General features: G+C 46.3%; 1 long non-coding RNA gene across 4 annotated transcripts; it reads left to right on the top strand.

The window, feature by feature from the left end:
• The first annotated feature begins 35,673 nt into the window (after nucleotides 1–35,673).
• Nucleotides 35,674–56,034, top strand: LOC110256770 (uncharacterized). 4 transcript variants are annotated; one of them, XR_014827761.1, is made up of 6 exons: nucleotides 35,674–35,794; nucleotides 40,592–40,723; nucleotides 41,503–41,618; nucleotides 52,853–52,976; nucleotides 54,336–54,715; nucleotides 54,843–56,034. It is a non-coding gene; the product is annotated as an uncharacterized LOC110256770 (long non-coding RNA). The 4 variants fall into 4 exon arrangements; XR_002338720.2 differs by having other exon boundaries at nucleotides 54,551–54,715; XR_014827762.1 differs by lacking the exon at nucleotides 40,592–40,723.
• Nucleotides 56,035–72,089: the final 16,055 nt, after the last annotated feature.

Raw genomic sequence — 72,089 nt, forward strand, 5'->3', positions numbered from 1 at the left:
TGAGTAGTATTCCACTGCATATGTGTACATACCACACAGAGATTCTGCATTTCTAACCACCTCGCAGGTGAGGCTGATACTGCTGGTCCTAGGTGGTGGGTGGGAAATGCTTTAAAAAAGGGAGAGGCCCAGGATGAGGGCTGGAGGGAGCCCTGAGCTAGTCGGGCCAGGGAGGAGAGAGACAGGCCTTGCAAAGGAGTAGCCCAAGGACAGTATGCCTTTTCCATCGTGGAGAACCAGCTGTTTTGCCAGGAGTTCTTTCAATGACTATAAAGAGTTGCTCCAGGTGTTATCAGAAGGTGATCAGGGAGTTCCTGTCGTGGCGCAGTGGTTAACGAATCCGACTAGGAACCATGAGGTTGCGGGTTCGGTCCCTGCCCTTGCTCCGTGGGTTAACGATCCGGCGTTGCCGTGAGCTGTGGTGTAGGTTGCAGACGCGGCTCGGATCCCGCGTTGCTGTGGCTCTGGCGTAGGCCGGTGGCTACAGCTCCGATTCAACCCCTAGCCTGGGAACCTCCATATGCCGCGGGAGCGGCCCAAGAAATAGCAACAACAACAACAACAACAACAACAACAAAGACAAAAAAAAAGAAGGTGATCAGAATTGAGGGGCCTCAATTGCCTGGTGTGGTCCCTACCAGAACATTCCAAAGAAAGCCTGGGCTAGCAGCTTCCTATTGTTGGTCAGGTTTGGGGTGAGACTCCCAATTGTCTCACCCAACTTACCCCAAAGCCCAAACTCCCATCTCTAGCTTGGGGCTTCCAAGGCTGACCGACAGGGAGACAGTGCAGGGAAGAGCCCAGCTGAACAGCCTGGGGACATGCCCTATTCTCTCACCCCAAATGCTGCTACCGTACTAACTCTTTCTAGGTGAGACGGTTGCTTGGCTTTTAAAAGCCAAGAACTTCTTGGGATACTCTGAGTAAGGACACTTCTTCAGAACATACGTGCGACAAAACTCGTTCTGCTGTGAGCTCAGCCTGTTGGGCTTTTGAAGATTATTTTTTTTTTTAAGTGGATGCTGATGCTTTTCCCTCATCTCCATCTTTGCGGTTGACAGCCAGACACCCAGGAAAGCGTGCAAACATGGTTATCCACGGCTTGTCGCCAAAGATATTTATCACTTCTCAGCGCTGTGCCCGGCCCCGAAGTGAGACACCCAAAGGCACCTGAAGGGGGCGGTTTTTTCCTTCTTGTTTGAAGTGAAAATTTCCAAGCAATCTCTGACGTCACGCTAGCAATGACTCAGATTTTCTGACATTTAAGCCTGGAGCCACGTGTCCAACCCTCAAGGTCAATGCTATATGATACGTGAGTTTAGTTCTGCTTCTGACTTCAGCAGGGGGCTCACCTTTGGGTAGCATCCAGACCCTTCCATGGCCCGAGGGTCCCGAAGGTCTCTCTTAAGGGTTCCCTCAGTGTCATGGGAGGAACTGTACACCAGAATGTGGGTACTTGGCAAGACCCCAGGTGTGCCAGCAAGAGCAGTACCATCCCAGGGAGTGGCCTCACCTTCCCCTACTGCAGTCCGGTCATTTGGAAAATAGAAATTTTCAAACATTTTGGAAAACAAAGAACTCTTTGGTCAAACAGAATCTTTTTTCCTTTAAACTTATCTTTTTTTTAAAGATTTTTATTTTTTTCTGTTAGAGTTAATTTACAATATTCTGTCAATTTCTGCTGTACAGCAAAGTGGTCAAACAATCTTAAACGGAGCTTCAGTATAGGATCGATTAAAAAAATAGGTGCTGATTTGGTTGAGGCAGAGTTGAAATCCCAGATTTCCATTTGCTGTGCCCCCTTCCTAAGGTCGCTTCAGGAACCCCAAGACCTCCAGGGAACACAGTTTGAAAACCACTGCATTAGCTAAGCCCCTAGAGCCCTCTTACCACTGAGGGTCTGCAAAGCGATGGTTGGAGGGCTGGGTTGGGGATGTGGGGTGTGAGGGGCTGAACTGTGTCCCTTCCAAATTTCTAGGTTGAAGTCCCCACCTTGGAAGGGGACTGTGTTTGGAGATGGGGTCTTAAAGAGATAACAGAGTTAAAATGAGGTCCCTCGTGGGGGGGGGGACCTTATTCCAATAGGACAGGTGTCATTATAAGAAGAGGAGATCAGGACACAGATGCACACAGAGGAAAGACCCTGTGAAGACGCAGGAAGGAGATGGCCCTTGGAAGCCAAGGAGAGAGCCTCGGAAGACACCGATCCTGCCAACACCTTGATCTTGGGCTTGTAGCCTCCTTGACTGTGAGAATATACATTTCTGTTGTTTATGCCACCCAGTCTGTGGTACTTTGTCACAGCAGCCTTGTGGACTAATACATGGAGAGACACTTTCCTCTATAGGTCACTATTTAAGGCACTCTGTCCATCAAATTCTAAAACAACCAAGACATACTGCACCTACCACTCCTCTCAGAGGGTCTGTGCTCTTGCTCTTTGCAGCCCACATCTCTGTCTTGGTAAGAGGGTAAGAGGCATGTTCTCCCGTTTGACGGTGTCTGGCGGGAGGTGGGGCTCAGCAGGCATCCGCAGGGGTGGTGATGGTGGGCACGGCCACCAGAGCCTTGGGAGGCCCTCCTGCTGGCTCTTAGTCCATGAAAGTCTGGCCACAGGAACTCTTAAGGCCTGCTGGGACTCTAACTCAGGTTTTATTTGTGCCCCGATGAAAGTGTGCTCATCTAGCGCCCACAGTAATCACAGTCATCAGTGGTGAAGCTGCGTGAAACTAGCAATTTTCACTTCACAGGAATTTGTCTGGGAAAATAACAGTTTTTCACCTTTGGAAACTGCCATTTGGTTTCACGAAAAATTCAAGGGGAAAAGAAATGTGGCAGAACATGTTTAATTTTTTACGAACCGGATTTTGGCAGAGGTGGTAGGTCTCTTGAGTCTCACTTGGTGGCGAGAGGGTCCCCCCAGGGTGTGGGACCAGAGAAGAGGTGGAGATTGGTGGAAAATGAGAGGGGGTGTGGGGAGCCCAGGGGGTACCACGGATGTCCTTCCAAGGGCCTCACTTGGAAGGGGGGGTGGGGCGGGGGTGGCCCCAAGCTCTGGGCAGGTGCAGCGGGAGGCAGGACTCTGGGACAAATCGCCATCATCTGTGGGTGGTCTGGGAGAGGGCGAAGTTTATGTATCATCTAGTTTATGAAGGTCCCCTGCATTCGAGTCTCAGTGACTGGCCGTGTGTACAGGGCATGTGCCTCCTTGAGGTTTCAGACATGCGGGGTTCATTTGCTCAGTGATTACCCAGCTTCCCTTGTACATCTTGTGTGTGCGGTCACAACAGAGACTGCACGGGTGTGTGCATGTTCGTGTGCTTGTTCGTGTGCATGTGTGCAGATGTAATGCGGGGGGAGGGGAGGGAGAAGGCAAAGCTGAGGGCAAGGCACCCGGAAGTAGAATAAAATGCTGCATCTTTACACTTGAAGAACCGGAAGTCTGATAGAAGAGACAGAATTTTCCCTCCTGAGACACCTGGAAAACAGGGGTGGGGTGAGCAAAGGTCAACGTGCAAGGGCTGGCTCAGAAAAAATTGAATGCCTACAGAATCTGTCACTATGATTCAAGAGGCTGAAAATTGTCGTTGTTCTGAGGAACTGTCCCATGGAAATAATCAGAAAGGGAATCGAGGTTGTCAGCGCCAAGATCTCTGCAGACTTATTTATAATAGCTCAACATCGGGTACTAGCCTAAGCTCTAACAATAAGAGGAACTGGTTCAATAACTGAAAATTTAGCCCAGGTCAGCCAACTCTAGCCCTTGGGCCAATCCAGTGCTCCATCAGTTTTTATAAATAAAGCTTTATTGGCACACAGCCATGGCCATTCCTTTACATGTTGTCTGAGGCTGCTTTGGCACAATTTATCTCACGGTGTTCTGGAGGCTGGGGAGTCCAAAATCAAGGTGCTAGCAGATTCAGGGTCTGGGGAGAAGTTGCTTCCTGATTCACGGATGGCTCTGTTCTCCCTGTGTCCTCATATGGCTGAGGGGACAAGAGAGCTCTCCAGGGTCCCTTGCAAGGGCACTGATCCCATTCATATCCGCCCTATGACCTAATCACCTCCCCAAAGCCCCATCCCTCAAATACCATTACATTAGGGATTAGGTTTCAACATATGAATTTTTTTGGAGGGGGGCGCATTCAGTCTATAGCAGGTGGAAAAATCTGGGGGGGCCTCCAGAGGAGATAAACTTTGATTTGTGGGGTGACTGATAAAGGGGAAAGCCTCCATCTTCCTTTGTTCCCTGTGAGAGCCCCACACCTTCTGGGGTGAGTCAGGGAAGCCTGGAGACAGGCTGCCCATGGGCTTCTCCCATCCTGTGCAGGAATAAGCCCCACTCCTGTGCAGGCCCATGGGCAGGACCGCAGCTCACAGACTCAGAAGCCATTGAGGCTCCACCAATAGGACCATGGGTCCTACCTGTGGGGGACCACCTGACAAAGGTGACCTTGACTCCTACAGTAGGTAGAATTGTGTGCCCTCTCCAAAGAAGGTGTTCAAGCCCTACCCTGGGACCTATTTGGAAATAGGGCCTTTGCAGATGTGCTCAAGTTAAGAGGGCAAACTGGGTTAGGATGGCCCTAGTCCAGTGACCCATATCCTTATCAGGAGAGGGAAGTTTGGCCAGAGACAAGATGCCAGGAAGAATGCCACGTGAAGATGGAGGTGGAGATTGTAGTGATTCATCCGCAAGCCAAGGGATGCCAAGATTGCCACCCACCTCCAGGAGAGTGGCTTGGAACAGATTCCCCCTCAGAGCTTCTAGAAGGAACCACCCCTGCGACACTTCATATGAACTTCCGGCCTTCAGAACCATGACCTTTTGAACTCCTGGCCTGTTGTTCTAAGCCAGTGTGTGGCAATTGGCCATGGTGGCCCTCTGGGGAGGATGGCCCTCTGGTCCTCTTGTAAGCATGTCCTTACACAGCGGGTCTCCTGCAACTTGCTGCGCTCTACTCCATGGACTGTGCCCCTCCCCCACAAAGCCAAAAGGGACAGGGAGGCCACCCGGCTGGGCTTCTATCTTCCACGAAGGCCAACACCCAGGCGGAAGCACATAGTTCTTTTCTTTACTCCCAGACCGTCTGCATGACTCCTCTTCCTTCACCCACTTTTTGACCTCTGGCCCCCATCATCTCCATCAGCACCATCTCCAGACCCCTTCTCCAGTAAAATACAATCTGCATGCATGCAGCAAGGGAAGTCTCGAGCTTAAAACTGCTAAAATCGGGGGGTCAGAATACAAAATTACAAATGCTAAACCATTCACAGGGCCTTGGAATGCTCAAGTTCAGTGAGGGATCCTCCAGCGGAAGCCTCTGGATACGATTCAACTCAACATGCTTGTGTTGCCTCTGCATCTTCAGTGCAGCCTCCCAGCCCTCTTCCTACCAGATCTGAGCAGCCTCTGCCCTTTGGATCTTTCAGCCCTGAGGTGTAAATGGCCGCTAGCAGATTTTTACTTGGGAGCAGGTGCTGAGGGGTAAGAAGGGAGTCTAGAGGCTGGCTTTCAGAGGGGGTGAGAAGCTTGGCTCCGATACTCTCTGCGTGACTTAGTATTCCTATCTGTCAGATGGGAATAATGGTTCAAGAAAGACCGGAAGTGGAGACCCTGGCATATGGCCTGACAGCTGCAGGTGCTACCGAAGTGTCTGTTCCCTTTCGCTTGCCCTCCTTGGAGGGAGCAAGAGCCTGAATGTCGAGATCAGGGTCCCTAATGACCAGCTTCACAAAGTGCCCCAGGGTTAACCTCACCTGTAGGCCCTGGATTTCTTTTCTCCACCAAAGCAGCAGGGCCACCGTGGACATGGACTTGGCCCCGAAAACTTGTTTGCCAGGACCCAGTCTCGGGAGGGCAAGGGAGTTTCACATCTTCTGTTAAATTGCTGAGCAACCCCTTAGAAACCCTTGCTCTTTGTGTGTGTGCCCGGCAAGGCTGCCACCAGCTCTGTAGCCTCAAGGATGCCAGCGGCGGGCGAGCCAGGTTTCGTGTGCTGTGTGCTGTCAGTGAAAACTTCAGATTTCTTTCCTTGGCTGCGTCTCTCATTCATGCAGAAAATGAGACATGATACCAAAAGCACATGAGCTCAGGGTATTAGGCGGCCTTTATGGGCCTGTCAAGTCTGGTCTCCGAGGGGCGGGAACTTGGTTTATCTGATAGTTGTAGGAACTTTCAGGCGATTACAGCTCCTGGGGCCCAGGCCCTGTCAACTTTCCTGGACACAGTAACAATTCTCTCTCCACAGTGCTGGGAACTGGTCTTTTCTCTGAGGCTCACGGGTGTGGAGGGTGTAAATAGTGGAGTTTGTAGCCCCTGCACTAGGTCATCCAAGTGCAGAGAAATCCCCCCAAAGCTTGGGTACATGGAGAGTGTCCACCCCGCCAGGAGGGGGCTGTCCGCCCCCAGCCCTCCTGCTCCTGGGTCCAGACCTCAAACATCTCCCGGAGACGCACGTGTTGATGAAGTCGGGTTTGGGGCTGTATTTCATGCTGCTTCTCTATGTAGAACGTGGGGTCCTGCGGTCCCCTCCCCCACCCCACCCCCTGGATGGAGAAGGAACAGCCACTGAAAACAGTTTCCAACACAGCCCTGCTGCGGCGACAATGTAAATGCTGAACGTGGCAATGGGGCGCCATGAATGTCTGCTTGTTCGTGCAATTTGCCTTTGTGCTTCTCCAGGGTGGGTTCTGATCTGCTTTTTTCCTCTTCATGTGTAGTTTGGTTCAAAAGCGAGGACTTGAAAGACCCTTGGGTGCCTAACACGGAGACTTGTGCCGAGGGCATCTGGGCTGCTGTGGAGGGTGGTGTCCTGCATTTGCCCAGATGAAGGGGAGCCTTTTTCTACCTCGCTCAAAGGTGACCTAGGGGCTGACTGTGGTCCTGGGTGGCACGAAGGATGTTAACAGGAAACCCCAGGAAGTGAATTAGTGTGGGCACTCCTCCTTGTGAAGCATTTTTTGCCGGTGGCCAGCAGGACTATGGGTCACTATCATCTTGCTTCTTCTTCTAACCCAGTTGCTGTCTGCTGAGCTCCTTCCAGTGTGCTAGGAATACAGGTGATCTTTACATATGTCACTTTTTTTTTCAAAATAAAATTAATGTTATTAATTAAAAAGGAAAGAAGAAAAGAACCCCTCCACCCCCCGCCTTTCCCACTTTCCAGCCCCCGGTCCAGGCTAAGGAGCTGCCCCTGCAGGAGGGGTCAAGTCAGTTCTGACCACAGGCTTGAATGGGAACTCTTAGGGCCTGGCTGGAAGGCTGCCTGCCTCGGTTTGGGGAGCCCAGGCCCTGGATTGGGGATGAGTGATCAGGTATGTTCAGCCTCAGTTTACAGAGAGAGAAAATGAGGCTCTGAGAAGCTGTGTAACTTGCCCAAGCACATGGCTTGCCATTGGTGGAATGAGGATTTGAACCCGTGACTGTCTGGCTCCAAGGCTGACTTGCTGGAAGCCTTGGTCTGGCAGTTTTCTGGGGTCCCTTGAACATGAATGACTCACAGATTATGGGTCCACATTCTCTCTCTATATATTCTATACAGAGATGGGTCCGCATTCTCTCTCTCTCTCTCAATATATATATATGGAAATATAATTCACATATGGAAAGTACATAAAACATACATTTACATATTAAGACATTATTGTCAGTAAACACTCCTGTAACTTCCACTTAGGTTCCATTTGGAGTCTCCCAGGGGACTCATGCTCACCCACGCGCCCTCCCAACCACATCATAGCTCATGTGCAGAGGTGAACCCCCTTCTGACTCTTACAGAAGTCACTTCTCTGCTTTTCTTTATTATTTTATCTGCCTACTCATACAGAAGTTTTAGTTTGCCTGTTTTTTTTTTTTTTTGAACTTTCCATAACAAGGATCATCTTGTATAGATGCAGCCAGATCTGGTTTGTTTTCATTCAACAATGCATTTGTGAGATGCATCTTGATTATCAGCAGTTTGTTTTCATTGCTGTGCAACATTTTATTATATGACTAATCCACAATTTACTTTTCTATTCTTCTATGGATAGACCTTTGAAATAATATAGTAGCCCAGGGCTATTATAAATACTGTTGCCATGACATCGTTATACATGTTCCCATGTTTCTGTTGAATATAAACCTAGAAGGGAAATCTCAGCATCATAGGATACACATATCTTAACTTTACCGGATATGGACAAAATCTCAGCATCACAGGATACACATATCTTAACTTCAGCGGATACGGACAAAATGTTTACTTGTACCAATGACACATCCACCAGCAGTGTGTGAGTTCAAGTTGCTCCATACTTTCACCTATGTGTTGTGTCGTCAGTCTCTTTAACTTTAGCTGTTTTGGTGTATAGTGATAGTACATTGTGACTTTCAGATTTTATGATTGTTTCAGTGAAACAGATTAATTTTCTCTGAGTAGATGGGACTTCACTATATCGACTAAGACTTATAGCAAAACTTACCAGTGTCTTATAGCAAAACTTGGCCAGTGCCCGAGCACTTTGTACCCTTCCTCTTTAATCATGGAAGCAGACAGCAGTCGAGGGTTTCCCTGGCTGAGTTCTATGCAACTTGCAAAAAAGTAGTATTGACCGCTATGTTCACAGCAGCACTATTTATAATAGCCAAGACATGGAAACAACATAAATGTCCATTGACAGATGAATGGATAAAGAAGATATGGTACATATATACAATGGAATATTACTCAGACATAAAAAGAATGAAATAACACCATTTGTAGCAACATGGATGAACCCAGAAATCACCATACTAAGTGAAGTTAGCCCGACAACTATCTGATATCACTTATATATGGAATCCAAAATATGACACAAATGAACTTATTTATGAAACAGAAACAGACTCACAGACATAGAGAATAGTCTTGTGGTTGCCAAGGAGAGGGAGAGGGATGGAGTGGGAGTTTGGGTTTAGCAGATGCAGGCCATTACATATAGAATAGGCAAACAACTAGGTGCTACTGCGTAGCACACGGAAATATACTCAATATCCTGTAATAAACCATAATGGAAAAGAATATAAAAAGGGATGTATAGATATGTATAACTGAGTCACTTTGCTGTAGAGCAGAAATTAACACAACATTGTAAATCGGGAGTTCCCGTCATGGTACAGCAGAAACAAATCCGACTAGGAACCATGAGGCTGTGGGTTTCAATTCCTGGCCTTGCTCAGTGGGTTAAGGATCTGGCATTGCTGCGAGCTGTCATGTAGGTCGCAGATGTGGCTCGGATCTGGCATTGCTGTGGCTGTGGTACAGGCCGGTAGCAACAGCTCCGATTAGACCTCTAGCCTGGGAACCTCCATATGCCATGGGTGTGGCCCTAAAAGGACAAAAGAAAAAAAAATTGTAAATCAACTATCTTTCAATAGTAGAAAAAAAAGTGATGTTGAGAAGTTGGCTTAAGGGAAATCAGTATGGGTGTTTGGGGTTTGAGCTCCTCCAGCACGTGTGCACGTGGTCATAGACATCAGCCCTGGTGGCCTCTGCCAACCTTCCACCCCCATGCCAGCCATTCCTGCTGTCTTCTTGGTCTGGAGATGTCAAGCACCCAAGAGGTCTGGGAGCTACCAATAGTCCTAGGGCACTTCCTGGGTATCTCTCTTGGGTCAATTTTCCCAGAGGAAACAGGGGTTATGGGGAAGATTGAGTGTGACGGTGCACGCAAGCCCTTGGCCCAATGCTTGGTGCAGAATAAGTGTCCAGTTACAGGGCTGAGACTAGAGTGTGGCAAGAGAGGTAGGAAGGGTACAAAATTTAAGGTGGTGCTTACTTTTGGGTGCCGACCCCCGAGAGTGAGAGCCTCTTTAAATTTCAGCCTTCCATCCCAATGACCTCACCCTGGTCCCCTCCTCTCAGGGAGGAAGATGCTTTTGCTCCTCTACCTGCTGCCTTGCGCATCACTTACTCCAGCCAGGGCTCTCCTAACTACTCATTAGGAAACTTCAGGGAGATTCTGAAACCAATTTGCTAGCTGTTTTCCACAGCAATTACAAAACACAAAATAGGACAGAATGGAAAATATTAAAGTTCATTCTGCATAACAGGGGTAAATATTGACTCAGAAAACGAGGTCTCAGCTATACACATGTATCCACATCCTAGGTCTCCATGTAAAATGCATTGCTCACTACGAGCCACAGTAAAAAGGAGTTTTGAAAACGGTTGCTCTGTAGATGACTTCTGAGCAGATAAAGATGAAGATGAGCAGATGAAAGAGGAAGCCCCATCTACAGTGCCCGGAACACCACCCGTGTCCCCTGCCTCCCTTCACCAGCTAAGTTGCTCCTGGCCCTCTAGTGTCTCCAGCTGAGCATTCCTTCCCCTCCTGAAGCCCGCCCTGACTTCCCCAAGCAGAGGACACTTCCTGGTGCTTCACGTCCCTGCCACGCCTTGCACAGAGCAAGGCAATGCCATCTGCATGGTGAGTTAACTCGGGTGAAGTATCTGCCTGGGTGCCAATCCCGGTACAAAGACAAGATCAACCATCCATGGGGAGTCGGGGCTCCTAGTCGGGATGGCCCTGTCTTCCTTCAGTGCTTCCTTCCTCAAGAGCCTGCCTTTTCATTTGAGCCTTCTAGATGAGTGTCTACCTCATGCTGGAAAAGCACCAGGCTCTGCTCAGATGAAGTTTTAGGTCTGTTCACCTTCACCTCAAGATGAAGTCTGAGGTCTCAGATGAAGTCTGGGCCTGGACTTCACCCCCCTCTTTTCAGCAGCTAGTATATGAGCCTTAGTCATCTTTGCAGTTCCCTTCCAGAAGCTGAGTGATTTGGTCAAGACTGAAAAAAAAGGTGACTGTGTGTGTGCGTGCGTGTGTGTGTATGTGTGTGTGTGTGTGTGTGTTTGGGAGAGGACAGAGGGACTCGAGCAGAAGCGTTGGGGTGGGGTTGCCACACCAAGTCAGCTCTTATTCCAAATTTCCCACCTGGGGGAGGTGTGCAGGGGTGATTCTTCCCAGTCATCCAGTGGACAACTGGTGCATCACACCCTCACCCCCCCAATACAGACACAACTGCCAATGAACACACATTCACACACACACAACTGCACACACATAACCACTTCACATATATGATAGACACACACATCATGCATACATCTGTACATACACAATAGCATACACACCTACCCATATAACCACATACACTCACAAATATGCGAACATGAGTGCACATACACACACACACACACACACAAACACACTTACTTGTACCTCTCTTGATAAGAAATAGAAATTCCCAGAGATCAAAGAGCATAGACGTTGATAAGAAAAAAAGATTTTTCTCAAATGCAACCTCATCTTCACAGGTTCCCGGTCTGCAAGGGAAAAGCCTTAGGAGAATTAATCGAGGTGGTCTCAGTTTCCCTCTTAATCCTTCTCTGACCAGTCCTGGGCTTCCCCCTGAGAGTCATCTGCATAAGGAACTGGTACCATTTCGGAGGCATCTACTCACTATGGCTTCAGAAAGATCAGGTAAAAGTTTTGAAATGAACTTTCATCTGCATCTCTGGGCAGTTCCCTTCCTGAGCAGGGCAGAGCGAGGGTGGAAGGTGGAGAGGCAACATGTGGATTTATGATCCTGCTGCACAGGCAAAGCCCTGGGATGCTTGCTTCTACTACACAGATGGTCATTAAAGCTTAGATGAGTAGATGAGTGGATGAATCATCTTGCAGAGGTTTTAGAATCCGAGAGACATGGGCTGGAATTCTTGCCCTGGATTCATGTAAACTTGGATAAATCACGTAATCTTTATGAACCTAAGTTCCCCATCTGTAAAACATGTATAATAACACTCTATCAGTTAAAGATGAAGCTGTAGTAAGAAAACAAAGAGACATCAAAATACAGTGATGTAAAAAAGATGTCTACTCTCCTCTCATATATCAGTCCTGGATGAATGGCCACAGTTGGTGTGCAATTCTGTTCCCACGGTCATTCCAGGACCAAGACACTTGCCATCATACTGCTTGCTTGGCTTCCCTGGACCATTGTTTTCATCCACGTGGTCAAAATCAATACATAGAAATAGGTATGAGAGAGAGAGAGAGAACAGTAAGGAGCTTGCCTTTGGGGTTAGAGAATGACCCCAAAGACGAACACATACATTGCAGTGGTTAGATTCCACAGATCTAACCGGGCCACTGATAGTCACATGACCAGACTAGCTGCAAAGGAGCCTGGGAAATGTAGTCTTTAGCTGGGCAACCATGCTCTTACTATGGAGGAGGCTGGGCTTGCTCTTTGGTGGATAACCAGCTATCCTACCACAGAGACCTACATCAGATGACTGTGGGGAGGACAAAGTCGGGTGATGTGCATAATAAGCCTGGGCCTGACATCGTGCTCACACTTGAGAACTAGGAGCTATTATTGAATAACTTTGAAGGGATTCTTTTAAGTTGAATGTGATACCAGTGTCATCGGGGTGCATATTTTCTCGGTCCTTGGGCAGGGCAGGGTGGTGTGACGAAAATAAAAGGGTCCAGCCACCAATGTGTGGACAAGGCCAGAGAATGTCCAGCCTAGAAAGCAGAAGCCCCTTGGAGGATGTGAGCCCTGCTCCAGGGACATCTCAAGGTGAGTTTGGGAGGAAGCACGGGAAGCCTGGAGATGTCTCTCAGGCACGAGGGCGTGAGGATTTGGCACTGGCAGGAAACCACAGTGATGAACATCCGGCAACCTGTGAATTTGTTCTCATGGCCCTGGTCAGTTCTGCGTGTCACATTCAGGCAGTACCTTTTCAGGAGGATGAGGGAGAGAGCGAGCAGGACACGCATGTCCCTGGGGAAGGCTGAGGCCACAGCGGCGTACCTGTGCATCCAGTAGCCTCATCCCTGGGCACATCACCTCATCTTTCTGGGTTTCATGTTTGCTCAGGCACAAAGTGAGGACCCAAACCATTGCTACTCTAAGGGGAGGTGGTGGTTAGAAAGCAAAAGCGAGCTAATGGGTGAGCTGTAAATTTTGAAAGGCTCTACAGATGTGAGGAATTAGGGTAATTAAATAAAAGTGGGGGAAATCCATCACCAGCAGTCAGGTGTGTCCCCAGCCCCGCTCGGGCTCATGTGGTGGGTGGGTGGAGCCCGCTTACCTGTCCAAGAGAAATGCCAGCCCGTACCCCCGGGAGTGGCAGCAAAGCTGTCAGTCTCAATCAGAACTTCCTTTCTGGGAGCGGCTTCCTTCCTGTCACAAACTTGGCACCGTTGAAACCTCTGCTTCAAGAGTTATTTTCTTTGGGTTTCGCAAATCCTCTTTTACCCGGGGGAGACAGAAAGCTCCACATTTCTCTCCACCTGCAAATCACCACTGCTCTAAGGCTGTCCTTGTTTTCCTCCTAAAGACATATTTGTGTGTCTACACCCCGCAATTTTCCCTTGTAACTTTCATTAAAGTTAATTGGCATCGCAAGATTAAGGCGGGCAGCAAGAGACAAAGAAGTCAGTGCCAAATGGGGCTTGGCCGGGGTGCTGGGAGAGTGACAGGCTTCTGGGATGGGGAGGGGGGATGGCATCAGGTGGGAGTCTCAGGCTTTGCTTCAGGGGTTCCTGCAGAAGGAGCTGTGGAGGTGGCCTCTGGGAAGAGCCACAGCAGGGGGTCCCTTGCCAGGTTTAGGGCTGGAAGTGACTTCTTTCTGATGTAAACTGGCCCGGAAGGAATTTTTACCCCTTTCTCTTTCTTAGAGCAATTGGTAATAGTAACACATCACAGGCGCGATGGCAGCCGTTCAGGGGGCGTCTAATGGGCTCATCTCTGGGGTGGACGCTGCACTTGTCCTTGGATTCTCAGGGCACCTCTAGGAAGAGTATGGTTACCTGCCTTTTATAGATGAGAAAGCCGAGGCTCGGAGAGGTTCCCTGATGTGCCCGAGCTTGGAGCTTGTGCAAACAGTACAGAGCAGAGCTTGCCTTCAAGCCCCTGTCACCTGGTGGCAGAGCAGGACACTGGCTGAAGGTGGGGTGGGAAAGGAAGCCCCCCTGCTGGACATTTTTTTTACCTGATTCTGCATCACATGGGGAGACCCTCCCAGGCAACCTGTCCTGGGGCTGCCTGGGTGCCTGGACCTATCCTGCGTGGGGCTATGGAAGCCTGCCGTGAACATTCCCGGGGCTCCGAGGGAGCCAAGGTTCAGCCCCCTCTGTCTCCCATAGTATTTAGCGGGCTCTCTGGAGCCCACAGCCATGGAATCCCTTCTTTCTCAATGCTTTTCAGTACAAGGACCCATTTAAGATGAAAACATTCCAAATATTTTAGCATCTACTAATTGATAAAACCCCAAATGATAAAAAGATACCCCTTATTTATTTATTTGTTTACTTATTTACTTATTTATGTCCCACCCACGACATGAGGGATTTCCCAGGCCAGGGACTGAACCCAAGCCACAGCCGCAACCCGAACCATGGCAGTGACAATGCCGGATCCTTAACCTATTGATCCCCTAGGGAACTCCAATACTACCGTCTTAATAATACTTGGGAATAGGTCTGTATTTTATGTGTCACAACCGCTATGTAAGTTAGTAATGGTATAGACATAAATAGGTAATTCACAGAGGAAATACAAATGGCTTTTAATATGTGAAGAGATGATCAATCTTACTAATAATCAGGGAAATGCAAATTAAAGCAACAATAAGACATCACTTCATTCATCAGATAGACAAAAATTAAAAGTTTGATACTATCTAGTGTTGGCTGGGGTGTGGAGAAATGGTTACCTTTATCTATTTTCTGTTCACAGGAGTTTAAATTGATGCAGCCAGTTTGGCGGAGAATGTAGCAGTGATTATTAAAATATAACACACACACACACATTAGATTCTGGCAACTTCACTCCTTGGTAATTTTTCCAGTGTACAAGATGAGATGAAGGCTGAAGTGCTGTGTGAAATAGCAAAAACACTGGAAATAAGTTAAACGTCTGTCAATGGAGGGGTGATTACACAAACAATGGAATATTCACACAATAGAATACTAGGCAGCCTTCAAAATGAGTTGGCAGATCAACATATACGGAGAAAGATTTCCTAGACATCTAGTTGAGTGAAGCAAACAAGCAAGCTGCAGAATGAGGAGTTCCTGCTGTGGTGCAGTGGGTTCATGATCTGACTTGTCTTTGTGGAGGCACTGGTTTGATCCCTGGCCTGGCACAGTGGGTTAAGGAACTGGGATTTCTGCAGCTATGGCTTAGGTGGCAGCTCTGGCTGGGCTTTGATTCCATATGCCATGGAGGAGATAAAGAAAAAAACCAAAAAACAAAAAAGGAACAAACAAACAAAAAATCCCTGTGATGCTACGTTGTGGTCTTGAGAATGAACCTCACACACCTCCTGGTAGCATCGCTGATTGAGGATGCTAGTTGTTGGCTTTAGAAATCCATCACTGGAGTTCCCGTTGTGGCTCAGCAGTAATGAACCTGACTAGTATCCTGGAAGACGCCGGTTTGATCCCTGGCCTTGCTCCCTGGCCTCAGTGGGTTAAGGATCCGGTGTTGCCTTGCACTGTGATGTAGGCTGCCGACGTGGCAAGGATCTGGTGTTGCTGTGTCTGTGGTGTAGGTTGGTGGCTAGAGGTCTGATTCAACCCTGAGCCTATGAACGTCCATGTGCCTCGGGTGTGGCCCTAAAAAGTACACACACAAAAGAAAGATATCCATTATTGTGTTTGAGTCAAGGCCAGGCTTTCTATGAGCTGCTCCCTTGCAGTGACTAGGAGTGGGAAGAACACTAAAGCAAACCTGTTTCTAGGAGCCGGGGCACTCCTCTACTGGCCAACTTTGAGCTCAAAGATTCCCCAGAGACAGTCTAGGCTGCTCCCACCTAACGTACTCTCCCCTTTCCCGGGTCAGAATCCTACTGTTGTCTTATGGGTATCTCAGCCTTCTTCCTATTTCCTCTGTGTTCCCTTCCTGCTTGTCTCCCTCCCCATATCCTCTCCTGTAGGAGTTCCCTTTAATGAGGGTCTTACATGCCCCATCCTCTTTTGGTGCCTACTTCTTGGAAGACCCAGTCTGGTGCCTAGCACTCAGGCAGCGGTTCTCAAACTTCAGCATGTGTTAGAATCATCTGGAGGCTTGGTTAAACCACAGATAGCTGGGCCCAGATCTACAGTTTCTGACTTTGTAAAAGGGTCTAGGGTGGGGTCTGAGAATTTGAATTTTAACAAGTATCCCGGGTATGCTGATCGCAAAGGACCATATTTTGAGAAATACCCTTTCAATGTATGCTACATGCTATTTTTTGAGGGGGGGCTTTTTAGGGGTTCACCCAAGGCCTATGGAAGTTCCCAGGCTAGGGGTTGAATTGGAGCTACAGCTGCTGGCCTACACCACAGCCACAACACCTCGGATCAGAGCTGCGTCTTCCACCTACACCACAGCTCACGGCAATGCTGGATTCTTAACCCACTGAGCAAGGCCAGAGGTGGAACCTCATCCTCATGGATACTAGGTGGATTCATTTCTGCTGCGCCACAACGGGAACTCCTAACACATGCTATTTTAAAATATATTTTTATAGGTTTGCCTGTGTATGTGAACATGAAGAAACCTGTCTGGGAGGCATCACAAAAATGTTATAACAATGTCTTTTTCTGGAAGGCCAATGGGTTGAAATCAACATATAGTGGTGGTTAAGAGCATGGCCTCTGAGGCCAGACAGCCTGAGTTCAAATCCTAGTTTTACAACCCTGGCTGTGTCATCTCAGGGCAGATTTTAACTTCCCTGAGCCCCGGGATGGTTTTTTTTTTTTTTTTGTAAAATGTTGATAAATAATAGTACCAATCTCTAGAGTTGTCTGGAGAAGAATCTAAGTTAATACTTGCAAAACTACTTAGAGCAATGCCTGAGCCACAGTAAGTACACAGTAAGTGTTAGTAATTTTTTCTTTGTTAATGACACGAATGGTGAAAGGGTCTTCAACCCTGAGCTTTTTGCAACAAGAATTAGTCGTATTACTTGTATAATTAAATTTTTTCAATAAAAAAGAGGAAAAATAGCTGTGCATATATGTGTGTTTGAGGCATATTCTGTGTTCAATCTACATGCACTGTCTGGTGAACAAATGAAGGTAGAGATTTCTTGCAAGGTTTTTGTTGACTTCCAGTGCCCAAGGGCCCTAAACCCATAAAATTGTAACCTTTAAATAAGACAACTGCCGCTGCCTTGTTGGCTGAGTTTTTAAAAATTACTGTAACCCACATAAAAGTTAGTCTCTGTGACCCAGTCTATCTAGGGTCATATTCAAAAAGTGCTACCCATCAGCCAAAACTAATTAAAAAAGAATTCCAAATTTGACTTACATCCTCACAAAAACAAGGGGAGATCCATTGAACAGCTTCCACAATAGTTCTTTAAATGCCCTTTTTCTCTCTCTCCCCAGGGAAAGCCTGGGAGTACTTGCATGTTAACAGTTAACCGTGTTGGTCCCTGTCACACCGGATTTATCAAGAAATCAGTTTAATTAAGCCTGAGTGTTAACAGGCCTCCTGTTTTTAAAGCGAGCCACCGCTACCATAAAAGGTTCCCTTTCCTTGGACACATAATCCTATTTTAACATTGAACTATTGGCCATGAATCCTTCCTGCCTTAGGCAGATAATCAAGAAAATCATGTCCCATTCAGGAAAAGTGGAGTGGCTGTCAGGGAGGGAAAATTTAGACAGGTCTTCCTTTTCTTTCTCTCTCTCTCTCTCTTTTTTCCTCCCTTCCTTCCTTTCTTCCTCTCTTCCTTCCTTCCCTTCTTTCTTCTTTAGTAGGAAAAATACCAACCCATCCCATAGGGTTGTTAACGCTTGGGTGATAACAACTGGGACTTCCCTCTCCGGTGCAGCAGCATCAGCGGCTTCTTGGGAGAGCTAGGAAGCAGGTTCCATCCCCGGCTTGGCACTGTTGTTTAAGTATCTGGCATTGCCACAGGTGCAGCTTAGCTCATAACTGTGGCTTGAATCTGATCCCTGGCCTGGGAACTCTGGGCAGCCAAAAAAGAAAAAAAATTATATTCTGGATCCAAAGTTAGGGAATACACACATAATATCTTTTTCTATTTTCAATATTCCACCTTTGAAGTGTAATTATTTCCATTTTTCAGATGGGTAACCTGAGGTTTCAGAAAGTCAGATAAAGGCTTAAGTCACTCAGCTGGTCATTGGCTGAGTTTCTGTGATCTTTTCACTGCAGTAACTCTTTTGCTGGGCTAGGACACAGCAGAAAAAAGCTGAGCTCCACCATTCCCTATCTGAATGATGCTGAGAAGTTTTCTTAACATCTCTAAGCCTCAGTTTTCTCATCTGCAGATAAGGTGGTCCATATCATCCAGGAGTATGCACCTGCAACTGTCAACTTTGAATGTTCAGTTGTCCATTGGCATATGGCCGGCGCTCTGAACTAATATATTTTAAAATACATAATATGTTACCAGGTTGCTCCATCAAAGCAAGGAATATTAGGTTGATGGGGAACAAAGAGCTTCTGATTTTTCTTTGGATTTTTCATTTGATCAATTATTTTAACGATCTATAGTAATTTCACAATAAAAGCACCCATGCTCTAGGAGATACTGACTGCAAAGGTAACATGGATATTTTAAAATCTGAAAACTAAGTTATAATTCAGTGAAACAGGAAAGGGAATTTCCAGGTCCCCAAACACTAACCCTGTTTATAGTATTTTTCTAATTGCAGGTTGTAAGTGGAAAACCAAAACACGGTATTTGGACAAAATTAACAGAGATTCTGCACGACAGAGATAGTGAGGGACATCCCACAGGGAGCTAGAACCGAAAAAGAGAGACACTGGCGTACGCAGCAGCTAGCACCAGACCCCAGCTCTGCCAAATCCTGGGTGACCCTGAACAGGTTAAGGAGAGAAGGCGTATATGGTCTACTTTATTGTATGGCGAGAATTAGGTGAATGATATATAGGAATGGGCCTAACACACAGTGTAATAATACCCAACCACTGACAGACCCCTCGGCTTGTCTTCCCCTTACCTGGTTCAGTAAGTAGAAAGATAGATATAACGCTATTGGTTGCTGCTCTACTGAAATATCATATGATATAAATTTATATCATATAATATATGATATAATATATATTGAAATATTATATGGTATAATTATATCATATAAATATATGATGAAATGATAAATATTATATGATATATGAAATATTATGATATATAAATTTTGGAATTTCTTTTTTTTTTTTTGGCCTTTTTTTAGGGCTGAACCCGTGGCATGTGGAGGTTTCCAGGCTAGGGGTCGAATCAGAGGTGTAGCTGCTGGCCTACGCCAGAGCCATAGCAACGCCAGATCCGAGCCACCTCTGACCTACACCACCGCTCACGGCAACACTGGATCATTAACCCACGGAGCGAGGCCAGGGATCAAACCCACAACCTCATGGTTCCTAATTGGATTTGTTAACCACTGAACCACAATAGGAACTCCAAATTTTGGAATTTCAAGTCTTCATGTCAGGGAGACTCCTGATGGAGCCACTGCAAATCTTGGAAAATAAAACTACTTTTGCAACATGAGAAATATTTCACGTTAATTTCTTACCTTTCTAAATTTAGATTTCTGCTTGGGGTTCCATTTAAAGTAAGGACAGGGGTTCCTGCGGTGGCTCAGAGGGTTACAAACCCAATAAAGTGTCTGTGAGGATGTGTGTTTGATCCCTGGCCCCGCTCAGTGGGTTAAGGATCCTGCATTGCCACAAGCTGCAGTGTAAGTCCCAGATGCGGCTTGGATCCAGTGTTGCTATGGCTGTGATCTAGGCCGGCAGCTGCAGCTCCAATTTGACCCCTGGCCTGGGAACTTCCATATGCTGCAGGTGCAGACATAAAAAGAAATAAAAAATGTAGACAGGGCATACTTCCTTTACAAGGTTCAAGATGAGGGTGACTGAAGAATGTCCACTGTTACCCTAAATAGGTTTGGTGACCTCAGCATGTGAGGGTGAGAAAGCCAGGTTGATCAAAGTGGATCCAAACCCAATGTTTGCTCCGTGGTGGCCCCTTTATAGAAATCTACTTGTGTAAGCACCTGCCAGGGTGTTGGTCTTTCTCTGAAACCCATCCTCCCCACCTCCCACTTCACCCATTCTATCTTCTGCAGTTCTTGGCTTTGTTTCTCTCTCCACCTCCAGACCAGACTAGCCCTTCTATCGCTGTGATCTTTGGTGACCATTTTTTGACATGTCCTCCATTCTGACCTGACATTCCCTTTAGGCTAGTTGACACCTTTGCCTTCCAGGTCCACACAGTAGACTCAGGTCAATGTCACTCCAGGCGTGTTCCATGCTGGTCCTTGGGATGTGGTGGCGAGGGGCACTGGGTACTTTCTCTGAAGTACTGAGTGGTAGACCCCACCAGTTCTCCTCCAGTGTGTGATTTTCCTTACCTACTAGAAAGATCTCATTTCCAAGTTTCCCTTGCAGCGAGGTGTGGCCATGCAATTAAACTTTGGTCTTTTGGGGAGTTCCTGTCGTGGCTCAGTGGTTAATGAATCCGACAGAACCATGAGGTTGCGGGTTCGATCCCTGGCCTCGCTCAGTGGGTTGAGGATCTGGCATTGCTGTGAGCTGTGGTGTAGGTTGCAGACGTGGCTCTGGTATAGGCTGGCAGCTACAGCTCTGATTGGACCCCTGGCCTGGGAACCCCCATATGCCACAGGAGCAGCCCTAGAAAAGGCAAAAAGACAAAAAAAAAAAAAAAAAAAAAAAAAAACCCAAAATTTGGTCTTTAAGATATAAGATTTTCTGGGGAATACCTTCAGATGAAGGGGCAAGTCATCTTCACCACACTCCCTTTCCTCTTTTTTCTAACTAGAGCTCAGGATGTGATGTCTGGAGCTGGGGCAGCCATTTAGGGCCAGGAGGTAGAGCAGAGCAGTAAGGTATATGAACCCTGGGATTCTGATGACCATCGTGCTGCCATATTAGTCCTGGACTGCTGATTTGTGGACCTCATTTATGTGGAAGAGGAAAATATTTCTTCCTATTTAGGTCACTGTTATTCTCAGGTTCTTGTTACTAACAATTGAATGTAATCCTCACTGGTAAATAAACAGCAACTCTGGCATGGCGTGCAGTGAAAGCCCAAGACCAGAAGTCTGGAGGTGGAATTCTAGCCACTATCCATCATCTTAAGAACCATAGCACTCGCTTAACCTCTGCTTTCCCATCTATAAAAGGGGATAGAAGAGTCGTTTTTAATTCATTTCCAGCTACAGAGCCCTTAAGCACAATGATTAAAGTTTTGAGTCATCTCCTCAAAAAAGTGAAACCATTTTCAGAGACCAAGCTTTGCAGACAATGTCAGGAGACTCTTGGAGGCTTCAGAAGCTAGTCTAAGAATTCCTAAGTGGTCTGAGCATCTGGAGAAAAGAATCATAGAGAAGATTTCTCAGATTTAGGATTAGGTACCTTTCAGTGTTTTGGCTTTAGATTATTGTTTTAAAGTACCTTTCAGTGCCTTTCAATAAGGAACAAAATCAAAATGTATCTGAAGACAAATCCAACCCCAAATCTCCCAAGAGTACATTCCTGGGTATGCATATCTCCATAAAATATATCAGTAGGAGGTTCAACCGCTAGCCCAGAAACTTTCAAATGTTGCAAGTGCGACCCTAAAAAAGAACAAAAAAAATCAATATTTAAAATGTACAATATATAGGAGTTCTCTGGTGGCCTAATGGTTAAGAATCCAGCCTTGTCACTGTTGTGGCTCTGGTCACTGCTGTGGGGTGAGTTTGATCCCTGGCCAGGGAACTTTCACATGTCATGGGTGGAGCCTATGTATATATATACACACACACACACACCATATATAAACATTTATTTAAAACTCTATCTGTGTGTATATGTGCATATGGTGTGTATACATGTAAACATATAGACACATAATTGTGGGGGTTTGGTTGTTTTTTTTTTTTGCCTCAAGGAATTTAGATAAGTATATGATAAGCAGGGGAGCCTCTCTTTCTGTGTCTGGAGAGGGTCCTTATCACCATGTGGTCTCCAACCCTTAAACCTTCAGGTTGACTCCTAAACGGCACCTTCCTGGCCAGCTAAGCCGGGAGGCCACAGAGGAAATGGATTATACGTGCTGAGTGACCCCTTGAGCAAATCCCCCACTGGGTCTGGGGTGGAAGGAGGGAGAGGGAGAGACTCTTAGCACTCCTCCTGCCTTCCCTACATTTCTTCCTTAGATAAACAGAAGCAAATCTCTGTCCTTGTCCCTGGAAGGTATTTTTAATAGCACTGCTGTTAAGTGAACCCTAAAGAGAGATAAATGAAGAGAAGAGAAAGAAAGAGAAGGTCAAGGGGAAAGGACAGAGATGGCCACGCTCTGCCATGTAGAGGTTGCCCAGATTTTGCAAAACTCCATCTTCCTTGTCTCGTTAGCTGTTTCTACACTGGAACAAACAGACCTTCTGAAAAAATAAAAGCTGAGTAAGAGGCTCGGCTGTATTTTTAGACCCAAGTGTTCCAGGGGTTAGGTTAGCTATAAATTAACCAGTCTGCAAAATATATAAATAAATGAATTGCTTTGTTCTGAGCCATCTCCACTAGGGCTTTGGCTGCTTGCTCTGAAGCCTGGTGGACGTTCCATTGTCCAGCGCTTTTATAAATACTAATGAGTGACATATTGAGAAAAATTGTACCTACAAAAGCAAAGACTTCTTCCATGCAAATCAGGCCCCAATTCCCCACAGATAAGGATCTTTTTGATGGAACACATGCAAAATCTCTAGCTCTTAATTCTTTCATTAGTATTCCAGGCAGATGGCTGCCAAATAACAGAGAAAACTGTCTGAATTGCTGTGTCTGAAACCTAATATTGATTTGTTTAATAGTGTCAGGAAGTCAAAATTCACAAATCTCCTGTCGATTGTTTATGAGGCAGTTAGCAGAGAATTGGTTGCCCCTGCTTAATTAATAACTCATTACTGAAATTTGATTATATGCTTGAATGCTTTAAATGGGTTCTAACACAGCGTCTGCAAAGTGGTGTAGTGACAAGGTAAGGAGACTCGGAAAGCTTCCCTTTTTAGGCTCCTGCCCTAGGATTTCTTGACAGTCATACAACCCGGGGCCATTTCTGACGTTCCTTCCAGGGTCAGCAAGCTCCCAAGTGTTCATGAGTTGGTTGGGAAGGTGTTCTGGGGTCCCGTGGACTGAGTAGGTCTGAAATTTGGGATGAAGACATTTCTAGAAAAATCACTGACATAAACACAACTTACTGATCACTTGATCAGAAGAGATATATGTGACCTCATCTGTGAGAGCACCAGTTCTGAAGGTAGGAGCTCTTGTGAGGGGTGGGGACTGGCTGGGGGTGTTGCATCAAAAACACTATCCCTTAAGTGTTGCTGGTTTTTTTTTGTTTGTTTGTTTTTTTGGTTTTTTTTTTTTTTTGCATTTGTAGGTCTGCATCTGAGGCATACAGAGGTTCCCAGGCTAGGGGTCAAATTGGAGCTGCAGCTGCCAGCCACAGCCACAGCCACAGCGACATGGGATCCCAGTGGCATCTGCAGAAGGCACCACAGCCCACAGCAATGCTGGATTCTCAACCCACTGAGCGAGGCCAGGGATTGGCCTTAACCCATGACCTCATGGATATTAGTTGTGTTCATTAACCACTGAGCCACAATGGGAACTCCAAGTGTTGCTGTTTAAAAAAAAAAAAAAAAATAGGAATCCAGCGTGTCTAGTCATAGGCACAGACAGACCAACGGGATTGGAGCCCAGGAGGTCTCAGGCATTATCTGACCTTGTGATCGGAGACTGGGGGGTGGAAGGGGTGCTGCTTCACAAGGCCCCATGCCAGGGACAGAAGGGGAAAGATGAGAGTCCTCGTTAAGGTAACATCACAGTACATGAGTGTCTCTGCTATAGCTCCTCTTTAAAATGTATCACTGATTCCCTTTGCTGTACACTTGATACTAACACAACTTGGTAAGTCAACTATACTCCAATAAAATTTAAAAAAAAATCATGCCTTTGGGAGATAATGTGTCTGGGGTTGGGCTTGGGCATCTCTTCAGAAGGGCAGCTCTCCACAGACTGACGATGTAGGTGCTGCTTCTGGTGTTCCCTAAAATTCAAACCCTCACCCCTACCCCCGCTGCCACCATCCATCAGACAATTGGCTTTGCCAGGGGCACTGGCCAACTAAGTTTCCCTGAGTCTCTCTCTCTTTTTGCTTTGGAGGCAACCAGACTGCCCTGATCAGGTGAAAAATGAAGAAGGAGAGGGTATCCATGGCTTTGCCCTGCTTCTGTACCCTGCCAACTACAGTGGCATGGGATAAGTGGGAGGAGGTGTGGGGAGATGAGTGTGCATTTCCCTTCAGTGGCTAATAGGGTCAAATTTTCAGGCTAGCCCATAAAAAATTTCTTAGATTGCAGTGGACTAATACTGATAATTGGAGCATGTCTGTTGAATAGTGTTGTAGTTATATTACATGCAAAATAGAACATTGTGGGCTAGCCTGCAAGCCAGCCTCCACCACGGCATTATTGCATCATTTTAGAACATTGTTGTTGTGGAAGAAATAAGAGAACATTCTAAATTCCAAATAGCTGACTCACAAATGAACTTCTGGAAGGCAACCCTTTGTCATCAAGGGCTGCCTGTTTGCACAGAGGTTTTAAAGGCCCGTCTTCAGTCGGTGATGAGGGTGTGCACACAGAGCCATGTCCTGTGGTCAGGCTCCTCAAGGAGCTTGTAGCCTCATTGCTCATCAGCGGGTAAAAAGCAGCTTAAGACAGACCACAACAAAACCTGGAGTGAAAGGATATGCCACATGGCTGCAAGATTTCGGAGGGAAGAAAGTCACTGCCAGCTTGTCGGCCCAGGGAGGCTTCTGGGAGGAGGTGGGAGCAGAATGAGGCCTTGAAGGGTAGTCAGATTTCATCGGGGGTGGTGGAGCATTCCAGGCAGGTCCAGGAGTGGGCTGGTCAAAGGTAGGTTTTGGGACGGCAACTGGCCAGGCCAACTGGAAAGGAGGGTAATCTGACCAGCCTGTCTCCTGCCTGTGATCTTAATTGAACCAGTCAAGCTTTCAAAATGAACAGTTGATCATTTGATTAAGAAGGCCTTTGACTCTTTCAAGACCCAGGGAGACTGATTTTTATCACAGTGGATCAGAACAGTGTGCTCTAAGGAATGCGGACCAGATTCAGAAGGAGGTTCTGTGCCACTCTTGGGGGCCAGCCTGAGCTATTCCTTCCCAGGGGACGGTCCCTCTGTTGGGGGACACTCAGGGTGGGGGCCGGAAATTGTCGCTCTCTCAGGGTGGCTGGGTCCCGAGGCAGTGCTCACCCCTGCCCGCCCCAGGAATTTTATGAAACTCTGCTTCAAAGGTGAAACCTGGGTTTCTCCCAACAGCTTCCAATCAGGAATGTCTCCGGATGGCTTCAGCTTGGCTTAACCAGCTCCAGTGCAAGGCAAGTTCGCTGGTGTCTGCTGTGAAGCCGATTTGTCAAAGGGCTGCTAAGGATTTTCAGTTATCCAAAAAAAAGAGTCAACTTTTTTTTTTTTTAACTCTAATTTATTATGCTTGATTACGCAGCTGGAATGGGAAGGTAGCTGCTGTTTGTAGTTAAATAACTCCTCACAATTTCTTAAAGAAATGATCTTCAAAGCTTTAACGGGTCAGTGGCTCAAGTACAAAGGAAAGATTGATTTTCTTCCTCCCACCCTTTGTTCCCAGAGTTTAAAACAGACACGTTTGGGTAAATTAGTTTGTCTATGTTATTAATGGAAGAAGTTATTAAACTCCCATAAATATATGGTGGTATCTCGCTTAAGATGCCAAATTTGCTTTAAGGGAAAAAAAAAAAAGATCTCAAGAAGAAAATGTGGAAAAGGTCTCTGGCTTCCCTGGGTCGACTGGCCTTTTAAAATTCATTTCTAGATATGGATTTGGATCAGTGAGCTGGAGAAGGGGGCTGGTTCCAGATATCCCCCAAGGAGGGGGGGAATAAACACATAAAGAAGGAGACCCCCCAACATGAAAAACAAAAACACACAAAAACACTGAACTTAATGGAAAACATGCAGAGGCCCCATTGTGCTAAGAATGGAAAATGCATGCGGGTGGGAAGATGCAAGAAAGATATTCTTTCCAGCATGAAGGGGATGATGAAGGACTATCCAGCTTTTGAACTTGAGCAGCTGAGGAGCCTTCTATGGCTGAAGGTGGAGGTGTTTTCCCTGCTCAAGGGGCCTTTGGGGGAGGGGGCTCTGAGAGGACTCACCGAGGAAGGGAGGCAGCCCCCACCTCAGATCCAGGGCGGGAGTGCGATGGAGACCCAGTCCTGGGGTGCATGTGGGGGGCCAGGCCCAAAGAGCTGGAGGGTCCATGCTCCCATGTGCTTACACAGGCAGACTGTGCACAGCACTTCACAGTTTATAAACTCTTGAGTTTGGTGTCTCCTTGAACTTCACGGGGAGCCTGGCAGGTTATGGGGAATAAAGTTTGGGATCCTGATTGGGCAGGTGATGAAATCAAGCACAAGATGCTTTTCCCCGAGTAGAAAAGTAAAATAGAGAAAATCATTTGAAAAGTAAAGCATGAAGACGAAAACCCAAATCACAACCAGAAGACATTTAGCATCTTGGATTCTTGTTTGTTTGGACTTTTTTTCAGTGGCTGTGCGCACACAGCCACTGCCCTGCATGTACACACATCTGCTCAGTGTGCCAGGCATTATTATAAGGGCTTTTTACATGCTAATTCATTTACCACTCAAAACCACTGTATCAGGTAGGTACTCTTATTATCTTTATTTTACAGATGGGGAAACAGAGGCACAGAGAGGTTTTTGACTTGCCTGAGGCCACACAGATAAAGGCAATGGGAGATAAGATTTGAGCCTAGACAGGCTGGCTCCAGCACCCATCCTGTGTGCCTAAGTGCTCTGGGTCTGGAATTTTTACCCACCTGTAGGCTTATTTAATATGGGGGAAATCATGTCATATTTATAATATGCCTCATGAGCCTTTCAGATGCAATTAGAATTCTTCTAAAATGATTTTCAGTGGCTGCACCACCAGATGGAGAAGTTTTGGGCGGAGTTAGCTGTTTTGCATGGAGTCCCACAACCCAGGCTGGGACCTGGGGCCCCAGGCTCACAGTCAGGCTCACAGTCAGGCACTCTTCCCACTTGCTGTGCATGCTGCGGGGATACTCACAAATGAAAGAGAGAGAAAACATGACCCCCAAAGTATCTGCCGGAGCAGGGGGCACTGGCAGATCCAGAAGCTTCCTTGGGAATCTGCAGGGGCTGCTGAGGCTGGGTGTATAGCCCTGGGTTAAACTATTTTTCCTGTTACCTAGTGTCCACATTTTAAACACTGCGTGAGAAATTTTTCGTTTTTTGGGGTTTTTTTTTTTTTTGGCTTTTTTAGGGCTGCACCTGTGGCATATGGAAGTTGCTATGGTAGGGGTCCAATCAGAACTGTAGCTGCCAGCCTAGCCACAGCCACAGCAACCACTGCTCATGGCAAAGCCATATCCTTAGCCCACTGAATGAGGCCAGGGATTGAACTCATGTCCTCATGGATACTAGTGGGGTTTGTTACCTCTGAGCCACAATGGGAACTCCTAATTTTTAAATTTCAAACAGGGAGAACTTTGTGTCCCTAAAGGAGGTGAAATACTTTTCTCCCTCATAACTATTTTCCCTTTTTGCTTTTGCCACCAGGAGGCTCAGTGTGAAATCTGAAGCTAGGGCAACCGTGATCTCATATGACCTGCACTTTTGTGCTCCCCAGTCTTGATGGTCTACTCTTAGTGACATTTTCACAGTTTCTGTTTCGTGTTTGCACAGTGCCATGGCACATGTGTATTACAAAGTTCCTGAAACACTGCCCTTCCTTGTGTAACCACCTGCATCTGCTCAGGAGGAGCGGCCTCACACTGTGGGGAGACCTGAGAACAATAACCTCGAGCATTCAATTTTGTGCTGCGTCACTGTTTATAAAGCTCACATATAGCCACACTCCTAATTAATGTTCCTCCCAAGTCTCCTGGAAGGAAAGAAGGATCCTGCTTGGCCTCATTTTGTGCTGAAGAAACTGAGCTTGAAAGAGAATTGGTTTAACCAAGGCCATGTTCGAACCTCCCTCCACTCTTGGGGATTTCTCTGGAAAGCACTGTGCAGTCTCAGGGCAGACATGGGAACTCCATCCCTTCCCCTCACCCCTTAACCTGGCCTTCTTATGGATGTTGGCACTCCACAGATATTAGGTGTGGTATTTGTGGCAGGTGGAGTTATCGCGATGAGAAACGTCTTTAAAGGTATTTTGAAAGGTATGTATTGGTTTTAGTGAATTATGGTGGTGAAACTGGTTTCCCTTTAGTAATGTCATACGTTCTTTTAAAATGTATTAAAAATTTTAAGAAAAAAGTCAGTCAATTGAAAGTAAAATTTTGAGTAAATAGCAAAAGGATAGGCTTGCACATATGGCCAAGCTGCTGAAATGACCGTGTTCTTGATTCACTGCCAACTTAGGACCCAAGTTTTCAGATGAGGGCACCAGTCTCACTAATAAGACTCTTGCCAATTGAGTTATTCTTCAGATCTAAAGGAAGGAATCCCTAAGATAAGAATTTCAGGCCAGCAGCAAATGAGAGTCCTTAAGTCTGAAGGACAATCAACACTTCCAATCAAATATCCAAGGACCAAGCAGTGTCAGGAAGCTCAGGTTAGGTCTCTTTAGCCACCAGGGCAAGCCAGTTAATCTCACTGCACCTCCACTGAACAATGGGTGAGCTCTGCCTGGTTAAATTTGAGGTGACTGGAGTACCTGCTATGGTGCAGTGGGTTAGGTTTGCCGTGGAGATGCAGGTTCAATTTTCACCTGGAGCAGCTAGTTAAAGGATCTGGTGTTGCCACAGTGGGTAGGTTGCTGCTGCAGCTTAGATTCAATCCCTGGCCCTGGAAACGTCCACATGCCACCGATGCAGCCATTTAAAAAAGTTGTGAATTCCCCCAAGATGTCTCAGGCTTGTTTCACCCAAAGTGGCAATGTTTCTCTCCTTTCTTCTCAGCAGGCCCAGCCATCCAAGGTAACTCATTCTCAGGTAGCATGGAGTTGCAAAGGGCCAAGAAGTGTTACCTCTGTAAGGCACTCTCACGTTCTGCAAATGCTCCGTAGGCCGTGGGGGAAGGGGTTATGGTCTGGGCCTCAGTTTGCTCACCTCTAGGATGAAGGGGTGAGTAAGTCAGTTCTAGCAAGTAAGTAGTTGCAAGGAGTGCTGTGTATAGAATTCTGAGGCCACACCCAGGCTCCGAGAAAGCCAGGGGACAGTGAATGACCTCTAGCACTTACACATGACTGTGTGATTGTTGCCATAGAAATAGTCCCAACAGCTAGGATCCTCTGGACCGTTGCGATCGTGGGCCTATGCCCATGAATTCTAATTCCAGTTGTTTCTACCTGCCCAAAAGGCAGATCCTCGAAAAAGTCTGCCCTTCCCTCCCTCCCTTCTTTCTTCCCTTCCTTGCTTCTTGTTTCTTCCCATTTTCTAGCCTGGTCTCCATGGTGATAAGAGGATTCCCTATCTCTTAGGAAGTCTTAGGCTCATGTGAGCCATTTGTAGGGACCATACAATGTATCATCCACTGTGAAATACTTTTGAGAATGGAAGGCCATGCTCCGTCATTCTCCTGGGCGCACAGTCGTAACCTGGGCATCACTAGAGGTGGTGGTTCTCCAACTTTACCTCACATAAGGATGCCTGGGCCTCACCTTTAGAGACTCCCATTCCATAGGGTTAGGGCCTGAGAATGTGGTCCCATTCCCAGGTGATGCTGATGCTACAGGTCCATGGACCACACTTTGAGAAGCCGGACTTGGAGCATAAGTGCTTAAGAGTTTATAGAACTCTTTCACAGTGTGTTCTAACTGATCCTGACAAAAAGCCCAGGAGGCTCAAAAATTGTTATCAAAGTTCCATGTCAAGCTGAGGAATGGAGACTCAGAGAGGTTAAGTAATTAGCCCAAGAACACCCAGCCACAATGAGGGAGTAGCACTTGCTCAAATTCAAGTTTGCCATCTCCCAGGCTTGGCTTTGGGTCATCAGGTGCTGGGCTTCTCAGCTCACAAGTGTGTTCAGAGTTGGTTTTGCTGCAATACTTCCTTCCCAGCAGAGCTCTGACCCAAATTAAAACTGGCTGTCTTCGAAATAAATAAGTTACAGAGATGTAATGTACTGTACAGGGAATACAGTTAATATTGTATATTAACTTTGTATGGTGAGCAATCTGTAAAAATATCAAATCACTATGTCATAGACCTGAAACTAATATAATATTGTAAGTCAACCATGCTGTAATTAAAAAAAAGCTGGCTCTTTTTGCTTTATAAATACCATTTTGGGTCAACCAAAAGGTCAGAGATTTGGTGTAAGAAATTACTTTAGCCATGCTTTTGTCTGTATTTAGGTTTAATTAACATTTTAGGGTTTTCATCATTGGGATACATTAGTGATTTAAAGTATTTAAATAATCAAGTATACATTGTAGAACATTTGTGCTAGGTATGTCCTGTTTTGTGTCATTGAAGTGGCGTTCCATTTCTAAGACATCATTCAATAACTCAACTTCCGTACATTTAATACTCATGTACACTTTCAGGAAGGCAGTAGAGGAATGTCTGTTTTATTGAACCTCTCTATGCCTTAGTTTTCTCATCTGTAAAATGGGACAGGTAACAGTGCTTTCATGAGAAGAGAGGTGTGAGGATTAAAAACATTATTAAAGCAAGGAGAGAAATTGGAAGAGCCTTTGGAAGATACTGAATGTTTATACATACCAGCATTTGTTTTATTCTCTGCTGATGCTCATTTCATTCTGCCTATCAACGCCTGCTGTCATTTTCCTACCTGTCCATCAGTGAGTTCTTTCTAGTATAGTTCTCTTTCTTCCCCCTCACTGTATTCCTCCAAGTCTAGCTTGCACATGATAGGGGACTCAGACCTACTTGTTAAAAGCATGTAGAGTTTAAAGTATTTAGGAATTTCAGGAACATGTCTTTATGGAGCAAAACTCTGTAACCTGAAGCACAAAGGAAGGAACATTTCTTTGAGGCTCCATGGAGTTTGCTGAAACAGCCCCGCTTGGCCACAACTCACCTTCTGGTATCTCACTTCCGACTGCCTGGAATGTGTTACAGGCTCTATAGAACCGTTACAGAGACACGAGTTCTTATAGAATTTCCAGTGTGAGTTGCATTCCGGGCTTGGGAAAGCCTGGAATCGATGGATCCGATGGGAAAGTGGGAAATGAGTTGGGTGCAGGCTGCTGATAGATTTGGGAAGGACACACATTTTCCTCTGGATGCCTGGCAATGGAAGGAAAGAAAAGAAAAGCAAGACTCTCAGTGGATGTGAGAGATTTGGTGGTTTGGTCCAGAGTCAGAACCAAAAGGAGGGATGAATTGCATGTCCCAGTGGCCACAGACATAGACTTTTTAAACTAAAAATTCTCCTTTGTCAGTTGCTTCCTGAGCAAAGAGATTTCATGGGGCTCCGGACAGGTGATAGGAGGAGTGCTATGGAATCTCACCACGTTGATGGGTTTCAGGGTCTCCAGCAGAAGCGCTGACAGAGCCCTAAAGATAACCAGCCAATTAAAGAAGAAAAACATCTTTTTTCTTCTTGGCTTGGGGGGTGCGCTGTAGTTAGAGTCTATTGCGAAACAAAACCATCCCCAAATATAGTGACTTAAATAGTCACCATTTATCTATGATTCTATGAGTCTGCAAATTTGGTTAGGCTCAGCTGGGCAGTTCTTCCTTCCTCATGCATCCATGATCAGACACAGGGCAATGAGGTGGCTTTGCTTCTGGAGGTTGGCTGGCTATTAGCTAAGTACTGGCGACAGTTGGGTCATTTATCTTTCATTATTCCAGCTGGCTCATTTGGTTGGCGGTAGCAGGATAGAGAGAGAGAGAGAGTGTGTGTGTGTGTGTGTGTGTGTGAGAGAGAGAAAGAGAGAGAAAAAGAGAGGATGCAATGGCTTGTGAGACCTACTCTCAGAATTGGTACGGTGTTGCTTCTGCCACATTTTATTGGCTCAAGCAAGTCGTAAGGCCAACCTAGATTCAGAAATTCACTCTGTGAAATGCATCCCACCTATCGAGGAAAGGAGAGCTTCAAAATCCCATTGCAGAGGAGGCAAGCCTATGAGGAGAAGTGGAGAATGGAGCCAATTTACAAACCAACACAGATTGGGAGGGCTGATTAATCAATAGCCATTATCAGGGTGAAGCAGATAAGGAAATTGCATGCTGAGAAGTCTTGTTGCTGAGGATTTGGAAAGCTAGGCATCCTGCTTAGTTTCTTGTCTGTCTCTTGGGAGCAGAGACAGCTCTTATGAGGCTGAAGAATAGGCCTGTGTGTGTGGAAATAGGATGAGGTTTGGATCCTGATCAACTGCTGACTAGCCATGTGGCTTTGGAGGAATCAATGAGTCTATCTAGCCTTCGTCTTCCCATCTGTAAAATGGGATCACTGGTTCTGAGGATTAAAGCGATTGCTGGTCTGGCATATGGTAGGCATTGGAAAAACAGCTGCACTAATGATTTATGTAATATCAGTCAAATAGGAAATAATAGAATACATGAATAAAGAAAATAAAATTAGAATTTCTCCCAGGAATTTCTTAGCCTGGAAGGCTGAGTGACATCCCAGCAAAGGCTAGCATCTCTATGATGCAGATACCAACTTGGCCAGCAGAACTGACCACTAGACACTTAAGGCCTCCATGGACTCAGATAGCTTCCAGTGTTTTGAGGGGTCTGGGGCTTTTGTTCTCCAGAAGGAATCCCAGTGAGTGTCCACAGAGCTCGAGGAACATGCTCAGCCTTGGATCTGACCTTGGCTCTTCCCAAAAGGCCACATACAGTGAGACGAGGTCTTCCTGAGGAGGCAAGGCAACCTCTTAATGGCCTTGGGAAAACCTCTCTGGCTTCTTCCCACAACGCCCTATATGCCAGTGACTCTGGGCAAGGAAAGATCAGGACAGGGAGCAGAGAAGTATGTAGAGTTCTAGACCAACAATCCTGAACAGATTCTGTATCTGCACTACCTATGTGACAGCCACTCATGGCCATTGAGCACTTAAAATGTGGGTAGTGCAACCAAGAAGCAGAGAGGGTTTTTTTTTGTTTTTGTTTTTATTTGCCATTTATTGGGCCACTCCGGCGGCATATGGAGGTTCTCAGGCTAGGGGTCCAATCGGAGCTGTAGCCACCGGCCTACACCACAGGCACAGCAATGCGGGATCCAAGTTGCGTCTGCAACCTACACCACAGCTCATGGCAATGCTGGATCCTTAACCCAGTGAGCAAGGCCAGGGATTGAACCTGCAACCTCATGGTTCCTAGGCGGATTCGTTAACCACATAGCCACGACGGGAACTCCAAGAAACAGAGTCTTAATTTAAGGGAATATGTATATGGCCACTTGTGGCCGGTGGTTACTATCTTGGACAGTGCAATTCTAAACGGGTGAACTTCTGAAGAGACAAGGCTTAAGGAGGCTAAGCCACATGGCTGTTGACCCTTAGTGGATTGGGGACATTGTCTTGGAGCTGCGTGGGAGGCAAGCCAGGGTCTGAGCATGGGTCAGCTGAGCAGCAAGGCCTTGGTAGACCCTTCAGGGAGGAAGGCTTGTGACTCTGTGGAAGTCCAGAATCCAGAACAGATTTAGGCTCTCTGTTGCCCTTGCTCTACTCTGAGTGGCCACTGATAGCTCCCAGAAAGGCCATGGTGCTGTAGATGTCCCCATCCTTTCCCAGGTCGGGAAAAACAGACCTCAGCAGTCCAGTCAAGGAGAAAGGAGGGTGCCTCTCAAGGAGGGAGAAAGGTCCTTAATGTTTGGATGTTTGCTTTTGAACAAGGGGACCTCATGGTCCAATGTAGCTTTTGAGGATATCAAATGAGTGTGTGAGCATGTGCTCACATGCGTGTGTATACACACACACACTTGTTTGTGAAGGAAGACACCTTTGGAGACTTGGGGCAAGGTGCCTCAATCTGGAAAATCTGAAGATTTTGCTTCTGCTTTAACTGGGTTCAAAAAGATGACAAATCAAATCCGCCTCGGGGTAGGCTCTTGAAACTCACATTGGAATTTATTTTAGGGCCTTCCCCATGTCACAGTGCAAAGCTGCTTGCAGAGCTGATGGTGGACTTTGCCTAGAGACTTTTTTTTTTTTTCCAATTGCCTTTCAACTGCAGCAGCAATAAATGCCCCAAACCAATCACAGTCTTTGTATGGAAGCTGAATGGGGAAGGCTGCTCTCTGCCCACCTCACCAGTCTCTCAATCCCCTGCTATTTCTTAAAGTTGGAACGCTATTGCAGGCAAACCTTCTAGTTTCCTTTAACGGATAGACTCTTTCTGGATCCTTCGATTAATTGACTGCAGTGGATACGGGCAGCTCCTGCACGGGCTTTTTGCAGTGTCGTGGGAGAGATTAGTTTTCTGCTATCGCCATAATTTACAAGGCTCACATAACCATGTAACGACTTGGTGATTACATGGAAAATATCGTATAAATACATAGTAATTACAAGTTCATGCAGATTACTTGGTATATACATTTGAAGTTACCGGGTAGTTCAAAGATTAATTATCCTGTAACTGGCAGTATTTAAATCATTTTTTTCTCATATAGGAATACACTGAGGCAGACTTCAAGGCTGGCGAGAGTTGGGATGTGATGAGTATGATCTGAAAAGAAAAAATGAAATTTGACAGGCATGGATTATTTAAAGCATGCATATGTGAGCTGAACAGCCAGGACACTTTGATGCAAATCGTAGGGGAAAGAGCAGGCGGATGGTGTGTAGAGAAAGGTGATGAACAAAGTAAGGATTTCCTGCTGGCGACTTGAAATTTAAACAAATAATCATTTAAATGGCGGCCCGGCATTACGTTCCGAGTTGTGTGCATTAATGTCAACATCTGGTACCAACATTTTGACAATTCTATTAAAATGCCCCAGCATTCCCTATCTAACACCTGTTAGCTCTAATTTTCTTTCCTGAGAAGCACACCAGTAGACAGGGTAGATTCCAAATCATTTATCACTTTTAAAGTGCTTCCATATGCGTGTTGGACCCAGCCTGGCCCTAGGCAAACGTTTTCTGAATGCATTAAAATGCAGGACTATTTTTTTAAAGTGTAGACACCAATGTTTCATTGAATTCATGTCTGGTAATTATTAGCTTAAATTATGGCTCACACATGACTTGACAAAGTAGACCATGAATTAAAACACGCGCGCGCACACACACGCGCGCACACACACACACACACACATGCGCGCACACACGCACACACCCCAGAACTCTTCAATAGATGCGCCCAACTCCTAGGTTGCTTGTTATTGAGATGTCAGTCAGTAATGATTAGGCAAACACTCTTCATGGAGGGAACTGCTAAGAGGCCCAGGAGTCCCAAGAGACAATCTAAAAATGTCAAAAATGTTACAGTATAAATGAATGACACCAACATGAGAACATGTGTTAGAGATGCAAGCAATTAGTTAATATATTACAAGTTTCAACCTCTGAGCAAAACAGGCAACAAAAATTTCCACTTGACAAAAGGCTACAGATAAGATCAGCTTGATTCCCAGACAATACAATCTCCCTGAATTGGAGCAACCCTCCAGCAAGCTGGGAGGAAGGGAAGAGCTGGGGGATTCTGGGGTCTGCAGGGTGTGAGTCGCTAAGGTAGGTCCTGCTCTCCGTGGAAATGAATGGCTGGGACTGACTGCTGGGCTCCTGCAGAGGAGAAGTGGAGTCTGAAATGAAGGGAAGACATCCGGTGCCCGGGGATCCGGCTTAGCACAGAGCTGGCTGCCTGCTCCTGGCTGGGGCTTCAGAATGAAAGTTAGAAGGTCGAATGTAATCTTATCAAAGGAAAGGAGGTGCCTTCGAAAGGTGATGGGGATGGGGGTTTTATACAGGCAAATTCTTGTTCCTTGCTTTTCAGAGGAGATTTTTAAAACTAAATATTGTATATTACACAGTTTCCCTCTCTCTCTCTCTCTCTCACTCACACGCACACACTCACACAAACATAAAGAAAAGACATTTTAGGCAAAAGATCTTCTGACACATAGACACACACAGAAAATATGTTTTAGGCAAAAACACACATGATGTGTACTTGGGCTAAGGATTTGAATAGGTCCTTTAGATGTCAAAGAAACACTGAGAATGCAAGAAAGAAAGCATGAAAATCTGAGTTCACCAACTCTACATGCAAAAAAAATTGTAGACAGTTAAAAATGTCCGTCCCTGTACACACGCACACCTACACTTTCACACTTCCTCTGTTTACTAAATAACATTTCAGCACAGTTTTCATCTTATAAGGAAAGTGTTTGAAACTTGGAATAAGTGCACTTAATTAAAGGAAGGCTGTGAAAATGTGCACTAATCTGATATGACTAATAGCAAAGTGCATGAAATTGCTAATTAGAATTTCATTAAAGGTGCTGCTTTATCAGACTGTGACTATCACAACCTTTAAAATTCTTTCAGGAGAGCTTAATTCCTTTTCAAACAGAAAATATTCTTTAAAGACATTTGATTTGTTCTGAAGGAATTCATGGCTTAGACTGGAACTTAAAATGTTGCCGATATTCCAGGAGGTGATATCAGAATAGGAATATAGATCAGGGACTTTGTTTCATTTGCCCGATGAATCCCTTTCTGCCCACTTCTATGGATTATTGTTCAAAAGCCCAGTCATGAAAATAGAGTTGAGTCCTGGGATCCTTCTGCATGTAATTTGTTTTCTGCTGAAGTCAAATATTTATTCTCTTCTCACAGAATAAAGGAAACATTACTTACAAATTTTAAGTCACTCAAAATAACATTAAACATTATAAGTTTCACACTCATTTTAAAAATAAAAATGAACAGGCAATAAAATGTTTTTCTTTAAAGGAAATGACCATTCATCGTAAAAAAAAAAAAAATAGCGGCAGCCTTCAATCTTTTTTTTTTTTTTTTTAAACCTCTTAAAATACTGGTAACATTTCAATCATAAAATTAAACTTTTTAAAGTTAGGAAAGTCCACTGTTAGCAATAACAGGGGTATTTTTACTCTTTCTTTGACTTGCTTTCCTAGGTTACAGGGTTTTTTTACTTCGCAGTTTAATTATTCCTGGCACTAAATCTGCATTTCAGCTTGCTTTTTGCCACTCAGATTTTAAAAGTTTTATCTTTCTATTCATTCACCTTTTCCATTTTCAACCTTATTTATAGATTTATGGAGAGGAAATAGATCATCTCTCTTTTCACATCCATAAAGCAGTATAACATGCTACTTTATGTGAACACAATTCCCAATGTTACCAATTGTATTTTTAAATTTGCAGTTTTTCCTGGTTGTTCAAGGCTTCTTACAATTAGTTAACTGGGTTCTTTTTAATAGAGGAGCCTGATCGCACAGTTACATTTTGTTATTGAAAAACCATTAATGTTAATGGAAACTACAGCTCACTGAAAGCAGCAGTTTACTTTCACAGAAGTTGTTAAAAACCTAGCCTAGCTTCAGATTTGCTGAACACACCAGTTAACGGTGATGTAATTTTGCAGAACTGAATATTTTAAACACGCTTTAAAAACCTGGGTCTAAAAGCTCATCAGTCATGTTTACCTGACGACCATGTCATGAAAGGAGTGAAAATGAGAACAGAAGTAACTTTATTTGAGAAACAGTGTGATGTCTTTGGACATTTAACCAAATCTCCGGTGGCTTAATTACAGTTTGCTCTGATTTTAGCTCCAGCAAGAGGAATTTTCATGGCATTTAGATAATTTATCAACCGGGCTAGGGTAACAGACAAAAGATTACATTTTCCTTTCTAACATTTGGGAGGTACATTTGTACACTAAATGCAACGATTTTAAAAGATCGGTCTAGACCTAAATGAATGAAAATTATGCTCGTTAACTGTAATGTCTGCAGTCCGAGGTGGGGTGTCAGTCTCGCCTATCCGTGGCCACCGCAGTCAAACAAAGCTGCTAATTTCAATGTTTTAAGTTTCAAATTGAGAAATATTGTTCTAATAAGGCAACAATGGGGCTGTTGTCCTTTCAAGCACTCTGGGATTGCAGCCTCCTTAGGCTCGTTTTATGCAAAACGAATGGCAGGTAATTGTGATTTAATTCTTTTCAAGTAAATTACAGTGAGTGCGTGACACAAAGCCGCGGCGGACCCTCCTTTCTCTGTCAATAGTTGAATTAATGATGGCAGGAGTAAAAACAGCAATTGTGCACCACAGCCCTCCCCCGGCCCCCATTCCCGCCTGGGGGGGGACCTGCCAATCAGTCCGCGCCACCGCGAGGCTGGGGATCCTCGGGTCGCCGAGGTTCGAGGATGGAACGTTCGTATGCCTGGGCGCGGGGGTCGCGGGTTGCGGGTCTCGCCCGAGCCGAGGTGCCCGCAAGGGTCAGCGCGTGCGCGCCAGCGGCCGGGTGCCCACCGCGTGGTCACCAGGGGGGTTTATGGCGCTGGACATGCGCTGTCGACTTGAGGGCATAAGAGTTCCGGGGCCGGGCGGGGCAGGGGGATGCAGGTGGTACCGGCTCTCAGAGAGTGGGTTAACCTTACCACTCTGGCCTCCCCAAGACATCCTGGAGGGCTTCCGGAGGAGGAGGCGCGCGCGCGAGCGAGCGAGCGAGAGAGAGCGAGAGAGCCAGGGAGCAGCGGGAGGCCAGGCTGAACCAGGCAGCTTGGTTGGCTCTGCACACTGCGGTCCCAGGGGATGACCAGAGCGCCTGTTTGGCTGGGAAACCTGCGAAACCCACAGGATCTATGTCCTCCAGCTTTTGCCTAGATTTGGAGTGCCAGGGAGGGAATTCTGCCTGCCCTGTCCTCTCTGGGCAACTTTGGGCTGGTTACTTGACTTCTCTGGCCTCAGTTTCCACACCTGTAAATGGGGTTAATAATGGAATCCTACCTTCAAAGGTCCTTATGAGCATTTAATAAGCTGCCAGTAAAGGGCTTAGAATGGTGTCTGGCACAAAGCAAAGTGCCCTCAAACTATCATCAGGGGTTACTTGACCTCAGTCATATTCCCCTTTCCCTTTTTCTGGGCTTCCATAAATGGGTCCCTGCCTCAGGGCCTTTGCCCCGGCTGGCAGAGCTCTTTCTTGCTCTGCTCCTGTCACGGCTTCAGCTTCAGGCCTCAACTCGACTGTCACCTCTGTGAGATCTTCATGACCCATCACTATCACAATGCCCTTGGTTTTCTTCCTAATATTTATCCTTATCTGAATGTTTCTATTTGCTGAGCCTCCCCGAAATCTAAGTTCCATGAGCACGGGGATCTCGTTTGTCTAGTTCTCTGTGGGTCCCAGCTCCTTGATCAGTAACTGCTATGCAGTAGGTGCTCAGGAAATCCTGCCGAAGGGATGAATGGAGTCAGTCTTCTGACCTGTAGTCAGTGTGGTTGAGCTGCATTATCTCTGAGTGCCCAGTTCTGTCATTCAAGATTCCAAGTGAAATCACTGGCATGGAAATTACATTTTCAAAATTAATAATGTTCTAAGGAGATCTAGGTTCTCAGGAAGGTTGCTAATTGAACTCTTCTGGAGTCACCATCTTTCTACCTTGATCAGTTTTGACCTAGAGTCTGGAGTCAGTTTCTTTGAACTCTCCCCACAGCTTCCTGGTGCTGGAGGTCAAGGAGGGGGCCTTCTGGATTTCCAACCTACCTGGAGCTCAGGCCCCCTGCAGCCCCTCACTTTACAGCACAGCAGTGCCACCTTGGTGCTATCTGCCCTTTAGTGTAACCCCCCCCCCCCCCCCCCCCCCCGCGCCACATCATGTGGCCCTGGCCTTTTGTCCTCAAGCTCCCTGGCCGGAGCTCTTCTCTGCTTTTTAGAGTGGCCTCTTTGGCATTAATCACAGATTCACACCTGCTTTTCCTTCTCACTGAAGCCAGCTGCTTTAGGCTGGCTCCTGCTGGGCTTGCCAGACCATCTGAAAGAGGCAGACAGAGGCTGGGTGGGGCTGCATCAGCAGCTCAGCTCTTCTTGGGAAGGTGAGTCAACTGGCTAGGATCACAGGGTCACTGTGTCTCCTCATCCAGGCTGGAGCCAGGGACAGAGTATTTCTGGAAGGTCTGGCCAGGCTCCGCATCTCACTCTATTTACTCAGTGAGGTCATTATAAACAATGAGTATCTTGGACACAGTGGCAATCCTTGGTAGCCAACTCCCGCCCCAGGCTTCTACCTTTGGGAGAAAAGCTGGAGAAGACCTCTGGCTATCCAGAGAACAAGTATCAATACTCGATTCATTTAAGGATGCAAAACTAGTTGCTTAGCACCACTGGATCGTGCACTGGAACTGGTGCCTGCCGGGGACATCGGTACAATAATAGCAGACACTTGTTTAGCACTTCCCATGTGCCAGGAACTGTTCTAGATGCTTCATATGGGTTCCATCGCTGAACAAAATACTCCCATCTCTGTGAAACAGGGACTATGATGATTCCCTTTTATGCAGGCACAAACAGGCTCAGAGCAGAGAGCTCGCCAAGGTTACAGAGCGAGGAAGTGATGGGTCTGAACTTGGAACTAGAGCCTGCACTTCGAACCACCACACGGCATTGTGCCTCTGACTTATTCTCCACGATGGGTAAGATGCAGCCTCAGCTGCATCCAGGGGCACAGAGCGTCAGAAGCAAACAGATGGTGGGTGGGTCTGGTTTCCCGCATGGGGAATTAGTAGTGACACATAATGGTTCTTACGATATGCCAGGTCCTGTTCTCATTGCTTTACACATATCATTAGCTCTTTGAGTCTCATGGCACCCATGGCTCCCTAGGAGGTAGGAAGTAATGTCATCCCCACTTTAGAAATAGATGCAGGAAGGTCCATTGCTTTCCTACGGTCTCAGGAGCAAGCCGGTGGCAGAGCTGGGATCGGAACTCACAGTCTCTCTCCAGGGCCTACACTCATAACCCTGCTTCTGCCTGACAGTCCTGATGCCCATGTGCTGGTCCTCAGGCAGTTAAGAGGGTTCTGAGCCCCTGCCGTGTCACCAGCAACACCCTGCATTGGAGCTCAGAGCTGCTGCTTGCTCATGGAAACCCTTGGGGAGTCTCCATGACCTTGGCTGTGAAGTGGGGGTCATGAGGTCAGCTCTCCCCACCTCCCAGGCTGCTTCAGGGATGAAGGAAGCAACTGGACAAAGAACAGTGCTGCGAAGTATAAATGCTGACCTCAGAAACACTCGGTTCTCTGGGCCAGGTCCTCACCAGGCCACTGACCTGCCTTAAAGATCAGGATGCAGGATTATGGAAAATGAAGGGGAGGTTGTTTTAATTACAAAACAGCTACGAATGAGGTGTCTTGTTTGATGATATAGATGATTAAAGAATTGTGTCTTCCTTTTTCTTTTGTCTTTTTCTAAGAGAACTGTATGTAGAGGCCCCAGGCCCCAGGCCAACATGGAGAGCATCCTGCCAGGCCTGGTGCTCGGTGCTCTGCGTGCTCCATCGCACTGGACCACCCTCTGCAGCCCTGTGAGGTGAGATGATGTTGTGTCCATTTTACAGGCTGAGAAACTGAGGGGTGGGAACTCTGGGGTTAATGAATTGGAGGAGCTGGGCTCTGATCTGATCCAACTGACTCTAGGCCTGGCATCTCCGCTCCCAGGGGTCCTGGAACAAACGGGGCACATGGGGCTGCCCCTTCCCTCTTCTGGTTCTGGATTTTTGGCTTTAGTGTCCCCTTCATCTGAGGGACCCCTCTCTTGACCTTGGTACTTTTACGCCCTTCACCCCTCCTCAGTTGGGAGCCCACCTGTCTTGAGTGCCTGCGGGTGATTTCACTCCCCCTCCCCCCACTGCCCACCAGCTTGCTGCTGTTGGGTAAGAGCCTCAAGTCAATACCTTGACTTTGTGTGAGATGTTGCCCCATCCCCAGGACCTCACCCCATGTGACCCGGCCTCTTGGAGGCCAGGGGGCCTGAGTATGGACCAGGCTGCCTCCGTTCCCCTCCTCGTACATCCTAGGTCTGCTTCTGGCGCCAGTAGCCAAATTTATTTTGGCTTAAATGACCCAGTGGTCAGAGATAGTAAAAATCCACTTTCATGAAGCCATCAGGTGGATTGAATGGGGTTGAGAAGAGATGCCAGCTGCTTGTGGACTTACAGTACCTGCCCAACATGGACCAGTGGGCTCTGCCATGGGGCTTTCAGTTTGCCAGTGGCTGGGGACTCTGCTGGCATGTCAGCACGCCCTTGGGCAGAGGCCTGCCCTCAGACCATGACTTCTGAGGTGGGGGAGGGGCAGGCCTGGGCTGCAAGGTGGGGCATGAGGGAGACACATTCTCTGCTTGTCTTGAACTCATGGGGGTGGCCAAGGGCAACTGCACGCTGAGTGAGTGCATGCACGAGAAGGAATGTTTGTCTCTGGAACTGGCCGAGCCACTGGGGTTGGAGTCCAGGTCCCTCACTTACTAGCTGGGGGATCCTGGGCAAACTATGTAACTTCTCTGTGCTCCCATTTCCTCATCCATAAAGCTGGGCTAATAGCTAGAGGTACCTCAGAGGGTTATTGGAGGAGTTAATTGTTCCACATATAGAAAAGCATTTTGAATGGTGTCTGGCACAGAGTAAAAAGTCAATAGATGTTAATTGACCCCCAAATACAAAGTCAAAATTATCTTCTCCATCCACAGCTGCCTTCCCTCTCAAAATATATAATATGTAAAAGTCGTAAAATGAGATGCCTTTACATCTGTATCTTGACAAGAGAGAATTCGTATTCTGGGCCCCACCACTCGCTACTGTGTGATGTTTTGTAAGTGATTTAGTCTTCTGAATTCCAATTTTCTTCTCTATAAGATGGATATTAAGTAAAAAAAAATCTATTATTAATAGTGAGAATTAAGTGAATAATGTACATAAAGCAAATGGTACTTCTTCTTCTTCTTCATCCCCTGCCCTTTTATCTCCCCTCTACACAAGTTCCTTTGCAAGGCTATGAGATGTGATCTCCAAACCAGTTTTCTTCCCCTCCTGTGTACACAGGAAGACTACATTTCCCAACCTCCTTTGCAGCCAAGGGCCTCATGTGACTGTGTTCTAGCCAATGGAATATGGGCAGGAGTAATGTATTCTACTTCCGGGTCTGGCCTTAAAATTTCTTGTAAGATCTTTCATGCTCATTTTCTCCTCCACCTGCCAACAGGATGTGACTCAGAGTGACCTTGGAAACCACGTGTTGAAAATGGTGGAGCCCTTGCCAACAGAATCCTACCTTTCACTGCCTATGCCTTATCGGCCTGCTTGCTCTGGGACATATGTATTAAACCATTGAGATTTAGGGATTATTTGTTACTGCAGCTAGCAGTTAGCCTATCTTGACAAACACAGAATTTTATAGAACCTCTACCTCGCATATGTACCTGCATACATTCACATAAGATTTTGCACATATTTTAGAGTCTTCTTGGCCCCTAGCCCCCTCAAGCTCATCTATATGACCCAAGGTGAGGACCTTACTCCCTTAAAAAACCAGACCCAGCAGTTGTTTTTGGTGGTGGTGGTGAGATAATTCCCGAGAGCAACTTCCTGGCTTCAGGGCCTCCCTCTAGCAGAGAGGTCCTGAAGATAACTTCTTCCCTAAGAGGTTTTAGCGACAGCCTCACCTCTCAGGGCAGAGGTCTCCTAAGACGGCCCTGTTCATCATCCAGACACTCTTCCTCCTGCTGCCGTTGTCAAAGTGTCTGCTCTCCTCCTAATGGCACATCCTCCAGATCTGATGGGTCATGGGTCACAGAATTAGGCTCCTCTCAGCGGATCCCCAGAGACTTGGCTCAATTCTCCCCCATCCTCCAACCCCTCAACACACATCCCTCCTTCTGCCTCGGGTGAGATGGACTCCTTCAGTGCTGCCTCCCCTATTAAGTGGAGCGCCCTCTAGAGGCTGGAGGGCTATGCTGCATCCATCCCCTTTCTCAGAACTGGCTGCAGGGTTGGGGTGTGGCAGATGTTAGTTTTGCACAGGATTGCTGATTTCAGGGATCAGGGACTATCTTTATGGTGTTCTGGGAAAAAAAAAAATCTTGAGCTTGGATGAGGTTTATAAGAGTTAAAAATAATAATGACCTTAATGTATTAAGTATCTGTTCTGTTCCAGGCCTCCTGTTACTTCTTTAAATCCTTCTCCATTATACTGTGACGTGAGTTTTAAGTAGCCTGTGGTCCAGGTGAAGATGTGGAGGTTTAGAGATGTCAGATCTGGGGTCCCAGAGCCACTTGGGTTTTAGAAAACCCACAGTGTTTGGCTGCAGAATGTAGTGTGGATGGGGATGCAACTGATGGGAAAATCCCTGTAGAAAGCTATTGTCATTGGCCTGGGGATAGGTGGTGGCGGGGCAGGAAAGTGTAAATTGGCACTCGTGGCAGGGGAGGTCCTCTGGAGCTTGGCACTTGGTAAACTTGGTGTTGCATGGGGCGTATGCTACCCACACCCTTGGCCAAGGGCAGGTGCTGCCGTGGTACCCATCCAGGTCCAAGTGAGTGGCTGGGAACCCATGGCAGTGTTTTCCCCTTGCAGGCCCAGGCTTGGGAGGCAGTCCCTCTGGGCATCCTGTCATCACTGGTATCTTTGTTCCAAGAAAGAGACAAAAGAAAAGTAGAGAAATGAGGGACCAGCCTCCTGCCTGTCCTGAGAACCCAGGGCACCCGGGATCCTCAGGGTGGAAAAGCCCTTTGATGGTTCGAAAGCAGGTTCCAGAAGCCTCGCTTGGAAGAGAAAAAGGAAGCAATCTCTTTTGGGTTTTCATCTAGGTTTTTGAAAAGCAAAGCTGACTGGCGAGAGCTGCCTGTCTGAAGTGTGTTTTATCTTAACCTTTCCATGTAATCCTGAAAGCCCACCTAATCAATTGAAGATCATAAAATATTAGACTTAATGCTGCAAAGTGCTGCTTTTTAATTCACATAACAAGCTCCTAAATAATTCAAATAGCAAATAGACCCTGCAAGTCAATGGTGGGAGGCTGCCTGGATCAGCGGGAGAGTGTCAACACATGCCGCATTTCCCGGATCGACTCCATTTCAAGAACCCTATTAAGTTAATTGCCGGTTTCTGACAGCAGAGAGCATGCTGGGAGCACAGCAAGCTTTATTAGCCTCTGTGGCATCTGGAGACATCAGCCATTTTGCCCCTACTTGCAGGCACCAGGAGCAGCATGGAAAAAAAAAAAAAAAGTAAATCAAATTATGGGACAATAAATGCTTTTGGCAACACGTGGGCATCAGATTCATTGGCAAATCTGAAAGAGTTCCAGTGTCAATTGTTGACCTGTTAAATTTTTTGCAGCAACACCATCTATTTGTTGCAAAAGTCTCATAGGATTCCATGGAATGGTTACATCATTTGGCACTGCACGGCTGATGCAGGTAAGCCGTGCAGTTGAGGGGCTCTCATCCCCTAAAGAAACTACTGGGTGGTGAGAGTCTGTAGAGTGGGAGTTGGGTGGCCATTTAGAGAGGAGTCAAACAGGCCAGCTATCCCACACAGCCCAGATGTTACACATTCGGGTTTGTAAGCAGACCTGCCTGGATCTGCAGATCCAGTGGAGACACCCATGAGGTGGTGGGCACCTGGAGATGGGCAGGGAAGAGAAGATGTGTGAAGTCAAGATCCCCAGCCTTCTGTCCATCGAGAGGTTCCCAAGGGCATTGTGTCCTTGGCAGCCCGGAGACGTATTGAGTGTGGAAAGGGGTGGGGGCATCCTCGCAGCTTGGACATCTCCCACCAGGTCCCAGTCTGGAGAATGGGGCTCTGATCTATCCAATGCCCATTTTTAATACCTGAGAAAACACAGGCAGGGAGAGATCCTGCCATTGTCCCAAAGTCACATAGCCACAGAGTCACATAGTCTCTTCTGTTGCCTGGCATCACCCCATTTTGTGCTTTTTCTCTTTCTGGCTTCCAGATTATGGTGCTATGGTGACAACCTAGATTAGATCTAGATTCCAATCCTGATTCAACCATTTATTGTCTGTGTGACCTTAACTTAAGCAAAATATCTAACTTTAATGGCCCTCTACCCTGTTGGCAATGTACGGATGAGATGCCTACCTGAGGGATTCTTACACAGAGGACTGAATTAATCCTGTATGTTAAACATGTGCTTAGGGCCTCAAGCTTGGTAGCCAATCGCTCAGCATAATTTGCTTCCCATCAACTACGTGAGGGACCCATGTGATTAAGACACAGATGGGCAAGATTATTTGTGCTTCCAGATGATTCTTTTATGAACCAATAAGCTTCCAATTGATTGGCTTTGCACATCTGAATTTTGACATCAAGTGGATCAACCGATGCTCTCAAGACTCTCTTTGCCCCAGTCTTTCAGTGTCTGCAGAAATGAGACTTAATCAAGATCAGGCCCTTGATACAACAGGAATATAATAGGAAAGAACACTGTGAATGACTGAGGGGCTGAGGAGACTGGGGGCAAAATTGACAGCAGGTAGAAGGACAGCAGGTGCGTTGACTGTTCTGATCCTGGTTCTCAGGCTCCCCTGTATTGACGTGGGTTGCTGCACTTGGATGCTGGAAGGGGTCCCAGACATGGAATCTAGCATCCTCATTTCATGGGTTGGGGATTTGAGGCTCAGAAAGAGGTGGTGACTAGCCTGAGGTCACACAGCTAATTCATGGTGAAGCAGTGACAGAAACTGGGTCTCTCCCTGCCAGTCCTGTCCTCTTTCCAGTTCGCAGACAGTTAGGATTGACCTTCATGGTGCTAGAGCCAATTCCACCTTAACATGAGAAAAAAATAGAGCAATGCCACTGCGCAAAGCCTTGCCACCTCACACCTTTACGAAGAGAGGATGTGCCATTACCCCAAGACGGCTCTCTGAAAATAATAATATTGGTTCACAACTAATCTGTAATAATCACAGCTATCATTCTCAGGGGCTAAATTCCAGCTACTTTATTTACATTGTCCACAGAGCCCTTTGCCGTGGGTGTTACTGGTGATTCCCATTTTTCAGAGAAGAAGACTAAAACTCAAGGGTTAAGTGGTTTGTCCAAAGTCACACAGCTGTTAAGAGTCAGAGGTAGGATTGGAACCAGGCTTCATTTTGACTCATGTCCTTTTCCTGTGGCAGTACCCTCCCCCTGCACAGGATTTTGGCTTAGGCTGGGGGTCTCTAGAAGGTAAAACGGAGAAGGGTGGATCACTCTACCTGGGGTCTAGCGCTAGTTAAGATGGGTGGGCACTCATGGGAAGGTGCTCTTGGATGCTCATCCTGTACCATGATGTTCTGTCTGCCCCCCTCCCCACTCGTGTTTCCTGCCAACAATGGGTTAGTAGCCAGGGACCCAGAGCTTCCCTTTCACACAATCACCAGCCTCCAGTAACTAAATACATATATTAGGAGTAGGTTCAGCTGAACCCAACAGAAAACTCCATTAACAATGGCTAAGTGTGTAAAGGTTTCCCCTCTAATGGACAAGAATCCTGGGTAGGCTGGTGGGGTGGCTTCATGATCATCTGAGACCCAGGCTGTGTGTTTTTCTTCTTGTTCTGCCATTCCCAACATTTGGCTTCCATCCTCAGCATTTCAACATGCCTGCTGCAGCTCCAGCCATTGTGTCCACATTCCAGTTAGCAGGAAGGAAGGAAGAGGGTAAAACAAAGGGGTTTTTCTCTTGTCATTTTTCCTCTCTTTCAAAGACCCTTCCCTGAAGTCCTTCCCTATGAGTTTCTCTTGTTTCAATGTCTAGATGTTAGTCACGTAGGCATACCTACCTGTAAGAGAGGCTGGGAAGCAGAGTCTTTCACTAGACACATTGCTACCCCGAGAACATAGAGACTCGTGAGTGAGGAATAATGGGAGAAGCAGCAGGTTGACCCCGCCACGGCCTGGTTCTGTGGCACCTCTCCGCCTTGCCAAAGTGCTGATGATGGAGAATGGTGACTTTTTGAATTAGAGAAAACTCAAGTTAGCTTTGGTCAGAGTTTTGTAACATATTTGGAGATAATTGGAAACGCCATGGGATGCCAGAGGCCTAGGGCTGGAAGCACTGTGCTTTCTGGGGCTGGCAACGATGATGAAATCAACAGTAATTCACACTGTCAGAGACTTTCATCCCGCACCGTCCCCTTTCAAAGTATGGATATGTTTTATATCTCTGGGTTTCTTCTGTTCATGACACATTTATTCTGTGGGTCTTCTGAGGTTGATTGGGGGATGGCTTTTCTGTTCTGGAGGATTCAGGTGATTATCGGGCTGTAGAAACAAACACAGACACCACTGAGCCAGGTCTACCTGTGTCCCTGGCACATTGTACGTGTGGCAAGTCATGCTATCCTCACAACAGGGAGAAGGATTATGATCCCATTTTACAGATGAAAAGTAGAGGCTCAGAGAGGCCAAGCAACTTGCTCAATATCACACAGCTGGTGCTAAGCACTGAATGTTTATGTCTGTCCCTTGTTCCCATATACGCTCTAATGCATAGGTTGTTGCCTCATTCCCAGTTTGAAGGTATTTGGAGGTGGACTTTGGGAGGTCATTAGGTTTGGATGTGGTCATGAAAGTGGAGCCCCCATGATGGATTGGTGCCCTTATAAGGGGAAGAAGGTTGCAGGGCTCTCCCTTTCTCTGCCAGGTGAGGACAGAGTGACAAGGTGGCCATCCACAAGCCAGGAAAAGAGCTCTCCCTGGGCATTGACCATGCTGGACCTTGATCTTGGACTTCCAGGCTCCAGGACTGTGAGAAATAAGTGTCTGTTTACACCATCACCTGTGGTATTTTTGTGGTAGCAGCCCGTGGTCAGTGCAAGAGCTAGAGGTTGTGCTTTCTGCCACACCACGAGGCCACCTGGTGTGTTCCCAGCCTTCACACTCACTCCCCATTGCAGACAATGGCCTCTTGTGATAACAGGGTTGTCACTGAGACCTCGAAGCATCTGCAGCCTTCCAAAGTCCTTTCTTATCTCCACCTCTTCCTTCTTTCTCCTCAAGACCCTCCTCTCATCTTGCAAAGACCCCCGTGCAAGGGTGCCACAGGAATCCAGCCCCATCACCTGAACCCCATGTGGCTTGGCCAGTCATGCCTCCTTTTCTGGGCTTCTCCTGGCTCATGCTCTGGTCCAGCCCCACCCCCCATCTCAGCTCATCAAATTCTGACCCACATCACCTGCTAGCCAGGACCAGGGTCTGTAAATAGGAACAAAACATCCGCGGTTTCCATCCCCTGCACCCAGCAAGGGAAGCCCCTCTCCTGGCAGCCCCCAGAGGCAGGAAGAGCTGTGTGTGCAGCTGCAGCCCGGCTGCCTACCAGCGCGGCTCAGGTTTTCATATACATAATCTAAATATATGCTTTGAAAATTGAAAAGTGCTCACATATAGAATGTGGCTGTGGGGAGGAACGCTCTCTTTGAACATGTCTCTTTAAAGACAGAATTTGCCAAGTGTTTTCCTGCCCTTAAGGAGACACTTGAACATGGCAGCAGATGTAAAATGGAAATTGAAGTGTCTCTCCCAGGCCACCGTACACGTATAAAACCGGCACAGTCTATTCTAAGCGCTCATTAATAGCTGGTCTCTGAGGGCCCTGGCAGCAGCCAGAGGATTTTACTCATTAAAAAGGTGGCGAGGTAGAGTTTTGTGCCTTCTCCGCGTCTCACTGCATGATGCTGGTGTTCAGATGTCACCAGCAGGCCCCAGATGAGGGCCCTGAGTTTGCTGGCACGGGTGGATATTTTCTGAAGGGTTCGAGAGCATCACCCCCTCACTGATGGGGCAGGAAACCCTTGCCGTTCATCCAATGGATTTATCCCTCTACAAAGGGGGACCCAGAACAGCATAAGCTCAAGGCAGGTGCAGAGGAAAGGGCTTGAGCTTGATGATAAAGGGTCATCAGTGATTCTCAGCACAGCATCGTGGTCTCCTGAACGCCACTGAAGATGTCACAGCCACCAGGCTTGGTAGTGGCAGGGAGGCCTGGGGTCCTCAGGTAGGCGTGGAAGGAAGCAGACCCTTAGAACTGCAGGTGTGCAGACTGACAGCGCCCCTGGCTCTCCCGTCCAGTGATGCCCACTTGCAGGAGAGCCACTGGTTTATTCTAGAAAAAGAGGATCCCAGCTTCTTCCCTATTTTTTTTTTTTTAACCTCTGCTCTTTGTTCTGTGTTTTGATTCTCCCACCGTCAAGATCAGTGTTTGTCCTCTTTTCTCCTCTCTTATGACATCGTCTTGGCCCCACTGGCACATCTGCAGGGACTCTGGACAGTTTTCTGAAGCCTCATTGGCCTCGACACTTTAGTACCTTCTACCTCCATGTGTTTTTTTTCCTGCTTTGGACTTTTAGTGTTATTTTCCTTGACACGCTTCTGCTGCCCTTCTCATAATCTGCCAGATGTCTCCAACTCTGAGAGGCCTTTCTTTCTTTTTCTTTCCTTCTTTTTCTTTCTTTCTTTTTCTTTCTCTTTCTTTCAAAGTACACTTAAAATTTACAATGTGTGCCAATTTCTGTCGTACAGCAAAGTGACACAGTCATGTATATACATATATACACACAGACACGCATTCTTTTTTTATATTATTTTCCATCATGGTCTATCTCAGCAGATTGGATATGGTTGTCTGTGCTATACAGCAGGACCCCACTGCTTATCCATTCTACATGTAATAGTTTGCATCTCTGAACCCCAACTCCCAGGCCCTCCCCCACTCCCCCTAGGCAACCACGAGTCTGCTCTGTGTCTGTGAGTCTGTCTCTGCTTTGTAGATGGTTCATTTGTGGAGAGGCCTTTCCTAATGTGTCCACCTCCCCCTGCCCCTCTGCTTATTGTTCCATTAGCACAGATTGGAATGACCTTGTTCACTTGGTAGCTCCCTTGCTTATTGGGGTCTCCCCACTCTCCAAGGGGAGGGCCGGGGGGCATGAACTTTCTGTGTTTTCCCATTTCCCAGTGCTTAGCAAGCCTGACCCCGAAATGTACTTGCTTTATTGAATGGGCCAAGAAACCAAGGAATGAATGAAGGGTCCTTTTGTCCCAAAGCTTGGCTCTTAGTCACTTCACTTGGAGCAGCCCTCTGGGGATTTGGGGGTGACCCTTAGTAACTTCTGGGCTGTGGTCCCTAACTCTCCCAATGTTCCCTGCAGGAGTGCCATGGGTTGCCCTGTGTGGCACATTAACTCGAGGTCACCCCCAGGGCACAGGGTGGAGATTAAGAAGGTGGCTGTGGTGTAGAGTTCCTGCAGAAAGTGTGTCCTTGTTTGTTGTAGTGACACGATGTCAAAATTGTGTTGAGAAATTCATTTGTCTATTTTTACCCCTGTTAGCAGGTAGAAAATATGTTATTTTTGAAATATTAACCAAAAGTTGCCTTGTTTAAATTAAACTTCAAAATAATTAAGTCCAACATTAATAAAATGGGCTCAGAGTTGGAGGGGCTAGAGAGACGGAGGAAACATTCAGAAATTATGATTATTTTTACACAAAAGTCACCTTTATCTCTAGAAGGATGTGAGTTGGCCTATAGAAATGCATCCATTACACCTTCAAAAACTGACCAGAAATCCAAGGGGAGGGAAAAGAAGGCAGCAAAATCCATTCAAATGAGGACTTACTATTCAACATGCCCACCATGGATGATTTGGGCTACTATGTATTTGGCTCTGAATTTCTGAGAAGCCCAAGCTAAGAGGGAAAGAAGAGCAGCTGATGTTTGCAGGAGGTACAAAGCCTTGAACTTTGGAGGGAAGACAACCAAGAGGGAAGAGTGGGGATAGCTTTGACTCTTTTTTAAAAAGAATTTCAGATAATTTCTTAAAAGGTCAAAGAATTGTCAACTCATGGTCTCAAGGTACCCATCATGCTGCTGAAATGTCCCTCCCCTGTTACTTAAAACTGTCTGAGGGAGGTCCCCCTCTTGTGGCTCAGCAGTAACATACCTGACTAGTATCCATGAGGATGTGGGTTTGATCCCCGGCCTCGCTCAGTGGGTTAAGTATCCAGCCTTGCCGTGAGCTGTGGTGTAGATCGCAGACATGGCTCAGTCCTGGTGTTGCTGTGGCTGTGATGTAGGCTGGCAGCTGCGGCTCTGATTTGACCCCTAGCCTTCCATGTGCTGCAAGTTCAGCCCTTAAAAAACAAAACAAAGCAACACACACACACACACTGCCTGGGAAGGGATGTGTCCTGGTGCTCTGATGGCACAGGGGCACCGTGGCTCAGAATCCCCCCTGGCCTCTGTCTGCAGAACCACCCTTAGGGCATCCCTTCCTGGGATGAGCATATGATTATGCTGCTGCTTAATCATGATGGGGGTTCCAGGGACAGACTGTGATTGAGGTGAGGGAGGGCAGAGGACTGGGACCCCGTGACTGCATTGGGTGGGAGGTGAGGGTTTGGGGCAATGCTAAGGACAGGTGCACTGATTTCCCAAGCACAGCACAGTGGGCTTGGATGATGCGGAAGGTCAGTGGGATAAATGTCTATTTGGGGTACTACTGAGCCATACTTGGATGGGTGTGACCCTGGTCTCGCCTGTGCATGGGGCACCCAGAAGTGCGACTGGTCCACAGAGGCCCTGGAATCCCCAGATTGTCCTAACAACAGGATCGAAGTCTTCTCTTGCCCTGGGGAGCATTGTGTGTTCATCTGTGCATTGCCAGAATCTGAGACCACACTCAACAAGTGTCCTGAGTGAGGGGATGAATTCATGACTGATCAAGTATTCGTCATGACTACCGTGGTCCAAATCCCATCTTTCTTTCAGCTACTGCTCAGGGCCACTTCCTCCAGGAAGCCCTCCCTGAATTCTCCTGCCCACCCTTCTCAGGACTCGGAGAGTGCCAGGCTGTGTGACCAGCGTGGAACTGATTCCATAAATGCTAAGACTAGTAAGTGTTCCTTGTGTTTTCAGTTGTTCCTCATTCCAGCCAGACAAACTCATTTCTTCAATGTATATTCCTTCAGTTCTTAGCATCCATGTCACACTGTACGAGACCAGAAGAATTTAAGAGTAAACCAGACAGATGAGGAGCTGAGCATCTAGTTCAGGGATTGGCCAACTGCTGCCTATGGGCTGAATCCAGCCTCTGCCAGTTTTGTAAATAAAGTTTTACTGGTGCCCAGCCATGCCCACTTATTTGCATATTGTGTGTGACCACTTTGGAGGAACAGGGGCAGGCTTGAGTTGTCGTGACAGCGTAGGGCTGGCGAAGCCTGAAATGTTTGCTTTCTGACCCTTTCAGAAAAGTGGGCTGAACTGGGTGGGGAAGACAGCCTAGAAAAAGATCCTTACAGCAGGATGTGTGCCCCGAGGGCCAAGAACAGGTGATGAAATTGAGGCCAGCTGGGCTGGGGATGTGTGCTCTGTAGACAGGGCAGCTAGGGAAGGCCACTCTAGTGCAAATGTTAGGTGAGCAGAGACATGAGGGATGGGAAGGTTGCCATGTGAACAGCTGGGGAAGAGCATTCCTGGCAGAGGGAACAGCATGTCCAAAGCCCTTAAAAAAAAAAGCTGTGTGGCTGAGAACACTGTCAACAGGAAGCAGGTAGGATAAGACCAATGTTGGGAGATAGACAGAGAGGTTAGATCTGTGGGTCCCAGGAGGGTGATATGTCCTCTAGAGGTCACTTGGGGTATTTGTCGGGGGGAGATGCCAGATATGCAATGAGTAGGCACCAAGGGTGCAAGATTTCAGTCGGTACCTCTAAGAGTCCTACACAAAGGTGGACTGGCCTGGGTCCTGCAGATTTGGGGATGTCCCAGGAGATAATCAGTAGGTAAAAAGCCAACTTCTACTGATCTAAGCCTGGACATAACTCTCTAATTCATATACACAGAAAGTAATGTCAGCACGGTGTTAATGATACCCTGAATTTTTCTAGGAATGGAACTACTGCATAAATTAAGGGGTGATCGCTCTGTGTTTTGTTGGGAATGTTACCAAGCAGGGTTTGCCATGTTGGGAAAATCATGTCACCCCTGGCAACATCATTCTTGGTATTCGAGTCTCCAAAACAACACCCCTGTCGTCAGTCTGTGTTTCTCGTGGTGGCATTCACTATGATTTTTCACACGAACACAAATTCTCGGGCTGATGAGTAAAGTCTTGTCACAGAACTTAGCTACTGAAGTGCATCTTGTTTTGATACAAATTACTTTTCCCCCTCCACATTCAAGTTAATATGTTATTATAGTGATTAAAACATCTTGGGTAGATAAATTACATTACCCCTGGATTCTGTTTCAGGCTAGCAAAGGAACCATCGCAAAATATAGGCTGAGAGAAGTACCAGGGCTGGATCACAAAGTTTTCTGTGGATCTTGAGACAGAATTTGGATTTTAAGCTCAGAAAAATGAGGCGCCATGGCAGGATTTGCCGAAGAAGTGATGGGTTCTCTCAGGCAAGGGTGACAATTATGCTGCCTCCTTTTCTCTTTGATCTTCCGTCCCTCTCCTTCCAGCACCTGGCACAATGCTGGCTGCCTGGCAGGCACCCTGTAAATTAAAGTGCTACCAGCCAGAACAACCTCAGCCCATGAGCTAAGCAAGTCTGTACGCCTCCCATACAAATGAGATCACTGAGGCCGAGAGGGGTTAAGCTGCTTGCTTGGAGCAGGAAATATCTGGTAAGTGATATCTAATAAATAGGGGTTTGGGGGGAGAGGGGTTGGGGTACCTGCCTCCCTTTCCTGCCCCCGATAGCAGTGCTCTGTGGCTTCCCTGCCTGCTGATCCACCTGCTCACCCTGCCCAGGTCCAGCCTGGCTCGCAGCCCTTCCTGCCCCACTCCTGTTACCTGCCCTATGCTGCAGGCATCACTTGTCGCCGGAGCCAGCTCCTCCGCCTTCAGACCCCAGGCCAGGAGCTAAGAATATCTCCAAGCGTCTTCCCCGACACCTGCAGCAGATGTGCCCACAAATTACCTGGTCCCAGTGGTAGGGAGCAGGCAAGGAAAGGGCAGCGTTTTCCTAAAAGCATTGCACATTTAATTTGCAAAGTTACATCACACATTCGTGCACAGGGCAGCTTTTGGGAGCTGATTTCAACGCTAGAGGCGGGTTGGGTATCCTGGGTGTGACCTTTACAGGTTGGCAGGGCGGGTTTGGGGGGCATGTAGACACCTGTGAGTGTCAGATACTCTCACACGTGGGGCAGATGGGGAGAGACAGATATTCCAGGGGCCCCTTCTCTGCAAGTGCTCACTGGGCACCTCCACAGGCGTCATCTCACTTCTTCCCGAAAGAAACCCAGCCAAGTGTGCCTGAGCCTGGCTGCATCTCACGAGGTCTCGTGTCTTCCCATCCCTTACAGACCATGTGACATGCGCAGACCCTGAACTTGAACCCAGGTGTCCAGACTCCTAAACCCACATTTTCCCACCACCCAGTGCAGTTAAGAAATGTGAACAGGGGTGACAGGTATTATGTATACAGAGGGTAAAAGCACATGCACATCTAGCTGCACCTTTTAAAAATTATTGGATGGGCCTGGGTACTTTATTTATGAGCGTCACAGGAAAAGCTGTGGAACTTGTGTGAGATTTCAGCCCGGAGTGGGTCAAGAATTGTCCACAGCAGCAGTGAAACTGCAAGTGGTCGAAATGAGTAAGACTGAGTTCTATCGAGAGTCCCACTGAGTCCAGCTCACTCAATTGATGAATTAATTGTCTTGAATTATTATCAGTAATTTTAGGGCTTTGAAAAATTAACTCGAGGTAGTTTTATCTCAGAAGACACCATTTAGAAGTTGTCGTGGCTTCCTCCTGGATCTCGCAGAGAACTCTACACAGTGTTCTGTGGTGATCTGTGTGGGAGAGGAAGCTGAAAGAGAATGGATGTGTGTACGTGGGTAATGAAATCACTTTGTTGTACAGCAGAAATTAGCACAAACTTGACATCAATCAAATCAACTGTATATTAATAAAAGTTGAAAAAGTAAAAAAAAAAGTCTATTTGGTTTCTAAAATTAATATTAGATACATTACAAAGTTAAAACCCTAGTTCTTCCTTATGCTTTTAAACTATGCTTAAAATTATATTATTCTATTTATTTTCTTAGTGATTTTTTATTGTGATAAAATACATATAACATAAAATTTGTTTTAATAATTTTTTTGCTTTTTTTTTGTCTTTTTGCCTTTTCTAGGGCTGTGTCCACGGCATATGGAGGTTCCCAGGCTAGGGGTCTAATCGGAGCTGTAGCCACTGGCCTATGCCAGAGCCATAGCAATGCGGGATCTGAGCCGTGTCTGCGAACTGCACCACAGCTCATGGCAACGCCAGATCCTTAACCCACTGAGCAAGGCCAGGGATCAAACCCGCAACCTCATGGTTCCTAGTCGGATTCGTTAACCACTGTGCCACGATGAGAACGCCTAATTTTTTTTTTGCTTTTTATGGCTGTACCTGCAGCATGTGGAGTTGTTCCTGGGGTAGGTGTTGAATCAGAGCTACAGCTGAGGCCTACACCATAGCCATGTGGGATCCGAGCTGCATCTGCAACCTATACCACAGCTTGTGGCGATGCCGGATCTTTAACGCACTGAGCAAGGCCAGGGCGGGGATTGAACCCTCATCCTCCTGGAGACTACCTCAGGTTCTTAACCTGCTAAGCCACGATGGGAACTCTGTTTTAATAATTTTTAACTGCATAATCCAGTGGCATTAAATCCATCCGCATCGCGGTGCATATCTATACTTTTTAAAGACACCTAAGAAACCTCTTTTGAAAATTCTAGCAAAGAACAAATGGATCAAAGGCTTCCAGGCGAAAAATCAGCCTCCCATGCCTCCCGTGGCCACTTCCCAGGGTCCAGGGAGCACTTGTAAGCGTGTCCCCTCCTCCAGTGAGATGCGGGGTCTGCTCTGTCGCTAAGACTTCATCGCTTGTTACCACTGAGGGAGCATCTCAAGCCCAAGCTGCCTCTTCCTCGCCCTCTATTTCAAAGCGATGTTTCCCCAAGCCAGATTTACATTTTCAAAAACCCTTCAGATAATCACAAACCCAGGAAACTTCCACTCCTCTGAGGTTTAATTAGAAGAAACTGTCTTTCTGGTACTTCCGAGAGCCTGGCTCTCAATTTCTCCGCGCAAAGGGAAGGTTCACAGCGGATGAGGGGGAGCAAGCAGAACCTGCGAACAGCTCCCCGCCCCCGCATCCCCCTCTCCCCCTGCCACAGAGAGAAAGCCGAGTTGCAGGTCATTGAAATCACATGGCGAGTGTGCCCAGTATTATTAGGACCCAGAGAATGGGGACGATCGGAACGCAGGATAACACATTAGCGATAGATAATAGAGTCTAAATAAACATAATCAGCTTTCCTCTCTGTCTCCAGACCAAAGCTTATCTATAAATACCCTAATGACACCCCACCAGCCAATTACTCGTTTCTTGGAAGAGCCCCTTATTAATGGCGTTGCAGTGAGGGAAAAACATTAATTATTGGACACAGTGGGATCTTTTACGTTCTGTCTGGTCCGGACAGCACCAATTAATGCAACAATTATTATCAACGACCGTGGCAGCATTCTGAGTGCAGCCACCCTGGGCTGGCTCGATGGGGTGGGAGAACATGTGCCTGAGGGACCATCACCCACACTCTTTAGAGAGCCTGCTTCTTCCTCGCCGCTGTGGAACCCCCTGGAACAAAGCAGAGGGTGACCAGAGTGTGTTGGTTTTTTTCCTTTTAAGTCCCAGGGTAGTGCTCCTGGAGCGCCAAGTAGGGGAGGGGGGAGGAGTCAGGCACTGGTCTGTTGTGTCAAGTTGCTGAATGAAGCCTGGCAGAAGCCTGGAGAAGACAGGCCACCTTCAGAGCATGGAGCACCTGGCTTGGCCCCTGCCCAGTCCTCCAGTCCCTCCCCTCTCACTCCGCACACTCCCCATGGCTTCTCTCTCAGGTTCAAGGAGGTTATTCAACCTTATTCAATTCAGCCCTCCTCCGTCCTGCCCCAGGACATTTGCCCAAGCCTGAAAGATCTCCTTCTGCCCTTTGCAAGGCTGGCTCCTTTCTCCTACGAAGGTTCCCTCCGTGGTGAGGTCCTCCTTGAGCCCAAGCCCATAATATACCTCTCCTTTAAAATTAGTCGCTTCTTGTTTCTATTTTTTGCACAGCATCTATCACAAATTCTAATAGATTTAATGAACGGTAAATCTCATTTGTGTCTGTTTCCGCCACAAAAATGCATGCTATATGAAAGGAGAGACTTTGTCAGTTTTCTCTAGCATCTGGCTTAGTGTCTTGCATTTAGTACGATCTCAATAAATATTTGGTAAGTGAATAGATAACTCCATGCCTTGTATAGAAACAATTTATACTTAAGGGGCTCCATGCGAGGTATCACAAAAAGTAAACTAGCTATTCTCTTGCAGAAATTCCACGGAGGAGTTCCCTGGTGGCCTAGAATGGGGTGTTGTTATTACTGTGGCGTGGGTTTGAACCCTGGTCTGGGAACTTCCTCATGCCATGGTATGGCAAAAAAAAAAAAAAAAAAAAAAAAAAAAATCCATAGGAAAAATTCAAACAGTTTTTTTTTTTTTTTTTTCTTTTTGGCTTTTTTAGGGCTTATGGAGGTTCCCAGGCTAGGGGTCGAATTGGAGCTGTAGCTGCCAGCCTATGCCACAGCCACAGCCATGTGGGATCTGAGCCACATCTGCAACCTACACCACAGCTCAGGGCAATGCTGGATCCTTAACCCACTGAGCAAGGCCAGGGATCGAACCTGCAACCTCATGGTTCCTGGCTGGATGCATTAACCACTGAGCCACGATGGGAACTCCCAAACAGTTCTGTTAGTAGCAATAATGTCTCCTGCAATTTCTATGTCAGTTCTACTTCCGTATTTTAAAAGTGGTGAGTGTGCTTGAAGGGTCTTTGACGGGCTGTCCTGTAAAATATTGGCCTCTCTTGTGCACATCATGGGTACTTTATTAGAGATGGCCAAAAGTGAATCTGTTCTGCCCAAGGTATAAAACAGTTGCAGGAATGCTTTTATTTTTCTCTTCTCAGTGGCAAGAAGAGAATCCCTTCTGGGAGGCGTTAATTACAGAGCACTTTGGAAAATTGGTCCACTGAAGGCTGGGAGGACTCCCCAGAGCCTTGGTCAGGGCTCTGAGAAGAGGGTGTGCCCTTGTGGTTCTCCTGGAGAAAGAGCTCCAGGCTATTTCCACTAGAAGTTACCCTTTGGAGTGTTAAAGCAGCTCGTACATGTTATTCAAGATCAGAGCCAAGTTCAAGAAGCTTTTTCAACCTTGGTGAACCTTAATTGCCGGGGTCCAGCCTTATGTGATCTTCTTCTGAAGTTTTATCACCAACATGGAACCATGGAGGCTGAAAGGCCGCTCTGGGGAGTCCTTAGTCCAGGGCTGCTGTACAGATGTGGCCATGGCAGGCAATATCATTCCAGCTTTCCTAAATAACCATCTCCAGGGAAATACTTAGAAATGACAGGGATGCCGAGGGCATCTGTCAGGGCTGTTTTTGCTTTCATCTCCTGGAGAGTGGCAATGACCTCAACTCACAATGATCTCACCCCTCCGCACGCCTCTACCACACTTGGTTTTGACCCCGCAATTGGGCTAAAGTGTGGACCTCCCAGCACCTAGGATGTTTGGGGGCAGACAGGTTTTAAGTTGCTGGAGGGTAGGGTCTGTGGTGTCCCTACCCAGCTCAGTGCCAACTTGGTGGTGCCAGCTTAGTGATGTTCAGCATAAGTCTGTTCCAATGCCATGTTGCAATGACATTGTAAGTCTCTTATTCTCCCCACTCCAGACCAGCCTGTGACTCCTAGAGAGTAGGAATCACAGACTCTGTCTATCCAAGTGCCCCCCATGGACTTTCATCTTCACAAAGAGTGGATGTGTGGACCTTCCAACAAAGCTGTCCGAGAGGCATGTCAAAAGTGGCTGTCCTTAGAGTTCCTGTGTGGCTCAGCCGTAAACAAACTTGACTAGTATCCATGAGGATGCAGGTTCGAAACCTGGCATTTCAATCAGTGGGTTAAGGATCTGGTGTTGCTGTGAGCTGCGGTGTAGGTTGCAGATGAGGTCGGATCCTGCATTGCCATGGCCGTGGTGTGGGCCGACAGCTGCAGCTCCGATCGACCCCTAGCCTGGGAACTTTCATATGCTACAGGTGCAGCCTTAAAAAGAAAAAAAGAAAAAAGAAAAAAAAAGCAGCCATCCTGCTACAGAAGGACCTTCCTTTTCCTTCTACCAAGCAGGAGCATTTTGGGTTACGGGAAATTTTTGTATGCTCAGGTGAAAATAAGAATGAGGCATAAGAGTCGGGTCATTCCAAACAAGGAGGCCGGCTGATCTCAGTTCAAATCCTGGTCTTGCCACCTACTGGCAGGAGGCATGGGACTTGTTGCTGAATCATCTGGCATCTTGGTTTCCTTGTGTGTAAGATGGGAATGGTCACAACCCCATCATGCCAGTGGGGTGTTCCATGGGGTGACGTGGTCAATAGGATGTTTAGCTTGAGGTTCGGGGTGAAATAAACCTCCAATAAATATTAGCTGCTGTGGTTCGTACTGCAGTCAATGAAGAGCTTCCACACACAGACTGAGGGCAGCTGACAGATTTATAGTGGAGGCCCACTGGGGGCCAAGTGTTCTCCTCAGCCCTGAGGACAATGACAAAGGTTGATTCTGTCCCAGGAAATCTGTTGCACGTTAACCAGGCGTGGTTTCCTGCTGAGTGGAACTTGTTCTGGGGACCGTGACCTGTGTTCTGCAGGAGGACAGCTCCCATGGACGCAGAGTGTTTGATGGAAGAAGGTGGGTGGCCGTGGAGCGTGGGGCTGCTTCTAAAAGCACCAGTGGGGTTATCTGGGGTGTATGTCCCACCTCACTGGAGTCCCCAGACGACGCTGGACAATCATTAACCATCTTTAAATCAACCGGTGCCTGCAGTCACTGAGAAATGCCAGCGTCAAAAGAGCTGGTTCATAAATCATGGGCTGCGATTCAGAATGTCTACTTTTAGGACTTGAAATCAGGTCTCGTGTTTGAAACTACAGTTTGTTTTCTCTGTTTGGGGTGTCTTGATATGTTTGACATTTCTCTTTTTTTAATGTTTTTCTTCTTAGCCTTTTAAAATTTTTTAAAAAATGAAAAATTTTTAAATTAGAGTTGATTTACAATGTAGTGCCAATGTCTGCTGTACAGCAAAAGGACCCAGTCGTGTGTCTGTGTGTATCTATGTGTATATATATATTCTTTTTCTCATATTATCTTCCATCATGTTCTCTCCCAAGAGACTGGATATAGTTCCCTATGCTGTGCAGTAGGACCTCACTGCTTATCTCCTAGAGGAGAACATAGGCAGAACACTCTTTTGAAATGTTTGACATTTCTTAACCAACTGAGAGTGAAAAAGATCTGGTTCCTATCAGCTGCTTGGGGGGGCGACTGTCTATTTCTTGGGGTCCTTCAGAACCCCCCAGGTGAATGTTACATGTTCCCTTGAGTGGTTGTCTTGTTTGACCACCCCAAATATACTTTCTAAAGATGGAGAAAACCATCAGGCACTTCCTGTGATGTGGAAACATAGGCAGAAAGGTATTTCATTTATGTGGATTTGATGGATAGGGCCTCTGGTTGGTCCGACTTGATTTCCGTTGATTCTAATTCATCCTTCCTCCTTTTCTTCACATCCCTCCTTCTCCTTCTACGTCCGACTCTTTCTCCAACACACAGCGATTCTCGATTTCCCAGAATGTTGAAGAATACAGTAGTCATTTCGAAAGTGTAAAATGCCCTACCCCAAATTGCAGTGCTTCTCTTCCAATGATTTCCATTATTATTCAAGACAAATGACTTCTCCTTTGAATGGAGAGTGCAGTTTATTTCGAAAACCGTTGCCTAAATTCCATGTCGGTGTCCAACCCTCTGTGGTGTCGTCATCAACTGCAGTGGAAGGACAGATGGAAAATAATGTCCTTCAGGTTTTTGAGGCTTTACTGACCCCCAATGAGGGAGTAAAACTCCTTCACAACTTGTTCACGGTTCCTCACGTTTTCTCGCCATCTGATCGTATTCCCATCATCCTTGCTACCTCATGACATTTTGTGGCAAGGTCAGTACCTTCCTCCGTGCAGTACCCGTCGGTGAACTTGTATAATTGGGGTCCCTCGCATAATAATGTGTACTTGACATAATTGCTCTAACCATGTACCTTATTTAATTGGAAACCAGGAAACTTTGAGCTGTCTAATGACATCATTTGACTTTTAGTAATTTCTACCTATTTGCTTAGTTGCCCATTTCATTTCTATATGCATTCTAAACTTTGATAAGGAAAGGAAATGCTAGTTAGGTAGGTACCAACAGAGTTTATTCAAGCAATAAATGAAATATTGAACGAAAAGAAATGAAGTCAGTAATAAATGAAGCCTGCACAGATATAAATCCATGGTCCTGAAGACTATCTCTCTTGAGTACCAACAACTCCTTCCTTTATGCTGAAGATGGAAAAGTCTCCTGGGTTCCAAATTGCCTGCGGGTAAGGTGCAGGTGCAACCAGCAGGCAGAAGGCACGGGGAGGCCATGTACAGTGAGTGGCTGAGAAAATCAGTCCTTAGATGGGCAAGTTGTGTGATCTGCAGTAAGTTATCTGGGCTTGTGGGACCTCTGTTCTTTCATCTATAAAAAGGGAGCCCAAATTAGCCTCCATCTCACAGGCCAGCACTGGGCTTTAAGGAGATAATTCATGTGGTACACAGCACAGTGCCTGGCTCATCAACAATAGGTACTTGATAAAGGATAAAGGCTTTTCTAATAATTAGGAACCAGTAAGTAAAGGGAGGCGTGGGCTTTCTTGGGATGGGCTAGGGTGTCCCCTGCCACTGGAAGTATTTAAGAGCAGGCAACTGGCTTCTCAGAATTCCTTGTGCAGAAGAATTACCTGGAGAGCGTGTTAACGTTTGAATTCTGATTTATATAGTTTCTGGATGGGGCCTGAAGTTCTGCATTTCTCCTGAGCTCCAGGTGAGACTGATGCTGCCATGACCACAGCTGGCTAGCAGGAAGCCAGCTGGTTCCTTGGGCGCTTGAGAAGGTCCACGACCATCCGGATGGAGCAATGTGTGCTCCATGTTGTCCTAAATGGAGGCCACTGGCCACAAGTGCCACTTGAGCCTTTGAAATGTGGCTGGGTCCAAATTCAGGTGTACTATGGGTGTACAATACGCAAAAACTTAGTATATTAAAAAGGACATAAAATACGTCAATCATTTTTATATTGATTGCATGCTGAGGTGATAATATTTTTGATACACTAGGTTAAATAAGATATTAAAATTAATTTCACCTGTCCCTTTTTACTTATTTAATTTTTCGCTATGGCTATTAGGAAATGTGAAACGACATGTGGCCCATGTTCCATTTCCATCCAGCAGTTCTGAGATGGACCGCCTCCAAGGTCCCTTTGGAACAGGTGCACCCAGGAGTCTATGGGTCTTCCCCTGGACTCTGAGCTGATGTCCACACGTGCCTAGGTGTGCGTGAGGATCGTGTGGCCTGTTCGCTCCCACTGCTGATGGCACTGGGCAGGGGTGAGGCCAAGCTCAGGCTTCTCCAACCTCCATGGCCTGGGCCAAGGCTGCAGCGTGAGAAGGGAGCCTGTGTGTCTCTCTGCTTTTCTCTCCCTCTCAGTCTCCCTCAGAACAGGCGACAAAATGCTGTGTCCCTACAAGGATAACCAGTTTCTATCTTGAAAATGCAAGCTCTTGGAACCACCTCTGTAGAGGTAAGAAACTTTGGGTCTGTTACCCAGAGCTCCATGTTTACACATGACCTCCTGAGAAAATGATGGCTGTCTGGGGAGGCGTTTCCTTTGGGAGCTGGGGGTTTGGGAACTGGGGAGATGGGGGGAGGTGGGGGGAGAGGCCCTGGCCATGCCCAGGGGCACAGCACCGTCTCCCGGAGGGTCGCCTGGTGGATGTGGCTCAAAGTCCCCTGAGGGTCTGGGGAACTAAGACCTGTCCCCCTACAAAGGACGTGGCAGTCAGAGGTGGGGATGGACGTGTCAGGGGCAGCTGCTAGCCACTAGCCCGAGCTCCATACATACAGACTTTTAACATCCCCGACTCTCTGTTACCTGTGTCCAGCCCCCCTCCCCCTTTTTTTTTCAGTGTACAGTGTTTATATGCATAAAAGTGAAACAGGGACCTAAAAACCACCTGCTATTGTCCATGCTACCATGTCCATCTTTCCTCATCTGTCTGTAGTGACAGCTGGATATGAGGTTCTGAGTTTTGCACAAGGAACAGGCTGAAACCTTCTCCTCTGACTTTGCCCAGCCATCAAATTGGACAAAACCCAGCTCGGGCAGCCATTTGGGGCTTGGATCCAGTTCCTACTCCTTTCTAGCTGGGGACCTCAGACAAGCGGGGCAGGGGCTCTGTGCCTTGGTTTCCTCTCCGTAAGGATGACGATAATACCCCCACCCCCATCTCTGCAGAGCTTTTGTGAGAATTCCGGAGTTAACAGAGTAAGGGGCTGAGGGCTGAACACGTGATGGGTGATGGCTGTTATTCTTGGCTAATAAGTGCTCCCTGAATGGCAGCCTCTTTTTTCAGCTGGCAAATTACTTAGAAAAGCCCCCAAATTGCACACCTGATTGAGTAAGTCAGGTCCTGTGTGGCGATGATGTAACATATCTATTTTGGGTGGACTTGGTAATTCAGGGAGTGACCCATTTTCCTGCACTTCATCGAGGTCGTTGCAGTGGATTTCATCAACCACCAGGTTTGGAAAGGAGCCACAAGGTTTGAAAGAGAGTCCCTGCCACTCTGGACTGCTTTCACTCCTTGCAGCTCAAGTCGGGGCTGGGAGGGGCGGAGGGACGCTCTCGTGATGACACCCACGTTCAAAATGATGGCAACAGAGACGGGCAGGGCAGAGGAGCAGAGCACACGGACGCCGCTTGCCCCTCCTGGGGCATTTGCTGCATCACCAGAGGAGGTGGGAGAATTTTTGTTTGTTTGCTGAGTTTGCGGGCCTGGAAAAGGGAGGCTTGAGTATGTATAGGTCCTTTTGAAGACTGAACCACAGCGTCCTGGAGGAGCACGTGCTGTGAAACTCCGGCTGTAAGGTGGCCCACAGCTCCCAACAGAGAGTGAGATGCTTCCTGAGCATCTTGTTGGACTCCCTTGCCTGTCAGAATCTCTTAAAAAGTCTGAACTTGCACACTGGGAAGACATCCTCATGGATTTCTGTACCACCAATCCAGTCTATCTGAAGGAAACTCCAGCAGGAACAGGGAATCTGGGGGCTTAAACTCTCTTTGGGATGTGGCTGAGTAGGAATAAAAATGTTAGATGCACAAATAACTGCTTAACTACTTGACCCAGTGAAACTGAATGGCCAGCACTGGTAGCTGATAAATCAATCCTTGAATCAGATCTAATGAGAAGGATGCTAAGAGCAGAGGTTTGGGGCAGGTGGTCCTGGATTAAAATCCTGCTTCACTACTTTTGGCTGTGTGGTCTGATCAAGTCACTCAACCTCTCTGAGCCCCAGCATGCATATTGTGCAATGGAGGACGATGCCAACCTCAAAGGGGTGTCAGAGCAACTAGACAGGAGGTAATCTGAGGCCTCCTGAACCACCTGGAACAGATCCAGGCTCTGCTGGTCCCATGTGGCCCTTGGTTCACTGGCTGCTTCTCATCTTTCATGTCCAGCATAGAAGTCACCTCCTCAGAGAGGCCTTCCCTGATTACCCACAGAAAGCAGCTGGCCAACTCCTCCTACTCTCTATTACTTTCCATCACTTCCTCTGGTTTGTTTCCTTCTCAGCTTGAGACACAGTTGCAATTTTCTTATTTGTGTTTGCTTATAATTCTTTTTTGTCTGCTGATCACTGGCTGTCTCCGCCTGGAGACTGAGGTCGTTGGAGGCAGACTGTATGCTTTGGCGTTTGGAGCACCTCGATCTGTGCCTGGCTCACAACGTCTGGCTGGAGTATTTAACCAAAGATCCCTGTAACCTGCGCAAGCTTCTGAGCCTCGTTAGTCCTCAGTTTTTCTGTATCTGTGATAACTGGGAACCGCTTTAAAGTGAGATAAGGATGCATTGAGAGGAGTTCCCTTGTGGTGCAGTGGGTTAAGGATCTGGTGTTGTCACTGCAGTGGCTCCAGTTGCTGCTGTGGTTCGATCCCTGGCCTGGGAACTTCTGCATGCCGTGGGCAAGGCCAAAAGAGGATGCGATGAGACACAGTGTGAGTTTCACTGAGTACAGAAAATAACACAGAGCAGAAATCCATAGTGTTGGATAATATCATGAGATGGTATGTGGAATAATGTGTCCCCAAACAGCAAAGGTTTTGTTCTTTTTCCCTCTGCTCTTTTCTTCTCTCGAGGAATTTGTATTTCTTGCAGTTACAAGTTACACAGAACGCACATTTTGGGATAACAGCTGTAATCCTGAGAAATGAGAAAAGAGAAAACAAGAGTTTTCAATTTCTCCATTTACGAAACTCGCCATTTCATAAAATGTCAGTGTGTGAGTTCACCCATTAACATGTAAACTGGCCAAAGGAGTCAGTCTAGTCGGGAAACTAGTATCTTTGGACTTAGCACTGTAGCCCCCAGAAGAAAAGCACAGCTCTTACAGAGGAAAAGTGACTATTTCTGTGCATTGAGGTCATAGGTTATATTTTCATTTCTTCTTGTGCCTTCCTTTTATAAATATTTAGCAATGCACATGCATGTCTCTGACACTCACAAAAATAATATTCTAAGAAAGTATGAGAAAATAGTATGTAAAAGCATATGCTAATAGATTTGAACAACCCAATGAATAAAACTCTTGTCAAGAAATAGAAATTGACCAAAGAAAAATTATATTTCTATACATAGAGAAAAAAACCCCAACATTTTATTGGGATTGTGGCTGATTTCTTTTCCTTCTTAACATCCATCTTTAGTTTTCAAGCTTTCTTCAGGAAGTACAGTTAATTTTATAATAATAAAAAAAAAAGCCACGGAACCTAAAAACAAGAACGCAGCACGAGTTTCCTGCGCTGTTGAAACATGAGCTATGTGTGACCCCACAGACAGCTTGCAATGCTCTGGACACAAATACAGAATCCCTATCTTTCCCCAGACAAGCTGGGTCCCAGAGCCCACACACCCGATCAGTAGCTCTCGCCTGTGTTCCCTCATATAAACTTCCCAGTGAAACAGGCATTATTCTCTGTATTTTTACAGGTGAGGAAATTCACCCCAGACAGAATGGTCACTTACTTAAAGAGGCCCAGGTAATATGAGGGGGAGGAGGGACTCGAACCCAGGTCAGCCCACTTTCAAAGCCCACGCCTTTGTTACTATGTGAGTCTTTTATTATCATATCACAGCCAAGAACATTTCTTCAAGAAATCATCTCCCTTAAAAAGAGTTGGTGTTTCCTCATCCCTAACAACCTTGGAACCGAGTGGATCTCTCCTTTTACCTTGAGTGGCGAGAAGCCCAAGATTAATTTCAACATCCCATCATAATGCACGCTCTCAGGTTGCTACTCCCACTTATTTCTGTGTTTTGAAAAGCAGCAGGACTTAAGTAAGTCAGTGCATTTTGGAGATATGATTTGCTTACTAAAACCCCGCGGCTGAGTTTTCCGGGATGGACAAGCTACACGGACTCTTCCTAATTTTTTGCCATGACATTTGTTGAGACAACTCTGTGACCTGACCGTGTCTCTCTCCTTTGCTCTGGTCTGCAATTTCCCCAGCTATTAAAAGAGGAGTTTAGGCTGGGGAGGGTCCTTCTGGGCCCTTGTAGACTGAAAATGCTTTCAATGATCTAATGAGCAGGGAAGCCCTCTTTTCCCAGCCTGCTGTGTCTCATTTCGAATTTTCTTTTTTAAAGCCACGTTGTCTTTGGTCCAAAACAAAACTGATGGGGAATCCAAGTACATGAAACAGATCACAGCAGAGCTCTTGCGGCTGGAATGAGGGCTGAGGTTGTGGGCCGAGAATTCTCACCTCTCCAACCATTCCCTGCCACCTACTCGTCCGCTCTCTCAAGCCCCCAGGACACCTGGGAGGCATTCCTAGTGCTCCAGGGAGCACCCTCTGAAACCACAGTATCACAGGATTGCTTTGCAAAAGCAGAATGGAATGCTCTTTGTAAAATCTACCTGCTTGGAACCCAACCTGGATTGTAAGCTTCTCAAGGGCCAGCAGTGCCTGGTGCCCATTGTAAACACAGTGTGCATTATTAAAAGGAAAGGGTGAGTCCGCAGTCCAGTGTCATTTCAGAGATCTCTGTGGCCTGGCGGGTCCTGGAACCTATCTCCCTGCAGCCCCTTTGTCATCTTTTAAGGCCACAGAGCCCCTGATGCTCGGGAACTACAGCACATGTGCTCTTGTGGCCTGTGAATCAGAATGATTTGTGACGTCTCAGGTGGAACTGCCCAGTGATATAGTTAACATCTCAAAACTTTGCAGCTACAAACCGAATTTCTTTTGAACACGTGGGGACCTTTAAACAGTAGCTTGAGTCTGAAATCTGCACTTTATGGGGATCGGGGTGGAGGGACATGGGGTAAGGGGGGCAGGAAGGGAGAATTTCCCAGAACTGTATGAAAAAAGGATGGAAAACATTGCTGAGTTTTTGCTTAAAAAAAAAAAAAAAAAAAAACAAAACCCAGAAAACTGTTTTTTTCCTTCAGTTGAAATATTGCTTTAAAGTACTGGCAGGCTTACAGAGTGAAATGAAAAACAAATCCCACAAAAATCCTGGAGTACCATAAAAATAATGAATAAAGTAGTGCAAAATGCTTTGATTTCAGTAATATTTTTCAATAAAGCTGGTGCATTCCAAACAGACTGTATTTACCTTGAAGGAGGCCCTCCACACCAGGGCTTAAGAGTTTCCAGCAAATCTGGTGGTCATGGCTGTGGTGATAATAAAAAGCCCTCACGAAGTGAAACAGACATGGACTTTGAAAGTGGGCTGACCTGGGTTCAAGTCCCTCCCTCCCTTTTTAGTACCTGGGTCTCTTTAAGTAAATGACCACCCTGTCTGGGTTACGTCTTCTCACCTGTAAAAACCCAGAGAATAATGCCTGTTTCAATGGGGAGTTGCCACGTGGGAATACAGATGAAAACTGCTGGTAGGGGCTGTGGGAAGAGAGCTGTCTGGAAGAGAGCTTGTTTGGGGAGGGAGAGTGATTCTGTATCTGTGTCCAGAACATTGCAGGATGTCTATGGTATCACACAGAGCTTATACTCCAACAGAGCAGGAAACTACCACTGTTCGTTGTTTTTAGTTTCCATGGCTTTTCTTAAATCTATCTATCTATCTATCTATCTATCTATCTATCTATCTATCTATCTATCTATCTATCTATCTATCTATCCATCTATCTATCTAATCTCTCTCCTGGAGAAAGCTTGAAAACTAAAAGCTTTCTTGGGAAAAGAAATCACTCCCACTCCCAATCAAAGATGGGTGTGTTTCTCTACATATATAAATATAATTTTTCTTCAGGCAATTTCCACTTCTTGACAAGAGTTTTATCCATTGGGTTGTTCAAATCTATTAGCATATGCTTTTACATACTATTTTCTCTTATAATTTCTAAGAATACTATTTTTGTGAGTATATAAGTGATGCATGTGCATTACTAAATATTTAGGGAAAGTGAAGGCACAAGAAGAAGAAAAATGAAAATATTGCCTATGATCTCAATTCACAGAAATAGTCACTGTTGACAGTTGTATGGCCTTCTCATCTTTTTTCCAATTACATATACAGCATTTTATTTATAATATTTATGCATTTTCTCCAAGTTTTATTGAGATCTAATCATATACATTTAAGATGTACATGATTTTATATGTATATATTGCTTTTATAAATATATATATATATTTATATATATTTATATATTGCTTTTTAGGGTTGCACCCATGGCATATGGAGATTCCCAGGCTAGGGGTTGAATCAGAGCTACAACTGTTGGCCTACAGCGCAGGCACAGCAACTCGGGATCCGAGCTGGTGTAGGTGGTGTGTGACCTACACCACAGCTCACAGCAAAGCTGAATTCCTGACTCAGTGAGTGAGGCCAGGGATCAAACCCTCATCCTCATGGATACTAGTTGGATTTGTTTCCACTCTGCCATGACGGGACCTCCTTATTTGACATGTTTTATATAGCGAAATGATTACCACAATAATATCTATCATCTCACATAGTTAGACTTTTTTTTTCCTGTGATGAGATATATAAATTTAAATTTTAAAACTTAAATTGGGACCTTCTTGAATGATCACTATGGTAGACTGTTTTCTTTTGATGAGTATTGCATTGAGAACCCTTCCTACATCAACTTCTTTGTCATAATGTATATTTTTTTTATTTTTAATTTTTTAAAAATTTTACTTATTTATTTATTTTTATCTTTTTAGGGCCACACCTGTGGCATATGGAGGTTCCCAGGCTAGGGGGCAAATCAGAGCTGTAACTGCTGGCCTACACCATAGCCATAGCCACTCAGGATCCAAGCCGCATCTGTGACCCACACCACAGCTCACGGCAATGCTGGATCTTTAACCCGTTGAGGAAGGCCAGGGATCGAACCTGTGTCTTCATGGATGCTAGTCAGATTTGCTTCTGCTGAGCCACGACGGGAGCGCCATTTGTCATAATTTTTAATTGTTGATATTTCTTCATTATTATATATCATGGCTTATTAATTCCCTAGTATTATATAGATTTCAGTAATTTATTAGACAAATTTTCAGTGAATATGCTAATAGCTAAATTTATGCTATAGCCAAGATAAGTTTTTAAAACTGAATTTTTTGAAGTGGAATTTCTAGTGGACTTGTATGCACATTTTTAGGTCTTTTGCCAACTTGCCCTTCAGTAAGGTTATACCAATTTATTCTTTCACTAGTATAAAAGTAACTGCTTCCTTGTAACCTTATGGTTATTATATTATCAATATCATAAAAGAAGAAAACTTTGTTAATTTTTCAAAAATTTTTGTACCTGATTGTAATTTACATCTTTTATTAGCAGTATGTTTCTTCTACTTTGCATTATCTTCCATATCTTTTACATGTTTTTCTTTTCTTCCTTCCTTCCTTTCTTTCTTTTTTGCCTTTTAAACCCATACCTGAGGCATATGGAAGTTGCCAGGCTAGGGGTCAAATAGGAGTTACAGCTGCCAGCCTACGCCACAGCCATAGCAACGTGGGATCTGAGTTGAGTCTTCAACCTACACCACAGCTCCGGCAATGCTGGATCCCTGACCCTCTGAGCAAGCCAGGTGTCGAACCTGCATCCTCATGGATACTAGTCGGATTTGTTTCCTCTGCACCACAATGGCACTCCATATTTTTCTTTTTCATACCAGTTTGCTGTAGTAAAGCAAACATAAAGAAAATGAATAAAGTAAATTAATTAAGAGTACAGATAGATTTGACAATTATACACATCTGTATAAACATTCAGATTAAGATATAAAATATTTTCAGCCCTCCAGAATAGAGTAGAGCATCTATTGATTTGTCTATTGTTGTGGTAATGTTCGAAGACATCATACACATAGGAATGAATCTTATTTATTTATTTTTATTTTTATTTTTGCTTTTTAGGCCACACCTATGGCATATGGAGGTTCCCAGGCTAAGGGTCCAATTGGAGTTACAGCTGCCGGCCTAACCACAGCCATAGCAACATCAGATCTGAGCCACGTGTTCGACCTGCACCACAGCTCATGGAAATGCTGGATCCTCAACCCACTGATCGAGGCCAGGTATCAAACCCACAGCCTCATGGTTCCTAGTTGGATTTGTTGCCACTGCGCCATGACGGGAATGCCTAATCTTTTTTTTTTTTTTTTTTTTTTTTTTTTTTTTAGTATAGTCAGTTTACAGTGCTATGTCAGTTTCTGCTGTATAGCATAGTCATTTTATATATACACATTCTTTTTCTCATACTATCTTCCATCATGTTCTACCCCAAGCGATTGGACATAGTTCC

The sequence above is a fragment of the Sus scrofa genome, chromosome 14, assembly GCF_054392235.1.
Source record: "Sus scrofa isolate SSC_HxYL_T2T_F1_AM1 chromosome 14, Sscrofa_HxYL_maternal_Yorkshire_Landrace_v2.0, whole genome shotgun sequence".
In the NCBI taxonomy this organism is placed as follows: domain Eukaryota; kingdom Metazoa; phylum Chordata; class Mammalia; order Artiodactyla; family Suidae; genus Sus; species Sus scrofa.